The 64,127-nt window shown below is 37.7% G+C and overlaps 2 protein-coding genes across 3 annotated transcripts in view; one reads left to right on the top strand and one right to left on the bottom strand.

Annotated features, from left to right (window-relative positions):
- arl1.S (ADP ribosylation factor like GTPase 1 S homeolog) overlaps window positions 1–2,120 on the bottom strand; it is a 13,777-nt gene extending 11,657 nt beyond the window's left edge. The window contains 1 exon segment of one of the 2 annotated variants that reach the window (NM_001094069.1): window positions 2,053–2,120. Coding sequence is in view for 1 of the 2 variants with exons in the window: in XM_018254319.2 (XP_018109808.1) it covers window positions 1,904–1,928 (25 nt within the window). In the remaining variant the exon portion in view is untranslated. 2 annotated transcript variants of the gene reach the window in all.
- A 19,866-nt stretch (window positions 2,121–21,986) lies between these two features.
- spic.S (Spi-C transcription factor S homeolog) lies at window positions 21,987–33,544 on the top strand (the record flags this gene model as incomplete). Its single annotated transcript, NM_001093508.1, is given in 7 exon segments — window positions 21,987–22,013; window positions 25,236–25,326; window positions 27,908–28,020; window positions 28,670–28,781; window positions 30,025–30,701; window positions 31,921–31,931; window positions 33,509–33,544. Coding segments are annotated over 2 exon segments (489 nt in total). The 5' UTR covers window positions 21,987–22,013; window positions 25,236–25,326; window positions 27,908–28,020; window positions 28,670–28,714.
- Window positions 33,545–64,127: the final 30,583 nt, after the last annotated feature.

Below are 64,127 nucleotides of genomic sequence, written 5' to 3'. Positions count from 1 at the left end.
CACCTTCCATCAATTTAGTAAAACAGTGGGTGGTATGCAAGGTCTGAGTAAAGAAAGTAAAGAAAGAAAGAAAGAAAAATAACTGACCCTTGAAATGGCACCTCCCCACCCCTTAGTCCAGAACTCATTGAACCACCTAAAACTTAACTTTTATAAAATGAAACCGGGAAAAATGGTTAAAATCACGTCAGGACAGGAGACAGAAATACACAGTGGGTGTTGGGAGTGGGGGGGTTCTTCAATGGGTCTCAGACCCGCACATGCGGCTTATTGATAAGTATGGTTAAGGGTAGGGTACGGATGCATAGTAGAAAGGCAAAAACCTATGGTATGGGTCTCAGACCCGTTTATGAGTTAAGTCAGCACCCTTCCTTATAGCCGTGATAAAGGAATAGCCACCGCTTCACCCACATTCAATCCCTCCCAATTACACAGCAGAGAGCAGGATGAGTGGGTCTCAGCCCCACCTACACTCCTTAGTGATATCTCGAGGTCTAAGTGGGGTACGTGACATAGGCAAAAATGGGTCACAAACCCACCTAGTGGTTAAATAACCATCCTTCCTTAGCGACACGATAAAGAGAAGCCTCCCCTTCACCCAAATTCAAACCCTCCGAACAGATGATAGATAAACATGGATTGAGAGAGATGTGAATGGATAGATGGATGATAGATCGATATGGATAGATGAGAGATATAGATATAGAGATATATATATATATATATATATATATATATATATATATATATATAGATATATATATAGATATAGATATAGATATAGATATAGATATAGAGATATATATATATATATATATATATATATATATATATATATATATAGTGCCGTATGGGATCAAACGGCACTCACCAATCATTGGGTTTCTCGCCGGGTGCTAACCAATAAATCAATACGAGTCCAGAGAAAGCACTCACGGCATTGACCATCTGATGTATTTCAAAGTATATTTATTCGAAATACATCTGATGGTCAATGCCGTGAGTGCTTTCTCTGGACTCGTGTGTGTGTGTGTGTATGTATATATAATACATAAAATCCATGAATATCCTGTAAATTATATCCTTATAAACGGTGAGTTCTGATGTCATCAGTTATAAACGGTGAGTTCTGATGTCATTTCTGTCACATGACTCACTGAAACTTGTGTATTATAATAAATAAAGTACCCCAGTTGCAAAATATAAGGAGATTAGAAGTAAATTCGATTATATAGTGAATAAAGTACCTCCTCTTGTAAAATATAAGGATATTATAAGTTACCGAGGAGTTTCATGACCATATAAAAACATGAGTGTTTTTATACAGGTCATGGAACTCCGAGGTTACTTCTAATCTCCTTATATTTTACAAGAGGAGGTACTTTATTCACTATATAATCTAATTTACTTCTAATCTTCTTATATTTTACAAGAGGGGGTACTTTATTCACTATATAATCTAATTTACTTCTAATCTTCTTATATTTTACAAGAGGGGGTACTTTATTCACTATATATATATATATATATATATATATATATATATATATATATATATATGGATGGATAGAGAGAGCGACAGATATATGGAGAGAGAGAGAGAGAAAGAGAGAGAAAGAGAGAGAGAGAGAGAGAGAGATGGAAAGATAGATAGACATGGATAGAGAGAGATATGATTGGATGGGTGGATAGATATAGTGCCAGCAAGTTAGGCAGAGCTTTACATGAATTTATAACACACAGGGACTTACACTGACTGAACAAACAAGGGCCACAGAAAATGAATGGAAACTGCAGAAATAGAAATGTCGGTGCCATATTAACTCATCCCTTACACAGTGATCCCAAACACACACAGGCCAGTGATTATGAACTGCGAATAGCTCCTATGGTAACTACTAACCATTCCATCGTTGTGATACGCACATTAACAGCAACTAGAGACACGTCACGTGCACCGCAATCCTCTCACACCCTGTGTGTCTGCCCTTAACTCATAATCACCCCGGTCCCGCGGGCAAGACCTTCCTGCACCGCCAGGCCCAGCCTTACCCATTTTAAGCGCTCGAGTGGCCGGTTCCGGAGCTTTTACTGTTGCTGTTACTGCTGCTTTAAGTCTCACACCCGGAAGCGACTCGAGTAGCTCCACGTCACTCTGTCAGGCCGTCACACAGCTTCAGCTCTTATTATCGGGAACGCCAGATTCGACATAAGAGGAAAAAAAATAGAACCGAAACACGGTTCCGCTGTCCTGAGTAACATTAGTAGGCTGCCAATATTTCCTCTTTAATATTAGTGAGCTGAAACAATAGATGAGTGTCGGGCGAAGCTTTTTTTTCAGTTTGCGGAATCTGTTGCACGAATGCGCTTGCGCAGGAATGCGGTCAGTTACCTGCAGGACTGGAATATCCTGTTGGACACCTGCCTCTACCAGTACTCAAAGGCAATTCTCATTTCTGTCAGAGATAAGATCACATTGCTTTTATTATGTTACCTGAGAGAACTGAAAGAGATAAGATATGGGTTTATACTTTATACCAGTGGTGTCTGGCCAGAGAAGAGGTCCTGGCATTTCAAGTACAACACAAGGGCCTGAAGGCTGCTCTATTGTTGTTTAAAACAACCTGTCTTCTACTGCCAGTTTCCACATTGTCAGCCTAGGTGATAGGTGAATTTGCCCTTTAAACTGTGAGTCTAACTTCTCCCAAAGGACCTGTTATCTAAATTGTTACAATTACTTTTTTGCTTATATCAAAATTATTACAAAAGTACCTTATCTGAACATCGGCTGTTCTGGGCTCTTTGCCAACAGCCAATTAAATTAGAAATATTGTTTCTTTTTTTAGCTGTTCAGTGCAGAGAAAACCGGGACAACTCGGGTCTGCGGTCAGTACAAACACGGGTCTGCGGGTTGAGCTGTCAAAGAAGGACTGTCCCGCTGAAAACGGGACATTTGGGAGGTATGGGTAGTAAAACAGTGTTGAGTATAGGGGTAGCAACTTTGACTGCAGCAAAAGCCAAAGGGGCTGGTGGAACATTGATGTTGGGGTGTTGGCCAGTGAGGGGCGAGATCATGATCTCAGGGGACAGACTGGGTGACTGGTGGTGGGGAAGAAGTTAAAAGGAAGGTTGCAGGGAATTCTAGATCCAGGGTTAAACCAATGGAAGTCATGAATACGTTTGTGAACAGATGAGTAGGGATGCACAAATCCTTATTTTTGGGATTTGGCAGAACCCCAAATCTGTCAGGTAGGATTCGACTGAATCCAACCCCTAATTTACATATGCTAATTAGGGAACATACTTACATAGTTAAATCAGGTTGAAAAAAGACAAAGTCCATCAAGTTCAACCCCTCCAAATGAAAACCCAGCATCCATACACATACACCTCCCTACCCTCACATAAATTATATATATACCCATATCTATACTAACTATAGAGCTTAGTATCACAATAGCCTTTGATATTATATCTGTCCAAGAAATCATCCAAGCTATTCTTAAAGGCATTAACAGAATCAGCATCACAACATCACCCGGCAGTGCATTCCACAACCTCACTGTCCTGACTGTGAAGAACCCCCTACGTTGCTTCAAATGAAAGTTATTTTCCTCTAGTCTGAAGTGGTGGCCTCTGGTGCTGTGATCAGAAGAAGGAAAGAATGTCCATGCATGTCATGTGGTTTTAAGGGTTTACATTTCATTCCTCCAGACTCTTGTATTCGGTCAAATATGAATCCTTCTTGAATTGTACTGAATCCAGGATTCGGTGCATCTCTATGAACAAGCAGCTGAGGAGTAGAGCAATAAAAGTGCTTAAAGGGGAACTATCATGAAAATGAAAATTTAATATACGCTTCATCATACTGAAATCAATTAAAAATCAATTAAAAATTCTGTACCGTTTCTGAAATATTCAAGTTTACATTCACTATCCCCCTATCAGCATCTGTTTCTCTTCATTCTCTGTTCTTGCAGGAGTTTGGTGTCTGATTTTCATTGAGAGCTATATCCAATATATCTTAAGGGGGGTTTTCCTTTCCTATCAGATGTATCAAACATAATCAAACAAAATAACTGACTTTGGCACAAATTCTGCATGTAGAGAGACAGGATTTCTGGTGATATGAATAGAAAGAGCTCTAATAAATCTTCTAGGAAAAAGGAGTCCCCCCTAAAAGTTATATTGGCTCAGTCATTCAGAATCAGACTCCCAAGTCCTGCATGAAGAGAGAATGAAGAGGCGCAAATGCTGAGAGGGGGAGAGTGAATTTGAATATTTCAGGAACGGTTCAGAATTTATCATTTATTATATTAAGAGAATTTCTTATTTCAGTATGATAAAGCTTATGGTTGACATTTTCATTTTTGCGATAGTTCCCCTTTAATGAGCAGTTTTAGAATAATTGGATATAAGTTCAGAGATATAGAGTGGGGCACAATTGTGAACTGCTGTGAATGTCAGGATCATTAGAATTTTATCTTGGAATGTAGAGGAAGCCAGTATAAAGAGTGGCACTGGAAAGGAAAAGCAGTTGCTGAGGGGTACAAACATGGCAACAGCATTTTTTATGGACAAGAGTGGTGACAGCCTAGTACATTTCTAGAGCGTTACAGTAGTCAATACTTCAGGAAATAAAATGAATATTAAAGTGGGTTCTCCCGATCGATATCAGGCCAAAAATTGGCCAGATATTGATCGTTCAAGTTTGATTTTTTTCTACGATCCAGGACTGCATAGGCTAGTTGATGTGGTCCTGCGACCCCAGGGCCGAACGCTCGGAGCCACCCGATATCGCCCAACCTTGCTAAACGAGCGGATCTTATAGTGTATGGCCTTTAGCTGGTTCCCAATGTCCACAATAACCGAGTCTGTGGGTGTTACCATGGCAACCCATTTCTTTTTGCACAAAGTTCTTTGTTTCCCAGGCTGTTAGGCTTATTTCCTTGGTTAGTTGAATCAGCTCCCAATTTTCTACACCTGAGAGTCCTGGTGCACGTACCTGAATGGCCACTTCCCAATTCTCTTGCAAAAAAAAAATCCTTGAAGTACAGCACCGCAAATTTTCTTTGAATAAAAATGCCTTTATTTGGACCACTGGCAGGAACTGTATAAGCGACGTTTCCACAGAGCCTTTTTTCAAGCTTACCAAACACTAAACAATAGTTTTTTATAGAGAAACATATTGCCACATCTACTGGCAAATTCGTTACACATTTGTTACAATCATCAACAGGTTTGTTACAATGTCACAAGGTTATTTTACATTTACTCTTAGAAGGCTCAACAACCAAAAGCTAGCCAAACTTCTAAAGTATCTGTAAGACACAAGATTTTAAAAACAATTGAAAACAATTAAACCCGGAAAATAGCTTGCAAATCGAATTCCTAATTTAATCCCTGGGGAGTGAGGGTTTCTAATCTCCTAATCCACATGGCCTCTTTCTTAAGAAGCCCCTTGGTTCGGTCAACCCCACGTCGCATACTGGGTTCATTATCCACAATCTGATACTGTAGCTGCTGTACCCCGTGGCACTTTTCCACAAAATGGGCTGCAACAGCTTGCTCCACTTTTTTTGTCCTTATAGCCAATTTGTGTTCCCCTACGCGTTCCCTTACTAGACCACTCGTCTGACCCACATACATTAACCTGCACTGGCATTTTATTACATAAATGGCAAAAGTTGTTGCACAAGTATAATATCCCCGAATTGATAATAGGCCCGCTAAAAACTCAGATCGAGCTATTCTAAGCACCTACAGTAATAGTTGATCTATTTTTTATGTGTTTTCAGTTATTAGTCTGCCTATTTCTATTATGCAGCTGAAAAAACTTCCTGGTTTTCAGAAATCGTAGATTATTGTTAATCTTATTTTTTGACTGCTGACTTTTCTTTTCAGGCCCTCTCTTATGGTGGCCATACACAGAGAGATCTCTCCACGATATGCCCACCTGGAGGTTGGGCTGATCCGTTCGTGGGCCCTAAGGACCAAAGATCGGATCATAACGAGGGGTAACGAACTGATGCGGCCGCAATCCAACAGGATTTTTAGTCCCGTCCGATCAACATCTGGCTGACTTTCGGCCAGATGCCGATTGTGGAAGCCCCTTGAAGGGCCCCATACACAGGCCAATAAGCTACCGACTTGATCTGATGGCAGCTTTTATTAGCCTGTGTACGGCCACCTTTAGTCATCTTCCATTTTGACTTTCATTGAAGCCTTGTTTGGGTAATGAAGCCCTGGCAGCACGGTGGGTAATTGTGTAGTACTTCTGTCTTGCAATGCTTGGCATCCTGAGTTAGGCCCACCAAAGGGCTACAGTAAGGGGCAAATTTACTTAGCTCGAGTGAAGGATTCGAAGTAAAAAAACTTCGAATTTCAAAGGTTTTTTTTGGGTACTTCGACCGTCGAATAGGCTACTTCGGCTTTGAATCTAACGTTTCGAACTAAAAATCGTTCGACCATTCGATAGTTGAAGTACTGTCACTTTAAAAAAACTTCGACTACCTACTTCGGCACTTTAAACCTACCGAGCAACAATTTTAGCCCATGGGGACCTTCCCCATAAGCTTTCTAAGTTTTTTTTGATCAAAGGAAAATCCTTCAATCGAGGGATTAAAATCTTTCGAATCATTCGATTCGAAGGATTTAATCATTCGATCGAACGATTTTTCCTTCGATCGTTAAATCGAAGTAATTAACCCTCGATATTCGACCCTTAGTAAATGTGCCCCTAAGTGTGAATGTTTTCCCTGTGTCTCTGTTGGTTTCCTCCAAAAACATTCAGGCAGGTAAATTGGTTTCTGACTACACTGATCATAGTGAATATGATAGGGACCTTAGATTGTATATTCCTTTGGGGCAGGGAATAATGTGAATGAATGTTCTGTGGAAATGTGTTGGTGCTATATATGGAACAGGAAATAATAATGTCTTCAAATAACTGTAACCTTATTAGTGCTGAGGGGGCATTGATGTTAGTTCTCAAAAGTGGGATTGAACTGGTAAAGTAAAAAAAGCCTGCTATAGGCATGAATTTCCATCATTGGAAACATTTTAAATATATGAAAAAAACTTATTTTCACATATATGACATTTTTCTTCATATTTTGTTTTCTGCTGTAATACGTGGGCTTGAGCTCCTCAGAATAACATAGATAACAGTGTATAGTTCAGTTGCTGCATATTTATGCCTAGTAAGCTTGTTATGTTGTGGAATTTGTGGGACTTTCCTGCACAGAAATCCAGTGCATCTAGAGCAATTATATGCAACTATATATTTGTATACATTGTAAACACGGTATAATTTAGAATTACAAGTATAGGCCAGCATTAAGGACACTTTGCTCTGGTTCCTTGATCTGCTTTCATTCAGGTTATGTGATTTCCTGTTCTGCCAGCTGCTATTATATACAGTATTTTCTTTTAATACACTAAAACATGCTGGAAGTTGTAGTACATCTACATACAGTATGGGTGGAGCAATACTGCAGTAGAGTTTGTGTCCGCTATAATGCAACCTTTTTCAAGGTGGGGGGGTACCGTCAACATTTTTCAAGGTAGTCCATAACCAAAAAGATTTATGGCAGCATAAAACTATATACCATGAACACCCTTGCTAAAAAAATAGCATAATAAATAGGATCTGTGTTGAAAATGCATTCTGCCTCTTTTTTAATTAAAAATAAATCAACATTTACATTTTGTTAACTTTCTCCCTATTCTTTTTATAAACAGAACAATCTGTTTAGAGTGCCTCTATTTGAAAAAATAAATCCTAAGCTTAGACTTTGAACAGCTTGTTATCAGGGGCATTTCAATGGACTGGTAATTTTATCTGTGAAACTGGTTTAACTTTCTTAAACTATGTTCAGCACCAGCTCTGTTCATTGAGCTCACGTCGAAAAGAGGTGACCCTTGAAGATACTGCAAGGGCTGAAATAGGAAATAATTTCCTTTTCCACTTGCAAGAGAGAGAAGTAAAACATCTCAGACTGGAAAGAGGAATGATAATAGGGGAATTAAAGTGGGGATATAATATATTATACAGAGTGCATGGGACCAATGTTTTCTGGATAAGGGGTTTTTCTGTAATTTGGATCACCATCCCTGCTAAAAAATGTAAACATTAAATTAAACATTAAATAAACCCAGTAGTATTGTTTTGTTACCAATATGGATTCATGCACCTAAGTTACCATCAAGTACAAGGTACTATTTAATTATTAAAGAAAAAAGGAAATCATTAAAATTTAAATTATTTGCGTAAAATGAGCTCTATGGGAGGTGCTCTTCCTGTAATTTGGAGCTTTCTGAATAAGGAGATTGCAGATAATAAAGGATCCCATACCTGTATAATAAAACATTTGAAAAGAAACCATTGACTTTACAAACTGTGTGACAGACTCCCCTTTAATACAGAAGGGTTACTAAAAATGGAAATATGATCCACATTGTTGGCTAATGTAATTGTGCCTTGAAGGTGATCGTGTTTTACACAAAGAAAATAAATTACCCAACAGAATGGCTATTTGCCATTTTAACTGTAGATTCTGTAGAAACGATGGTTGAGATTACTGGTGTACTTCTGCTTGTGGTTTAGCCATTTAAAAATATGTGTGGTACATAAAAAGAGGAAGCACTGCATTGCAATCACTGGCATTTAATCATGTTTGTTCCATACACTTACCTTATTGTTTTCTTTATTTACTCTTTATAGAATATGTTTGCTTTTTGTCACTGGGTACTTATAAGTCATTCTGAGTGTTTGGAAATATAGAAACAGAATGTAAATATATTGCCATTGGTAGTCTGCCTAAATACAGATATAATAACTTTATTCTACATTCATTTTCTTAGTTTCTGCTTTATATGTGCCTGCCATAATATAGCCTTTTTCACCATTGGGGACATATATTATTCCAAAACTTGTTCTTTTGCTCAACTGCTAGTTCCCCCGAGGTAGGCATTATAAGCATATATAACACAGTAATAAAGGATATCAAAGGTTTTGGTGGTTCGCTCCCTCTGCCGGTTCCCAAAGAGGTCTGTTCTCCCTCAGACTTGTATAGAAATCCAATTCAGAGTTACGGAAGGAAACCAGCGCTCATCCAGCACGAGGTATAGACAAACAAAGGGGCAAGAAAATGATTCTCATATAGTGCAGTATTTTTACATAAATATAGTACACCCCTTTGTGAGATTAGAGTACTTCTAAAAAGGTGCCCTAAAAAGGTGGCATTATAAGCATAGTTACAAATGCAATAGTAACCACCAGTGAGAATTACCTTGAATAGTGCTATTTGAGTCATCTAGGTGTTATCAGTATAACCAGTGTATTGAATGTAGTGCAATGTGGCTTAGCAGCATTTGTCTAGAACAGGGGTCTCAAACCCTTTTTTTACATATGAGCAATAGTCAGCTGCAAAAAGAGTTGGGGAGCAACACAAGTATTCAAAAAGTTGCTTGGGTGCCAAATAAGGGATGTGATTGGCTATTTGGTAGCCCCTATGTGGACTGGCAACCTACAGGGGGTTCTGTTTGGCAGTACACCTAGTTCTTATGCAACCAAAACTTGCCTCCAGGAAGGGGCGTAACTACAGAGGAAGCCTCAGCCTCATTAGGCCCTAATAAAATACAACTTCAATAAATATTGCTAAAAGAGGTCAACCTCTAGACAGTTTGGGGCCCTGAAAAATAATTTGCTGTGGGTCCCAGCAACATCTAGATAGGTCACTGCCAAGGCTAGGATTTAAAAAATAAGCACTTGCTTTGAGGCTACTGGGAGCAACATCCAATGGGTTGATGAAGAACATGTTGCTCACAAGCTACTGGTTGGGGACCACTGGTCTAGAACAACACAATAACTAAAGGCTCATGTCCCTTTCAGTAAAAGAAAGATAAATATCCCAAGCCCAGCACTGTGGTCACCCACCCTTACAGTACCCACATTGGCTTTATTATGGTACAATGATACTGGATGGAAGCACTGTGCCAGTTAACATGCATTGATGCAATTGGATGCTTAAAGGGATTCCTAAATCACATGGTCTTATTTAAAATACCCTTTGTATTAGTTTCTTCAGGTCCAACCTCATCACATGCACTAGTAGTGTTTGCTGAATGAGAAAACTTTCTTTGCATTTAGCCAGTTCCATTCTGTATTCCCCTAAAGCCACAATATACATTGAATAAAGACGTGTCACATTTTCATATTACCACTCGCAGCTGCCACCTATTTGCATGAAAGATATACTTTTATCATTCTTTCTTTGTTCCCTGAACTGATTTTTTGGAATGCTAAGTGTTGTGGTAAATTTCTATGACTATTTGTCAAACATATTCTTTCAGGCTTTGTAACAAAAGGGCAGGGGTTATTTTGTGGCATTAGCAGCTTCTCATTTTCCCACATTCTAATATTTCTCATTGATACAAACACATAATATGCTGAAAATCAACATACAGTATTGGAAGACTGGTAGATATTTGACTGATCTTGCATACAGACACATACAACCTTTTTATATCAGCATTTGGCTCATATTGTGAGCTCCTCTTGATGTACAACTTTGAGAAAAATAAGTCTTCCAATGGTCTTACTACTCAGTCACATTGGTTGCTGGTGGACTTGATTTCCAAGGAATTGTTCAGTGTAAAAATAAAAACTGGATAAATAGATAGGCTGTGCAAAATAAAAAATGCTTTTAATATAGTTAGTTAGCCAAAGATGTTATACATCCACTCACTCCAGCATAACTAACTATATTAGAAACATTTTTTATTTTGCACAGCCTATTTACCCAGTTTTTATTTTTACACTGAACTGTTCCTTTAAAAGCACTGCAAACGTAGAATGCTCACAAATAGTTTAGGACTCACGTACAATGAGGGGCCTTGATGTGGAACGCGAGCTTACATATTTTGGCCAAAGTGTGGTACTAACACCTCATTTTTTGTAATAATTATTTTTAAAGGCAAAACGTGCACTGGCAATTTTTCTCTTTCTTAGTAAATCAACAAAGTCCAGAAATGACAAAAGTCATGTGACACAAGCACAGAGAAATAGAAGTCCATTATGCAGGGGGATTATCTGGGCACTGGTAAATTATTTTCCTTGCAAGGATCAAATATGGAGTAGTTTCAGTTTTACTCTTTGCCCTGTTCGGGTCAAGAAATAGCAACTACCATAATTATTTTCCTGATTAAAACATTAGGCAAAAAATATGTTCACATGGCTGGTTAAGCCAACTGGGCAACATTGGCTGGCCACCATGACCACCCAATGGCGCGCATGTGCCGTACCAGAGAGGTGAGCGGCAGGGGGAGAGAGGCAGAAAGGAGGGGAGAGTGGCAGAGGGGAGTGAACTTGCACTAGGGGTAGGCAAAAGACCCTTTAACAGGTACCTGCCTGGCCCCCCCATCATTGCACACTAGGCAGGTGCCCCTTCTGCTTACCCCTAGTTCTGGTCCTGTATGTTCAGCTCTGTTTATTAGTCACAGCAGTGACTTCTGATTGTTTTATTTTTGGTTTTTTATATTGTTAAAATTTGTACTTCAAAATATAAGTTTTATTGTAAATTTTAAATGACAAAAATATTGATATACAAAAAGTAGCAGTGACTAAGTTGCGTTGAAACACTGATTATTGTCACAGTTTAATCAACAACTTGATAGCTACGTAAAAGTGGGTGGGCCGAAAAAGTGCAGTTCCAGCATTCAGGGTTGACATCCCATCTGTGCCTGGTTCTTTAGGCACACGTTTGCTGAATTAACTTAATAATTAATGAATCACATTTTTCAGCATAATGACTGTGGGCATTTTGCAAGATTGCAACCAACCCTGTGAATTGTAAATAACCATTTATGTCTGGCAGAAAGCCAACATTGCTTACCAACTAAGAATCATGTTGTGTGGATGCATTTCATTGGCATGGAATGGAAAATTGGTCATGATCGTGAGCAGAGTGTGAGACCTGAGACTGGGGTGGGGGTTGATCTCAGGATGTTGACCTTAAACACATACCAAGAACAATACTAGAACCTAAATCTAATGAAGACCGTCCACTTAAAAACCAAGGCTTGTTCCCATCCAACCTGAGCATAGTATGTATGAATGTGGAATTTCACCAAGAAGAAAGGACAAAGATGGCAGAGACTTAACCCAAAAGACTTGCAGCTATAATTGAAGCCTAAGGTGGTCCTACCAATCTACTTGGAGTTAATACCTATGCAATCCACCAATGTCTCCTTTTTTGTTTAATTACTTTTTGGGGGTTATTTATTAAAGTTCGATTGAAAGTTCGAACCCAAATTTGAGGGTTTTTTTTACTATAACATCCGAATTTTTAGTGAAAATTTTTTTTTCAGGATTTATTATATCCGAGGATGGAAAAAGTCTGAATCCGAAAATCCGGCATCTCATACCTGCCGAGGTTGTATATAAGTCAATGGAAGAAGTCCCAAAGATATTCTGATCTGCGCTGGGTTTCGTGCAATAATCCGAAGATTTTGTGGTTTTGGGAGTTTTTGGGCAGAAAATTAAAATAAATTGTCTGATTTGAATATTTCCCAATTTTTTGTTTTTTTCCCCCCGTAAAATACATTTTCAGGAAAATGTATTGATAAATAAGGGGAAATAACCCATGTGGATGTGGTCGAAGTATAGTTCAGAAAATAATGAGATAAATTCGTATTTTGATAAATAACCCCCTTTGTATCAGAAATAAAAAAATATATTTCACATTCCATATGTTAAGTATGTTGTGTAGATCAAATCAATTCAATTTTAATTCATTGACACATCTGCCATTTTCTTTTCTTCTCGGGTAAAATGTAATAATGAAAACACCATAAACCATCCCTTATCTGGGCATTGCTATCTGCTGTGCTTGAGCCTGTGGAACACATCATAAGAGAATGATAATACCACCATTATTTTAAAGCACTCATTCCGGTGTACCAGATGTAAAGTGATTCCCATGCACTAAAATAGGAAGCAACTGCCAGTGGTTCTGTGTTTCCCCAAGCCCATTGCAGCAATATAATCACCAATATCCTAATGGTTAGGTCCATCGATGCCACAATATAAATATATCAATTGCATAATTAAGGTAACTAACAATAAATGTGTTTTCACTGTGAAGAAATATTAGATTGCAAGCTCTTATGAGCAAGGCCCTCTTCTTGTATGTTGTTAAAAACAATAATAATAACAATGCAAAAAATCTGCTTCATATGTGAGAAACTGTAGACTTGGGCGTACACTTAGATATTGCTGCGCTAGTAAGTTTCAAGTCCTTAAAAAAAGAAGAACTACTTTTATTAATACATTTCTGAAAGTTTGTTAGATTTTTCTCTTTCCATTTGCTGTTGGTATAGTTTCTCTCATGCTCCCATTGGTTGGTGAACTATTCTCACTACTTCTGTGAAAGTGAATCATTCATTCATGCTCGCCTTTTAAAGGTGCTGTGATGGCAAAATAAATGAAGCAACTAAAAAATATGTAGCATTTCATCCACAGAATCCATGGTGTTTAGTGATGTACGGGTCAGGAAAAAACTCAAGCCGCACCTGATCCTAAACCTCAAAACCTTAACTTGTATTTGACTCTAACCCACAAAATGGTGCCATAGTAGGACCTTCGCCTATGTATCAATATAGTATATGACTTGTGTTGCTGAATGCCCATGTGGTTTGAAATATGTTAGAGATTAAAAAAAACATTGCTCTGCCCTTGTGCACTGTACATTAACTTAAAAATAAAGTCTGGAGAACCACAGCGAATTTAGTGTATTTTTATTTCTCACAACATGTTTCGGATATAAATATCCTTCATCAAAAATATCCTTCATCAATCACCTGATGAAGGATATTTATATCCGAAACATTTTGTGAGAAATAAAAATACAATGAATTCGCTGTGGTTCTCCATAGTTTATTTTTAAGCTGATTTGGAAGGTTCGTGGCTGGACAGGGCTACTACTCTGCTGAGAAAATACTCTATAATATATTGAGTCTGGGACCACCAAAAAAACGACTTGCACTGTACATTAGCATATTGGGTTGTACAGAGGCACATTGTGGGACACTGAGCATATCCTTCAGATCCCAGTAGTGCGTTTGCAGGAACAACGACACCAAATTTTTTCCCATGTCTGAAAGATGTTGTAAGAAACTTACCCTGGTGGTCTAGTGGGCAGCGGGGTCCACGCCGCGTGGACGCCCGCTGCGCCGCTCCTATCCTGCCCTTGCTGGCACCATCTTTGATTACTAGGACGCGCGCCTGCGCGCCTCTTAAAGGCGCAGGCGCGCTGGCGTGATTGCGCCAGCGCGCAACGGCGCAAAATTGCGTATGTTTTGGCGCCAATTGGATCCCTATGTAAGGCCCATTCAGACCTGTAGCCAATGCCTGTTATAGGATCATATCCTGAGGTTTCCTGAGCTTTTGCTACCTGTTCCTGAATTTGCTATCCTGACTGATTATCCGTGTTTGACCCTGCCTGTTCCTGACTACTCTGCATTCTGTATTCTGACCCTTGCCTGCCTATGAAAATGATTCCTGCTTAACCCTTTGATTGACAACCTGGTTTCACCCTTGCCTGCCTGACGATTCTGATATCCGCTTGCCTCGACCCAGCCTGTCTGACCATCCTTCTGCCTTATCAGTCTGTCTGATTATCTGGTTTTGACCCCTTGCCTGCCTGACGATTCTGTTATCTGCCTGTCCTGATCCGGTCGGTTCCGTTTCCACCTGACGCCTTGTCCTTGACCTTCTGCCCAAAGACTCTTGCTATCCGGTCGTGCCCCTTTGCCTGCCAGAACTCCTCGCCTTGTACCCCTCGTTAAGTCCAGGTGGCACCCAAGTAAGTTGAGGGCTCCTCCCGAAGCCCAAAGGTGGTCACACTACTGGTGAAGCCAAGCCGAGACCAGGGTCCTTGGCATTTGTTCTGGTATTGGGTGCCGGCCGTGACAGATGTGTTCAAAAGCTTTTTCATGGTTGGGGAAAAAAGACTCAGTAGCAGAGCTTCTCCAGTTTCAGTTTGTTCAAGAATAATATCATGAAAACTGTACAAGGATTACCAGGCTGCTTGGCTGCCACAAATGACAGCTTGTATTCTGGGTGTCCTTTATGTGGCAATAGGACCTATCTAGTCCCAGCTCCCTATACATAGACTGGCACAGTAATGCAGAGGTGCCAGCCCCCTCCTTACCCCTTGCTAATCTATAATAAAAGAAAAACTGCTCTCCCCTTTATATAGATTAGCTAGTTGATTCCCCTCTTAAATGTAAAAAAGGAGAACCTTCTCTAGAACCTCCTAAAGGTGATTTTTAGCAATGATAATAATTTACATAAAATATATTTATTACATTTTCTCTACCCCTTACACTACAAATGTCCCTGTTGCTAACTAATAAACACACACTAAACCAGTTAAAGTTGGGCCAGCATTAGAATACAGCAAAGAAAGCCTCTGTTAGGGCACCTCAGTTTGGAAAGTCATAGTTAATCAGCATCTTAATGGCAAAATGTACGGCATTGTGAGCTGCACAGTTTAAGCAGACCATTAGCATGTTAGAAAGTCACAGAGAAGGTTGCAACACAACTGTATAAGGAGCGTGCAACTGATATAGACAGAAGATCCTTGCTCATTGAAGCTCTGCTGTGTAAAGCAGTGTAGGATATTAGGGGTCTGGATGGAGTAGAAGACATACAGGAAGCTGCCGTTAGAAAATTGAGATTGTGGGACCAAGTTTAATTCAATGGGATATGGCAGCAGTGAAATATAGACTGGAATTAAGCAGCCTCATTTCACCTTTATATTAACTTCTCTGCTTGCAACTTTCTGGTCATCAGGGTCAGTGTTGAGGTTAAAATATAGTTGTGAAATATTCCTCTGGTAAACTATGATGTTTTGTTTTTACTCTTTAATAAACAGAATTAATTCCAACTTATAATATTAGTAATATATATTAAAAATATTGTTGATAGGCTTCTGATTGCCAGCAATGCTTGGTGGGGTTGAACAAGGAACATATTTATTTACTTACCTAGAAAAGACACAGGTAACATTTATAAATGGTCAGTATTACTGTTTAGTTAACCATCTTGCCAAGAGGAAGTATGGAATGCTTTAAGTTCTGTTGGTGGTTTAGGTATCATGCAAATTACAAAATTAAAAACATTTGTGTTTGATTACTACTGGGGTGAAATCCAGTAAGAGAACAGGGGGTGAAATCGCCTTCTTTGCTTGAATCTGCAAAACAGGAATAGAGTTCATCAACTGATCAAATCATAAGGCTACTGAAAGGGAACAGTAGATATAAATAGATTTACCAAGATACTGCTGAAACCATGTGTAGCAAAATAGCTGGAGTGTTTACTGAGTGGCAATTGTACCTCAGGTAGTTTGTTTCCTTCTCTTTCTAGGAGACGTGCTCTTGTGAAGAGTCTTTGTAAATTGTACATATAAAAGATAAGTTAAAGAAAACTATAGTATCTTCCATTCATGGTTCTGTGAATCGTTCTTCAAAACTCATCAAACAATTTTATGGGGAATAGCCCATTAGATACTGAGATTATACACACTTTAAAAAGTATGGGTGAAGGGGCCTTTCCTGAAATGTACAAAAATGTTACATGCTATGTTACAAATGCAGGCAAATGTGGTTTCCATTTTGGTGCCTGGTTTTATTGTAAAAGGGACAGATGTAAAGCTACAGAAGGATATGGACCAACAGTTGCCTTATTAATTACAAACAGCAGCCCTTTGATTGATTTGAGGGTATACAAAGGGTGCATCTCTGGCCAATAATATTTTATTCCCTAATATAAATGCAATTGCTCAACAGGATCCATCAGTCTATTTGCTTCACATCTATCTCAAAATCTTTTACAATTCATACGTTTGGTTTGTACCTGGTATGTCAAACGAGTGTAAATGGGCAAAATGATATTCCAGTTTTTAAAATGTTCTGTGTGTTTTTTAAAGATTCCATAAATGTTCTCTAAATATTCTCATCTACATTCCCTTTCTCTCTTAATTTGGATGACTTGACTGCAGGTCCGGACTGAGAATTAAAATAGGCCCTGGCATTTCAGGTACACAGAGGCCCAATCAGCCTCCACCAGCCCACTAAATACTGACTTTCTATGGCACCTTATAGCAGCCCCTCTGGCATTTGCCAGAACCAACAGATTGCCAGTCCGGGCTTGCTTGACTGACTCCTTTGTAGAAACCTCTTATTCAGTTTGAGTTCACCACTTTAGAGAGTAGGTAAACGTCCCCTCCAACCATTTTGCGAAAGAATTCTGCAGCAGATGACATATTGTAGAATCCATTTTACATTTCCCTAAAACAACAACGAAAGCTTAAACAATGAGTTGTGTGCCAGTCCGTGTTAGATAATCAACGTCATTTCAATGTAAATGGAATAATTGTGGGTTTTCAGGTTTCACTTTATTGTTATAGTTGATAGATTTCAAATCCAACCCTGTAAATGCAAAGGCATGATTACATATAATAAAATCCTTTAACCTGCAACTCTTTCAAAGCCAGTCAGTCAGTGAAACTCTAAAGGAAGGTCACATTTACAATGTTTTATTGCCATTTTCACTTCTAAGAATGGGGAGTTCAAAAAAAAAGAGGAAGAACATAACAAAGTTAACCAGCTTGATACTTCCTCATAGCCTGCAAGTATAAAGACTTAGTGGCCACTTTAGTTTTATGTTATCTTGGATACACATGAATACACTTTAAAAGACAAAATTTATTGAGACGGACCAATGTATTTCAGATCTATAATACAATGAACACAAAATAAGCTGTTTACTTTTATTTGAGTAATTATATGGTCAGGATTTCAAAAACACTCTAACCCTCAAAATAAACACATTTCAATATGGGACTGGGACATCATAAATTACCTGAATTTGCTTATATTTTCCATCAATGTATCTCTTTTCCATGTCTGTGTACTGAAGAGATGTGCCTGCTAGTTTGTCTTTATCAGCATATCCCCAATAGAAACAAACACAAGCAGGGTCGTTGGCCCCACCAGCCCAGACCCACTCTTAACAGCCTGCAGCTCCTGGTCTTCTTCATGACCTACCCAACCCCCCACCGGAAGGGGTAGTAAGCGGAACAGAGGGAGATTTGCGGCTGGGGAAAGGGGCTCCGGGGGTGGTGGTGGGGGGCCCAGATGTGGTGGCCTCGGTGGGCCCAGCACCCCCCAGTCCGATGCTGAGCACAAGCTTCTCAGGCTGCTTTTATTATACACTTGGAAGGCTCTGGCAGCTAAATGAAAAGAAACAGCCCACAAGTTAACTATGTGGAGAGGCTTAAAGAGATACTGACACCAGAAATGTTACTTTTTTTCATTATTTTAACATTGTCTTTGCAAGCTTAAATTTTGCCATAAAAGTATTTGCCCAATGCTTTTTACACATCAGATCCCCATGATGATTTCCTTTTTCTGTGTAATAATAAAACTAAGATATAATTAATCCTTATTGGATGCAAAACCAGCCTATCTGGGTTATGTTTACATTATATTTAGACTTCCACATTACAAGAAGATCCGTCATCCTGAAAACAACAGGTCGCTGCATGCTGGATATCAGGTCTCATACCTGTATTTAAAAAAACAAAAAAAACAAATGTAAATGGCAAACGCGCTTAGAATAGCCACTTTGGACAATTTTTCATGAGTCTTTTTTAAAGGTTAACATTTCATTTAAACAAGAAAACCCATTATAATATATTCATTGGAACACACTAAAAAGCATCCCATTTGTATGTGTTTGTTGGATATTTACCAAGTACCTGTGTATGTTTTTTTGCATAACTATATGTAATACTGGGATGTGTCTACTGGCACGTGGAAGAAGAACAAGTTATTTTTTCTAAAATCCCCAGATCATGCACTTCCTAAATGTAACTGGTTCTAAACTGTATGTGACATTGCAGTACACATGAGCCTCCTTATTGATAAAGAAAAATCTTTTGTTAAAAGCATAGAGTTTCCAAGGTAAGTACACATTTGCGAGCTGTGTTTATAATGTTTACAATAGTGGAACAGATACTGTTTAATATGTATTATTATGGACTGCAGTTACACATAAACAATTGAATTAAAACTGTCTGGAGCAGTCACATGCAGGGATAAATACAGTATGAAGTTAAATGAGACTGACCACCTGGAGTATTAGAAGTACAATATTTAATGCAGTTCAACACTGTGATGTCAGACAAAGACACCTGCATGAATGACACTAACATCATTGTAAAAGCGGATAGTTGCAAACAAACTATAACAATAAGCCTAATGTTGGAACTTCTGATCAGCTCAGCCACTTTGTGGGCAGACTGGCGTATCATTTATTTTCATTTCATAGTCTGTATTTTGATGGTGTAGGGAGATATCTTTGCTATTTGGTCTTCTGAGTGAAAGATGAAAAATGCCCATGCATAACAAAAGCCATCCAATACATGTGTATTAAAACAATGATTTGTGTATGTGTACTGTGTTGTAATACAGAGGTGCCATTTACATTCAGAATGTCTTCTTTATTCATTAAAATGAAGTTATAAAAGGTTTGGACTTTTTGTAGTTTGGTACTGGACCCTTTTATAATTAGGTAAGCCACATTCTTGAAAAGATAAAGTTGGGGGAATTACAACAATCTATTCCTGAATTTTTTATAGTTCAGTGAGTGGATTTGAGTGCTTGGTGTTCATAAAACTACACTTTTGTGCTTGTTAAATTGTCCTGGAGGATAACTATCTATATTCTATATTTATCTTACTTAACTTTTTATTAGTGATGGGCTAGACGCGAATTCGTGTCAAATTTGCGATATTCGCCTCCGGCGAATAAATTTGCGAAACGGCCGCGAAAATTCTCCCGGCGTCAAAAACGAGACGCCGGTGACATTTCGCAAATTTTTCGCCCATCGCTACTTCTTATATGCAGTATACTCCCCCCACCCCTTTTCATTGAGTTCTATGAATAGTGTGTGGGCTAATGGACTTTTGTTTATCTGTGTTCTGGTAGTCCATCTGCCTCGCAAGAATCATATATGGGGTAGCTTGAATGTCCCTGTTTAGCCCAAGAAACAACAAAAACCATCGATTTTTCAATTACCAAATAGTATGTTCACTCCTATTTACTGAATTCAGGCTAAAAAGGGAGTATACTGATCAATTCACATAAAATATTCCATCATGGTGCAGCAAAAAGATTGGCACTGGGATAACATTTTCAGTAAACAAATGTAAGTTTTAGGGGGCAATTTACTAAACTACAAATGCAAAAATCCCTGAGGATGGAAAAGTCAGAATCAGAAAATCTAGCATCTCAGACCTGTCGAGGTTGCATATAAGTCAATGACAGAAGTCCCAATGATTTTTTGATGTGCGCTGGGTTTCGTGCAAAAATCTGATTTTTCGGGTGAAAAATTCAAAAAAATCATGCAAATTGGGTGAAAAATGTTTTTTTGGAGCAAAGCAAATTTTCGGGAATATGTAATAATAAATAAGCGTAAATAACTTGAGCGGATTTGTTTGTAGCAGAAAATATTGATCAATTCGGACTTTGATAAATAACCCCCTAAATTTAAAATAGCAGAGCAAACCCTTAAGACTGCCCAAAAGGTTCATGCATCTTTTTATGACATCTCTGTTATTGTGGTGCATTAAACACAGCAATGGCATGTAGTAAGCTAACAGACTCCCCAATAATTTGTATGGAGAGCAAATCATAGAAACCTAAGTTTGCTTGGGAAATTTAGATCCTGCACCATTTCAAATGTGGCAGGTTGACCCCTGCACAAAATCTTCCTATTGTAACCAACTGTCCTGATCCTGAACATAATCAAATAATGGAAATTTCAGGCAAACGTGGGCTGACACAAGAGTAGTTGTAAATAAAAAGTGACTATATGTAGGGCTTGAGGCATCAGCGTCAACTAGACATCAACTACAGGGAAAAATTAGGTAGTATATTAATTAGATATTGCATAGATAACTGATCAAAATTGTTTCACGTGTAAGCAACATTGTGGGGCAGATTTATCAAGGGTCGAGGGAATTTTCAAAGTAAAAAAATTAAAATTCGAAGTAATTTTTTGGATACTTCGACCATCGAATAGGATACTACGACTTTGAATTCGATTCAAAGTAAAATAGTTAGAATATTCTACCATTCGATAATCGAAGTACTGTCTCTTTAAAAAAAACTTCGACTTCAATACTTTGCCAAATTAAACCTGCCGAAGTGCTATATTAGCCTATGGGGACCTTCTAGAGCAGTTTTCTAAGTTTTTAGAATTTGAAGAAAAATCGTTCGATCGTTCGGCTGAAATCCTTCGAATCGTTCGGTTCGAAGGATTTAATCGTTCGATCGAAAGATTTTACTTTGACCGCAAATGGCCAAATTCAATGAAAAAAAACTTCCACTTCGATATTCGAAGTCGAAGTAATTCAATTCGATGGTCGAATTTCGAAGTATTTTCAACTTCGAAATTCGACCCTTGATAAATCTGCCCCTGTGTGTCATTAGTGTGTGCGCTAAGCTTCTGTGACTGATCATGCAAACCTGGGCACTTACCATTTTAAGGATAACCCCATTGAAACTGAGGTTAACCATAACATAATATCCTCATTTGCTTATGGGTTGTAAGGAACATAAAGTGTTAAAGGCCTTTTTGTGTTACAATTTACATTTCAGTGACGTAGAAAAATGAGAACTGCTTAAATATCAACTACCTAATTTTTTTCCCTTTATGGAACCCTTCAACAAAGGTAAAACAGTTTGATTCTGTCAGGGGCAGTTGCCTATCTCTCATTCTTTCTTCACTTTGAAATGATTTGTTGTAGATTCTGACTAATTAACATTGACAATTTTTTAAAAAATGCCAGATTTTCTAAGAAGCAATATTTTAATCATGAATTCTTATAAACTCTCCTTTGAATATTTATTGTAGAGAGCTGCACTGAGTATTGATAATGGTAAGTTAAAATCTATTGTTTTTCTCAATATGGGGCATATTTGGCATTTTAGAATTAGTTATTTCTGTTATTTACTACATTTAGTATTTCTATCATTTGATTTTGTATGGGAAGGACTTTGGATCACTCCAAGAACAGTATTTATACAGAACATGGTGAAATATTAATCATTAATTAATATGTTTATATTATGTAAATATATATTATGTATAGTCATGCTCTTGCTTTAAAGGAGAACTAAAGCTTAACTAAAGAAGTAGGTAGAAATGTTGTACATTATGATTTGGGCTTATGTACCAACTCAAGGCAACCACAGCCCTTTAGCAGGAAAGATCAGTTACTCCAAAGATGCCCCAGTAGCTCCCCATCTTCTTTTCTACTGATTCACTGCATATGCTCTGTGCTGCTGTCACTTACTGAGCTTAAGGACTGACTCACAATATACTGTACACTTAGAATAGAAATGTCACAATACAGGTATGGAATCCATTATCAGGAAACATGTTATCCAGAAAGGTCTGAATTACGGAATGGCTATCTCCCATAGACTACATTTTATCCAAATAATCCAATTTTTTAAAAATGATTTCCTTTTTCTTTGTAATAATAAAACAGTTCCTTTTACTTGATTCAATCTAAAATATAATTAATCTTTAGGGGAAGCAAAACCAGCCTATTGGGTTTATATAATGTTTACATGATTTTCTAGTAGACTTCAGGTATGAAGATCCAAATTGCAGAAAGATCCATTATCCGGAAACCCAAGGTCCCAATCATTTTGGATAACAAGTCCCATACATGTAAAAGGCTGATTAGTAATTAATACAGATAACTACTACTACATGTCTGCTTTGAAACTAGTGCAACTTGCATCAGAATTTAATAATCAGCCCTGTAGCATCAGCTTATATAACAGACAAACCTCATTTTCTGCTTGATAATTTTCAACGACCCCTAAGCTTAGCTTCTCAACAGCTTCTCAGAGCCCACTGAGCATGTGAGTGTTGCAGACACTTTCGAAGATGGTGACCCCCTGTGACAAGTTTGAAGTCCTGGATCATTGCTGCTATTGAGAAGCAGAAACTGTAGGCTGGTGCAATAAGTTCAGTATATAAAATATGGCTGGTCAAATAACTTTTTTGTTTTGAAACTCCACAAGTGTTTTCGGCGCATTCTGACGCGATGCGACAAAATGCATGCGACTTGTCGCATGCGACAAAAATAAGGTAAGTACTAGAATGTTTGCATGGCGTCGCAGCATTGATCCGACACTACACGACTGTCGGATGCAGACGCTGCGTTTTGTCACAGCGCGTCGGATTGTGCCGAAAACACTCGTGGAGTCCTACCCTAAATCTACGAATGCCATGGAATTTATTAAAAGTACAGATTTTAAAAAGTAGGAATGGAAAAGAATGCTGAACAATGTGCTAAAAAAAATACTATTATCTCTAAAACCTCTAAACATTTGAGTTTTACTGACAATTACTAGGGAAAAAAAATCTCAAAACCACTAAATGTCTGTTATGGATTAAAAATGGGCCAATAAGATGAGCACAGCTCCCACTGACTTTTATAGGACCTGGACAGATTTTACTTGATGCAGTTTTGTATAAGATGTTTTCATGTTTTTTACATCTGCCTCTTAGTGTATTATAGAATGGGCAATTCTGAGCAACTTTTCAACTGGTCTTAATTTTTTTTTATAGTTTTTGAAATATTTCCTCTTCTGGCTCCCCTTTCTTTTCCTCTCCAGGCCCTCCCATATTCATATTCCAAACTGTCATTCAAGGCACTACCTGGTGGCTAGGGTAATTTGTACTCTAGCAACCGAAAGTTGCTGCACTTCCAAACAAGATCTCTGTAAATAAATATACATATTGTCTAGGATTTTGTTTGTGGTGCTGGTAACACAGACAGTGACAGTTCTAGTGAAATCTCACTATTAGTGATGAGCAAATCTGTTCTGTTTGCTGAAAATTTCGCGAAACTCCGAAAAAATTTGAGAAACAGTGAAAAATTTGCAAAACACATTGAAGTTAATGGGCGTCAATTTTTTTTTTTACGCACAACAATATTTCACGCACATGACAATTGTTTTCTCACTCCAAATGCAGTAAAGTCAGTGGGCATTTTTTCTTATGGTGACTTTTTTGTCTCAGCCAGGGCCGGAACTAGGGGTAGGCAGAAGAGGCACCTGCCTAGAGTGGGCGCTGGGCAGGTACCTGACTTTTGCCTACCCCTAGTCCATGTTCGCTGCTCCTCCCCGCAAGCGCTTTACCCCATCTCCCCAGTCACTTTCCCCCGCCTCCCTCCCCTCCCCTCAGTCACTTTCCCCACCTCTCACCGTGCTTTGCTCTGCCTCCAGCGCTGTGACACTCTCCCCTCCGGCGTTGTGCGCATGTGTGCGCACAATGGTTTCAGGAGCGTGCACGTCCGCGCGAGCGATCCCGAGGGGAGCACAGAGGAGATCGTGGAGGGGAGCGCGGTGGCCACCCAGGTCGCCTAGTTGGCTTGGCCCGCCACTGGTCTCAGCGATAATTTTGTCTTGGCGATTTTTTTTTGTCTCTGTGACTTTTTTGCCCAAATGCATTAAAGTCTAATGGCGTTTTTTTCTTCTGGTTACTTTTTTGTCTCTGCGACAATTTTTTCATTTTACATTGGTTTCTTTGTCTACGGTAGTTACAAGCTTATGCAGATTCGTTATATAGGAGGTAGTCGTCCCTAGAGACGAAGTCGAGGCTCCTGTAACATTTTTTGGTGTTTCTTCTGCTGTGAGGAAATCAAAACAGATAACTGACATTTTTGTGCAATAAAATAAACAAAAGCCAATTGCAAATATACAAATTTTTTGATTTTACCGTTTATAATACTACTAATAATAATAAAACCATTCCTAGTTTATATCAGTGAGAGCTCCAAATACATATCTATTTTAAAAACAAACTTTGTAGTACAGGTATGGGATCCATTGTCTGGAAACCCGTTATCCAGAAAGCTCAGAATTACAGTATGTGAAGGCCATTTTTATAATTAAAAATTATTTTCTCTTTCTTTGTAAAAATAAAACAGTATCTTGTACTTGAATTCCACTATAGATATGATGAATCCTTACTAGAGGCAAAACAATCCTTTTGGGTTTGATTAAAGTTTAAATACATTTTTTAGTAGACTAAAGGTAATTATAGAATAGCTTCAAACTACAAATTACTTTTTTTTTAGAATGGTCAAGAACATGATTTATTCGGAGAAGCATATGAAGATTTTCTGGAAGTGTTACATGAAAATTCCGTTGAGCTACAGACTCCAGAAGGTAATAAACACAAAGGCTGTTTTTTTGCAGTTTTACTGTTATTTCTACACAAAACAAAATGAAAAGTGAATGCAAGAAATCTCATTGCTAGATGTTAGTTCAGAAATTCTTAACCTATGGGTCCCCTGACTGGTCCCCTGTCTGAGCAGCATAACCTGATCACTTTAAATGAAAAGATATGATTTCATATAATAGAAAATAGCAGTTAGACCTCCAGGGTTTGGGCTTGAGCATGCTCAATTTGCTCCTCTCCCCCTCCCCTCCCTGCTGTAATCTGAGCTCAGAGCTATGAGCGAGCAGGAAGAGACTCAGGCAGGAAGTGGTGTCACAGCAAACTAATATGGCAGCTGTCATCCTAAACAAACAAAGACAGTGTCTAGAGCTGTTTATTCAGGTATGGAAAAGCATTCTAAAGAATAAAAATGCCGTTCTAGCTTGCACTGTTGTGGATAATCAATTGGCAATAAAGTACCTTGGTAGCTTTCCTTCCAAGCAGAAGTCTTCATTTTATCCCTTTAAACCACTAATAATCTCTTGGAGCAGTAATAATAATCATTACAAAGAAAACTTTACTTACCGTATATACTCAAGTATAAGCCGACCCGAGTATAAGCAGAGGTACCTAATTTTACCTACTAAAACTGGGAAAACTTATTGACTCGTGTATAAGCCTAGACACAACTACAGCCCTGTCTCCCAGCAGCGCACATTCCGCCAAATCGACCCCCCCAGCGATCAACCAGACTTCTTTGCAAAGTTGATGGTGACAGAGAATTGCCAAACGGATTACTGTGTGCATTGTCCCACTGTCCCACTACCATGTGCAGAGGGTGCTGTGTGATATTGCAGTCACTGTTATTCTTTCATATAACCAACAGAGGGTGCTGTGTGATATTGCAGTCACTGTTATTCTTTCATATAACCAACAGAGGGTGCTGTGTGATATAGCAGTCTCTCCCCAAGCGAACTGTTGGTATAGGAATGATTAAAAGTGACTGCAATCTCAGCTACTGCCCGCGACTCGAGTATAAGCCAAGGTAGACTTTTTCAGCACATTTTGGATGCTGAAAAACTCGTCTTATACTCGAGTATATACGGTAGTTGAGTCTTTCGCTAAACAATGGATCCCTGCATAATCCCCCAACCCTGCTCACTGGTACCCCCCTCAATTACAGGAATGGATTGTATGATAGTCACCTACATGCCTTAGTATTGCAAACAGGAACACTTTTATATTTTTATACTGAAAACACTACAGAACTATATAGCCCCTTGTTAAACTCATACTGTGACTGATCTGTATATAAAATAAAGATATTTTAGCATTTTAGTTCAACTCTGCACACATACAGAGAACTGAGGATTAATACAAGGGTATGCAATCTGTCAGGTCTGATTCAGCAGAGTAATTATTTTAAGAAAACATTGTGCTTTTTACTTGCAATTGCAAAGTATTTCCTCTAACTATCATGGCAGGGGAAAGGAAGGTATCAGATGTATAACGCAGTGTCATGAAAGGCAGAAACTGCAAGTTGAACCATTACCAATTGGGCAAACAAAACAAGGCAACAAGTAATTATACCATATATATACAATGTATTAATAATAAAATATTAATAATAAAATAAAAAATCAATGTAAAGTAGCTCTTGTGGCATCTGCAGGATTTAGTTAACAGTATACAGAAATTCAGAGATCAAATTAAACTGGTGCTGAAACCTTCATTTTTGTTGAAGGGATACTGTCATGGGAAAACATGTTTTTATTAAAACGCATCATTTAATAGTGCTGCTCCAGCAGAATTCTGCACTGAAATCCATTTTTTAAAGAGCAAACAGATTTTGTTATATTCAATTTTGAAATCTGACATGGGGCTAGACATATTGTCAATTTTCCAGCTGCCTCCAGTCATGTGACTTGTGCTCTGATAAACTTCAATCACTCTTTACTTCTATACTGCAAGTTGGAGTGATATCACCGTCCCCAGCAGCCTAACAACAGAACAATGGGAAGGTAACAAGATAGCAGCTCCCTAACACAAGATAACAGCTCCCTGGAAGATCTAAGAACAGCACTTAATAGTAAAAGCCAAGTCCCACTGAGACTGATTCAGTTACATTAAGTAGGAGAAATAACAGCCTGCCAGAAAGTAATTCCATCCAAAGTGCAGGCACAAGTCACATGACTGGGGCAGCTGGGAAACTGACAAAATCTCTAGCCCCATGTCAGATTTGAAAATTGAATATAAAAAAATCTGTTTGCTCTTTTGAGAAATGGATTTCAGTGCAGAATTCTGCTGGATCAGCACTATTTACTGATGTGTTTTGGAAAAAACATGTTTTTCCATGACAGTATCCCTTTAAGTATTCATTCTGAAGTTACAAGGTTGCTGTGCCACTGTATACTCAGCATCTATGCCAAATATATGCAGAGTGATCACAAGGTAAACCCCTTTCCTAAGCCTAACTTAGTTTTGAGTACCACTTGAGTTGAAAAATATGTTATCATTACTGACACACGTCCTTATATATGACTTGCGTGAATGCAAAGATCTTGAAATAATCTATATACGTATCTGCAGAGTGTAAGAGTTACATCACCTTTCTCAGTCCCTACTCTCCACTGAGAACCAGTGAGAACCGTTTTACATATTCACATGGAGACCCAACAGGCTGCACTTGGAGGGATCATGTGGTAAGTGAATCTGCCCTATTCTTCTTTTGCTGGAAGGTTATTTGGATAGTCAGATATCAGAAGTGATTTCTAATAACTACAAATTCTTCTTCAAGTTAGCTTTTACTCTCTAGGGGGTAAAACCGATGGAAAAGGTTTACCATATGTCATACACATTCCTGTGATATGGGTCATATATAATTGTATTAAAATGTATCAAATGTATTTAGTTGTGTAGATTATGACTGATGACACATGGAGGCAAAAGAAAAAAAACAGAGATTCCCCCATTCCATGTCTGGAAGGCTTCTTGTCATTTTTATGTAGTGTTCATTTGGACTTTGGGCCATAATTGAGTGGATTAATTTTTAACTATCAGTGGTAGGGTGGACCCAAGGCCTGTAAGGCTACTGGACACTTCATTATTATGATACTTGCAGGAAAAACATCTTCTGAAAAATTTCCCATAGGAGGATTGATTGATACTGTAATGCCAAAAGTTTTCATGGTATTGAAACTACTGTCAAAAATTGAGCCGTTTCCATATTTGCTCCTACTTCTATCCTATATTTAATTAGCACCAACATATTATGCAGCTCTTTTACAATCAAATTTCCCTACCACTGGCACACAAACATAGTCATTTGTGTCATTTTATTTTCCATTGCAGATGAATACTCCATACCCCTATGATGAGGAGTCTTTATATCACAACATGCCGAATATTCAAGAAGAACAAACTGTACAAATGGTTCATCCCAGTGCACCTCCACAAAAACACGGTAAGAATTAACAAAGTATGTAATAAAACTGATTGAAATGTTTAATAGGATGGTCTTGTGTATTCACAACTGTGCAGACCTATATGAAAGTCTCATGAAAATACCCAACATTCTCTTGCTGTACTTTTTATGAAAATGTGTCCTAAAAACAAACAAATGAAAAAAAGCTTCTTAGTGTTTATTGGATCTACCATATTGCCTCTGTTGACATCACCAAGATGACACCATGATAGTATAATATTAGGACTCTATGATAGAAGTTATTATACATCAATTGGGAGTCCACATCTGATTTCCAACTTAGTTAAGCCTAAGGGGCTCGCCCCAGTTCTCAGGCAATTATATGCAAAAGATTCCTTTATCAAAAGATAACTGTCCCAAGGCTTTTTTCAGTAAAAAAATATCATTTTATTTAAATTAGCGTTAAAACGCAGATACATACTGACCCCACCAGGCCCACCTTACGCGTTTCGCACCCTCCGGTGGGCCTGGTGGGGTCAGTATGTATCTGAGTTTTAACGCTAATTTAAATAAAATTATATTTTTTTACTGAAAAAAGCCTTGGGACAGTTATCTTTTGATAAAGGAATCTTTTACTCTATGATAGAAGGCCACAGTTTAGAAGCCTTATTAAACTGGCTATCATAAACTTCATGTGCCATTAGCTTTTAGTTTTTTTTAGACTTTTAAAATGTAAGGGATGTCGGCAATAGCCTTCATACCAATTTTAGAGACTTCCAGGAAGTTCCAAGAGACCACACAGACATTGCTTCCATAGTTTTTCAGATTTCTGTAATATAATCCACAAGAACCATGAATACTATGTAAAACAATCTTATTTAACAGTAATTTTATACTATAATACATCCCCTTATTTGGACTATGGTATGAGGATGTTACCTAGGAGTTCCTTAACATGTATAAAAACACTTGGTCTGGAGTATATCACATTACAAATGTAAAGAGCCATATAAAAACACACCTGCTGAAAGACTGAATGGCCATTGTATTCATAGCAGCTGCGTATTGTAACCTATTCCAATTCTCTTTTCACATGGCTCTATATAAATAATGACCTTGCTGCATATTGTATTCCGTGTTGCAAATGGCCATATAGCATTTTCTTCCCCGAGTTTGGTGCCACTGATTTATTCAGCAATAAAAACTTACAAAATGTTTTGTTTTCAACATCTGTAATCCATTATAGTAAGCACTAATACCTTTATATTTTCAAAAAAAACAGGGAGTAAAAAGCTCCGTCTCTTTGAGTATCTCCATGAAGCTTTGCATGATCCAGACTTGAGGAATTGTATCCAGTGGGTGGATAAAGCTAATGGCATCTTCCAATTTGTTTCTAAAAATAAAGAAAGGCTAGCAGAGTTGTGGGGCAAGAAGAAAGGAAATCGTAAAATCATGACTTACCAGAAGATGGCTAGAGCCCTAAGAAATTATGGCAGGACAGGAGAAATATTAAAGATCAGGAGAAAGTTAATGTACCAGTTCAGCGCTATAGTCTTACAAAGACTTTCCCCAGTATGTTCATTGGACAATGTGTTTTACCAGTATGTTCAGCCTGGAGTAGAATACTGGAGTACCCATGATTGCTGGGATAATAGCAGATTTGTATATAACAGTGGGTACCAGGTCTACCCTCAGTTCTGCTAAATGAAACATTATCATTACATTTTTATTTGACTGTGATAAATAAAGGTGATCACCAACCTATTTACAAGGCAGCTATATCTAAAAGTTTTCTTGCCAATTTGTGCTTATTATTAGGGATTAACTGTGCTGGCATCGTTTTATGATATTAGAACATAACATTTTCCCCGTAAGAGCACATTTTATTTACTGCCTAATATGACTAATCACACACCTAGGGGCAGATTTATCAAGGGTCGAATTTTGAATTTGAAAAACAATTTTATTGTTATTGTTTTATAGAATGTCTTATTCTCTAATGATCCACTTAGACGTTTAGATTAATTCTTTTATTTAAAATAATTAATATAATATCTATTAGCAAATGTGTGTTCGGCCAAAAGATGTTACTAGTTCAAATTTTTCCATTAATAAACGTCGGAAAAAAGACTTGAAACAATACAGATAAAAGTTTTGGAGCTAGTAGCCACTATTTTAGTATGACGAACAGAAACAAAAGACTATGAATCCCCGAATCACGATCAATCCATAAACATTTATAGATTATCTTGGCAAATGACACATCAAGTACAGAATTTGTGGATTCAGAGGAATCTTATTTTAATTATTCAGTATTTGCACTGAATCTACTGTATGCATTAAAATTTGAGGAACACCATCAGTTGTGAACAAAAGACCTGTGGCATTCGTTTATTGTATTCAAGGCTAGCACCATTAATCATGTGACCCTTTGGTATTAGCTTACCAGGTTCACACCTCCAGTGGGCCCCAATTATTAGCCACCATGTGCCCTCACAACAACTAGATTGGGGCCCAATGAAAAACAAAATTGCATTCAGGATTCCATCCAGCCATTCACCATTATCCCCAAACCCTGCTCACGATCTACCAAATCCACACCCATTTATCCACCATAATCCCTCTCCTTGCATCCTTTTTTTTTCTTGGGCCCCTTCTGCCTCTTTATCTCATGATTACCCCTTTTAACCCACCTAAGGTTGGCACTGGTTGCATTCAGAACTCTTACGTTTTTAATGGCTAAGGGTTAGGATTCAGTTTTTCTTAAAACTTGGCAAATCAAAAAAAAAAGCCTGAAAAATAGCAAGCTAATTCTAATCAGGAAAGCTTCAGTTAGATCAATATTGATACATGAACAAAACTCAAAAAAGAGAAAAAGGAAAAGAAAACACTGAAATAGGCATAGGATAGCTCAGACCTTTCATTATTTTGTGGGTTTGAGATGCTTGATCAAATGCCTGAAGGCTTGGACAATTTTACATTTTAGTTTTGTTCATAGCAATTGATTTGGCCCATCGAAATACTGAATTGATAGTCAGTTGGGTCAATTATCTCACAATCTCCATAAATCAGCAAAGCATTTTTTCATTGTGTAGTGTAAACACTGTGTTCAATAGAAGGAAAAATTCAAGGCGTTGCAACCAGAAAAGTCCCCACTGTAATCAATGCAGGACTTTCAGTCAAGATTCAATTAATGTTGTCAATTCAGGTTTCAATTAGGTGGGCCTGGGATATGAATATATGGTTATGAATATAGCCAATGTTTTTATGTGTGTTTGGGGGATCACAAATTGCATCCAACGTAGATTTGGGCATTTTTCCCACCGAAAATACAGATATTAATAGCCTCTGCCAAGGGCACTCTCGTAAGATTTCAGCTAATGAATATATTTAATATACAGTGGCTTAACTAGAAGTTACTAAGCCCTATAACAAAATCACTTGAAGGCTTTTCAAAAATTTGGAAATTAGGCGTTTTTACAAGAAATTTCTTCACATGGCCCCTAATACCTTATTCCCCCCCCCCAGGATCTGCAGTATCTACTGTGCTTCTATGTTAATATAGGCCTTCACTGGATTCTTCAGCTGGAAGTAATGTACATGGTCTTTGTTTGTGTTTGGGAAGGGAGCAGTGCATGCAATCATGCCTTTTCTAGTTTGTTGCTTTTGGCAAATACCTAGGGGCACATTTACTTTTACTGATTTTTTTGGCTACTTCGACCATCGAATTGGCTACTTCGACCTTCGACTACGACTTAGACTTCAAATTGAACGATTTGAACTAAAAACCGTTCGACTATTATGTAGTCGAAGTACTGTCTCTTTAAAAAAAACTTCGACCCCCTACTTCGCCAAGTAAAACCTACCGAACCTCAATGTTAGCCTATGGGGAAGGTCCCCATAGGCTTTCTAACAAATTTTTGGTCAAAGGAAAATCGTTCGATCGATGGATTAAAATCCTTCGAATCGTTCAAACGATTTTTCCTTTGATGGTTCGATCAAACGAATATCGATAAACCCTTCGACTGCGATATTCGAAGTCGAAGGATGTAACTTCCACAGTCGAATATCGAGGGTTAGATAACCCTTGATATTCGACCCTAAGTAAATGTGCCCCCTAATGTATGTTATTAAGTAGGATAACCAATAGTAGTGATGAGCGAAATTTTTCGCAGAGCTTTGCTGGAAAAATGACTCCAATAGACTCCAATGGGTGAAAAAAATTTCTGTGCGACAAAAAAATCTGACGTGCCGCATCGAACTAAAAAATTGGACGTGCATAGACTTCAATGCATTTTGACAAATTTTTGGCGTTTCGCAAATTTTTGATGAAACGAAATGGGTCACATTCACCCATCACTATTAGTAAGCCAACCTTGGAGTGTCACAGGCTAAAATAGCACCAAAAACTGAAGGTGACCCCTAGGTTTTCAGTGAACAATCTGTAGCTTACCAAGATGAAATTGTTGGATTCCTTGGGAAATACTAGAGAGAAGTGTAAGGCCTCATCAGCCAACCAAAGTAAAGAAGTAGAAAACTGAACATCATTAAGAGGCCAAGTCATTCTTCAACTTCATAACAATATCATAAAACTGTATTATATGGTATATTGTATATGCTTGCATTTTATAGGTGGAACATCCCAGAAGGAAGAAGATAATTTTGAAGAACAGATTTAATCATATTTTATCAGTCATTTCAATAAAATGCGATGTACAGTAGAAAGAGATCATCTCATCCCAAGAAATTTAAATAAGTACATATATAAATCAAATAAGACACAATAACATTTAAAATGAAGGGCATATATATCAATAGGATGTCCAAATTCCTAAATATGACGACTGAGCACATTTAAAATTAGAATTTTGTGGAGAATTCTTTTTTTTTCACCCAAATTTCTACATTTTCATTGAACAATTGCTTTTAGCGATCTGCTTATTTGTATATCATAAAATTTAATTTGTTTGCAAAAACAGAAGCATAGCAATTTGTTCTGTACTTGTAACAAATCAAAACAGTTGCAATAATTATTTTTCCTGCCATTGTGCTTGTTAGTCTGTATTGTATTGTGCAGTTCTGCAAACTACAGACAGTGCAAGTATTATTTGAATCCCATTTTCCCAGCATTGCAGTACAAGCAAATCCCGCATACTGACAAATTGTATTTTTAATTACAGAAAGAAACATATGAATGATAACCATTGGATGATGGTTGGACACAATGTAATATTGTTTCTTAAACTGTTATTGCATTGCGAATTTTAATTGCACATTGCGAATTTTAATTGTGCACTCTTAAAGTGGACCTGTCACCCAGACACAAAAATCTGTTTAATTAAAGTCCTTTTCAAATTAAACATGAAATCCAATTTCTATTTTTTATTAAAGCATTCATAGTTGTTGTATGCTGATTTTAAAATCTTAGCTGTCAATCAAATATTGCCTGCCCCTCCTCTATGCCTTAGGCATAGAGGCGGGGCAGACAATAACTTTCACTTTCCATTCAGCACTTCCTAGATGTCACTGCTCTCCACACATTCCCCCAGTTCTCTTCACCATTTAATTGTGTAGCCAGAGCATGGGGATGGACATCAGGTCCCCCATTCTGGTGCACAAACAAAATTCTGAGATGATACAAGGCTTGTCTTAATAACAGTGTCCACAAAATGGCTCCTGCCTGCTTGTTATAATTATGAATTCCCAGACTGAAGGAAACAAAATTCAAATAATTCATATTGTGTAATTAAAGTTCATTTTGCTTGACTAATGTAATGAAATAGGTTTTTGAATCATTTTCTTGGGTGACGGGTCTCCTTTAAGAAGTGCTTGAAGGTGTCGTAATCTTTTGGAGCAAACATAACGAATTTTTCAGTAACAAGTTTTATTATTTTTACAGCGCATTGGCGCAAACTATAAAATTCGCAAACAGTCTTCCACTGTCGGAAGTGGACGCTAAACAGTTTCCGGGTTCGCAAAAGCAATATTAAATTTGAGCAAAGCAAATTTTTTATTTGCGCAAAAGCATACATTTTTGCATTGCAAATAGTTTTTTCATTACCGACTTTTATTACATTCCCCCGAAAGGCCGCTGCATCAATAGGGGCACTCGCACAATTCAGAAAGGGGCCGGAGGGACTTATCTACGCCAAGCGCATGCTAAGCAGAGGCGCAAGGGAATACAAAAGGTTTTCCATGCAGTGAACCAGTGGGTTTTGGGGGGCAGAGCAGGAAGATGAATTTGGGGAATGGCTTATTATAAAAATGTGGACCAGATACAACTGAACAAAAATAAATGATTAATAAAATGTGGGGCATAGCTGACTGAACGAGGGACATATTTTCAAAGGTAGTAAAAAAGTTCCATCTATTTTCTCCCTTCAATAAATATGCCTTGCAAATCCAATAAAAGTATTGTGGGTGCTTGTTTTTCATGCATTGAATATATGAGCCAGCTGGCCTCCAAATAAACAGGTGCGGATTATACTAAATAAGATAAAAATACAAAAGCAAATGTAGCATGTTATTTTCTCTACCACAAGAGGGTGCTGATACTGTATGTGTAGTTACTCACTTGTGTGTGGATATACTCAACACTATCTCTTTATCTCTTGCCATTCTGTCATGTGAACTAATAGTGAAGCACAAACCCACCCACAGTCCAACACTATTTTTCATTCCTCTAGGCTGATTCACTTAAAGAAAGAAGAATATAGTGTCGGACTGGGGTTTCAGGGGAAATGAGATTTCAGGGGAAATTACTTACTGCAGGAAACGGACTAGTTACTGCAGGAGAACAAGGGAAGAAAGGCTTAAATCCAGCAGTTTCCTGACAAATAGAGGGGAGTTGAATGGTCTGCATACTAAGGGGCTCATTTACTTAGCTCGAGTGAAGGAATAGAGGGAAAAAACGTCGAATTTTGAATGTTCTCTTTAAGAAAAAACTTCGACCCCTAGTTTGCCACCTAAAAGCTACCGAAGTCAATGTTAGCCTATGGGGAAGGTCCCCATAGGCTTTCTAAGTATTTTTTGGTCGAAGAAAAATCGTTCGATCGATGGATTAAAATCCTTCGAATCGAACGATTCGAAGGATTTAATCATTCGATCTAACGATTTTTCGTTCAATCGAACGAATAGCGCTAAATCCTTCGACTTCGATATTTGAAGTCAAAGGATTTAACTTCGACAGTCGAATATCAAGGGTTAATTAACCCTCGATATTCGACCTTAAGTAAATTTGCCCCCAAGAGTCACAAATGGAGCCTGAGCTTCCATAAGACATTTGGCTGGGTCATGTGTCAGTGACTGTAAGCTCTTGTGAGCGGGGATCTCTGATCCTATCTTTATTTTGTAACCCTTGTTTATTAAATTATTGTGAGGTCCCTGTTTGTTATACATTAATATAAAGAGCTGCGTAACTTGCTGGCACTTAAAAAAAATTATGATGTTGGCACGGGAGTTAGCCTAGAGGTTAATTGATCTGCATTTGATCTAATTCCTCATGACGCTGGATAAAGTCACCTAATCTTCTGGTATCCCAGCATCCTTGCACCTATATTGTCTGTTTTGCTTGCTGTAAAGTGATTTGAGTCCCACAGGATAAAAGCACAATATAAATAACTACTATTCCACATGGTGGTTTAAAGGGGACAAATAAGATTCAGGTATGGGATCTGTTATTCAGAAGGCCGTTATCCAGAAGCTCAGAATTACAAAAAAACTGTCTACCATAGACCCCATTATAATAAAATAATCCACATTTTTAAAAATGATGTCCTTTTTCTCTGTAATAATAAAAAAGTAGCTTGTACTTGATCCAATCTAAGATATATTTCATATACAGTATTTCATCAAACCAGCCTATTGGGTTTATTTAATACTTACATGATTTTATAGTAGATGTAAATTATAATAATCCAAATTATGGAAAGATCCGTTATACAGAAACCCCCAGGTCCCAAGCATTCTGGATAACCCATACCTGTACTGAAAATGGTTTTGTGCATATGCACCAAATAACCAGCAGAGGGAGTGTACAAAAAACAGAAGTGAGAGAAATGACAAATATGATGGAAACTAATGCTGGAGACATGATAGTATTTACAAATGACTTTGGCTGCTTGTATATGTAAATAGCAATTGCTGGGGCTCCTCATGTTGGAGATCATGGCTACGCAACTTAAAGTTGAAAGATGCGATTGGACTGTAGATCCCACAATTAGTGTTGCCATAGGGTTGCTACCTTCAGGTTGTTGCAACTCCAGGCAGGGGGCAGTGATATCACAGGGGCAGGGCGATAACGATGTCTGGGGCGAGGGCGGTTACATCAGGGAACAGGTCCATAACCATGGCGATCAGTGAATGGTCAATCGCGGTGTCAGTCAAGGAGTATCCTGTGCAGATTTCCCAATTTCGAAACCCGGCAGGCAGTTTTGACCAGAACAGACACTCGAAAACCAGGCTGTCTGAGTTAAAACTGGACAGGTGACAAGCCTACATGACCACCTTTTCTACATTGCCATGTTTTATTTTTTCCTATTTTTTTCATTTTCCCCATTAATAACATTGGCATCAAGCATCATTTTATACCAGCCAGGCAGGTAAAATACCAGGCAGATGGCAACCCTACCCATGAGCCTTTATGCCATTCCATGTAACTGTGTAACAGAATACACAAATACAACAGCACGGTTATCGTTAGGCTTTTTTAACAATCCACAGTATAATAATGTAAGGAGCGCTCGCCATGTGTCCTTTCAGAGCCGCGTCCTTCCCAAGATGGCGGCGCATCTGGATGCAGCGTCCTGACACTGGAGTCAAAAGTCGCAATGCCAAACGTCACAACGCCAGTGTCAAAACTAGCACGTGACGCATGACGTCATCAAGCACATTTTGGTGCAAAAATTAGTCTATAAAAGGATGCCAGAGGATTTCCGCCATTGCCCGATTATAGGTTCAAATCTGTTGTGTTCCTGGGTGTGATTATTGTTATTGAACTTCTGATCTTGACCTTCGCCTGTATCCCAACTACAAATCTTTGCTGCCTGTATTGACCTTTTGCCTGGTTTGATGACTCTTCTTCTTGACCCCTTTTGTACAATAAACTTTGTTTACCGTATATCTGCAAGCTTCCTCCTTGGTCCACAACTGCAAACTGCGCCTTCGGGCCATGACAAATAACAAGCAAGTGAATTACGACATGGCCCATCCCTTTTAATTCATAATATCAACAAATATATGTACTTGCATTAGAGCTTCTCCTTTGTAATTGAGTTCAATGTAGCCAAACGTTAAAGGGTTTTTAGACTGTCAGAATTGATGCCAAGGGCCCCACATCAAATGCCAATATTCCATCCACATCACATGCTGATTGCCACACTTAAAGGGCATGTAAAGTCTAAAATAGAATAAGGCTAGAAATGCTGTATTTTGTATACTAAATATAAACATGAACTTACTGCACCACAAGCCTAATCAAACAAATAATTTATGCTTTCAAAGTTGGCCACAGGGGGTCACCATCTTGTAACTTTGTTAAACATCTTTGCAAGACTAAGACTGTGCACATGCTCAGTGTGGTCTGGGCTGCTTAGGGATCATCATAAACAAAGCTGCTTGAGTTCTGCATGGCTGGGAAGTAAGGCGGGGGCTCCCCCTGCTGTTCATAAGTATGATTGTTTCCCTGCTCAGCAGTTAGGGACCGTCTGACAATTCCTATCCACAGCAGTAAATGAAGGGAGAATTTCACTGCATACAGTCAGGTTTCTTATAAAAACGGTACACATTTTTTAATTGAAGTATATTGGAGATAGGTTTCTTTTTCATTAAAGAAAGTAAAATTGGGATTGAATTATTTTGCCTTTACATGCCCTTTAAATAACTACAACGTAGTGGACTTGGCTGTATTAAAGCAGATTAGTTTTAGTACCTAATATGCATATTTATACAAAGTAACAGCCTGGCTCTTCTTTCATTGCATTTGTGATTAGTAATAAAGTCACACTTTAGTAAGAGCAAACTACACCTCACCCTTCTTGCATGTTAGCAGTGTCTTCTTCCTGCTGATAGGTACATTAAAAGTAATATCTTCCCCCAGTCAGTCACCTCACAGCCCCATTGCTCTTTATCACATGGAGTCCTTCAACACCTCTGTAATTGAAGTGTGTCGAGGTGAAGGGTCAACATAAGCCAGTAGATGAAGTTAACTACCACCAGTTACCATGCTGTGCATCGTTTCATTTAGGGACATATTTGAAATACCTTACTCTTCTCCTTATGTTTAGCCAGCGACAGATAAGGATTGAAATTTTGGTTAATGGCACACAATGTATTTCAATTGCTACCTATAGACCCCAAATTAAAATAGAAAAAATGAAATTTAGCAAAAATATTTACATTAGACTAATGGTTATGTTAATGACTGGCAATAAACTCAGCAGTGACTGCCAAATTGGCTGTAATACTTATAAGGGATATAATTGGTTCTACTCTAACTTGGGTTACCTAAATGTTGCTTGACTACAAATCTCAGCATAGTCCAATGTAGTATTACATAACCTTTTGGGGGCCAATTTACTATCAAATTTCGATTTTTTTCAAATATTTAAAAATTTGGGGTTGTCTTATTTTTTTTTTTTTTTAAAAAAAAGCTCTAATAATTCAAGATTTTGAAGTGTAAAAACCATGAAAACTTCTAATATACAACTTTGCCAGGTAAAAGTTGTCGAGGTGCTATAGAAGTCAAGGGGAGCTGCAGTGATCCTATTGGACTGCTTTAAATCAATTGGGACTTTTAGGGCAGAACTCCACGAAGCAGTGTGGTGCGATGCGTCACGCTGCGAGGAAACGCAGGCGACCAGTCGGAGGGGGGTGTAAACTATGTATGTATGTATATTTTTATTTGTAAAGCGCTCCTTGAGGGCAAAGCACTGTACAACAAAACAATAAATTAGTAGTAACAAACAAGGGTCACTGCAATAATAAGTAACAATAAGTGCATTATTAGAAATACAATGCACATAAATATAAAATATAATTAAAATACAGATTAAGTGCTAGAGGACCCTACCCTGTAGGGCTTACAGTCTAAATTGGAGGGTAACATACAGACACAATTCAGAGGGGTATTAAGGTGCTGTGGGTTACAGTTTGTTACACTGTTCTATAAGTGCCAGTCCAGGTGTTATCCAGGTGCTCCCAGAGGTAGTCTTTGAGTTTTGTTTTAAAAACATAGAAGTTTTGCTCTACCCATATTATACTGGTCTGCAGCGGCCAGCTTTCACCAACCTATCATAAAAACTTAATGGGGTGTTACTTTTAGTGTGTTATAAAATGGCCAATTCTAAGCAATGTTTCAATTGGTCTTCATTATTTATTTTTTTTATAGTTTTTTCTTAATTATGGACCCTTTTTTTCTGATTCTTTCCAGCTTTCTGGAATGCTCTGTAAGGCTACAAATGTATTGTTATTCAGACTTTTTATTACTCTTCTTTCTGTTCAGGCCCTCTCCTATTTATATTCCAGCCTCTTATTATTATTATTAATAATAACAACAACCATATTGCATGGTTGCTAGGGTAAATTGAATCCAAGCAACTAGACTGCTGAAATTGCAAACTGGAAAGCTTCTGAATAATTTTTTTTAAATAATTCCAAAACCACAAATAATAAAAAATGAAAACCAGTTGCAATTGTCTCAGAATATTACTCTCTTTATCACACTAATAGTTAGCTCAAAGGTCAACAACCTCTTTAAGACATACAGGGAACTGTAGTCCAGGAATATCCAAGACAAAGATCATGCAAGCATGACCCTCAAATATTGCCTCCAAACAATAAGTGATTGTAATTGCATCTATTCTAGAATACTCCCTCTTTTGTGCACAGTACAATATGACCTCTAATCTTGGTTCATATCCTGAAGCATTATTATAGCAGAGAACCCTTTAAAGAGCGCTATTTCAACTAAGCAAATAGGGGTTCTTGGGATAACATAGTGAGAGGTCTGGCCTTATTAACAAGCAATGTGACATTCTAAGTGTTTTTGCTTGGCTTATTCTATTCATAGCTTTAATTGCTTCTAACTATTTGTAGTAGTTAATTAAATGGTTTGTACAGATGGAGGGTTATTTATCAAGGTCCGAATTTATCTCAATATCGGCTCCTACAAACTCCGTTCTAACCGATGGGGGTTTTAACGCTTATTTATTATGACATTTTCCCGAAAATTTGCTTTGCGGGAAAAGCTCAGATATTCACGATTTTTTCGTGAATTTTCCCCGAAATTGCCCGAAACCCCAGACACAACCAAAAATCAATGGGACTGTTCCCATTGACTTTTATGCAACAGGATTCGACAGGTTTGAGATGCCGTGTTTTTATATTCGGGCTTTTTAGCCCTCGGTTTTAATAAATTCTGAAAAATTTGTGATTTTTTTAAAAGTCATATTTTATAAAAAAAAAATCACGAATTTTTTGGTTTTGGGGGAATTTCGGGTATTCGGAGTTTAGTAAATAATCCCCTAAATGTGAGTTAAGTGTGAGTTAATTATAATTTTCTTTTCAAAAATCATAGCGATCGCTAACTAACAAAAAAAGAGCAAGAACCTGCACTTATTTGTAGCAAATAAAGCAGCAGCACTCCGGTATCTTTGAAAATTTGCAAAACTTTACTCAAATGCCATAGGCACTTATTTCCTTTGAGACATCTTGTTCTAATGAGCAGTATAAACCTAGGCTGTGTTATTAGTTGAAACCGGATACACAGCTTTTCATTTCAAGGTCATATTCTTGAGCCATATCCAGACAGGCAGCCAAGTGAAGCTTTCAGTCAGCTGTATAATAGGCCTGTACAAAGTAGCTATTAGGGAAAGGGTATTAGTAATGTAACTTGTTCCATTATCTTCTACCTTGATAATTATACTTATTTTTTGGTGGTAATATAGGGAACAATGAGCTCCCTATAATAAAAGGTAAGGATATTGATGTTAACAAGTAGTCCTAAGACCATATAATGGTACAAAGCATAAAGCCAAGTGCTTTAATACTACAGACGTACATCGTACTCCAAGATGACTTCTATCATCCTTACTGTTTACATTTTTTTTTCATTCCATAATGCACAATTTAAAGAGAATGTTGCATGACACAGGAGACATTGTAATACACCATTTATAAGGGAATATTTGACAGGTTATTTTTGGTTCTTTTGTATTTTATTATTATTATTATTTTAGTAGTATCAAGTGCAATGTCACTGCTATTGAAGGTTTCTGTCACATTTAGGGCTAGTCCACACGGGGAGATAGCGACGCGTTTGCGGTCGCGGCGACAAAGCGCCGCGACAGTCGCCGCGACCGGCGCAGGCGACAGTTTTGTATGGGCGCCTATGTAAAAACGCCTGTGCTAACCACACGAGGCGATGCGCTTTTCAACAGTCGCCTGAAAATGCCTCGCCAGGCTTTTTCAGGCGACTGTTGAAAAGCGCATCGCCTCGTGTGGTTAGCACAGGCGTTTTTACATAGGCGCCCATACAAAACTGTCGCCTGCGCCGGTCGCGGCGACTGTCGCCGCGCTTTGTCGCCGCGACCGCAAACGCGTCGCTATCTCCCCGTGTGGACTAGCCCTTAAAGCAACACTACTTTGTCATACAGATGGATTCTTAAAAAAACACTAATTGATAACAGTAATGCATAACTTCAAGTTTCAAATCTCTGTTTTTTGCAGGGTAAATAAGCAAACCTATTGTGATCATATTGTGATCCTCTTATAAACCTGTCACAGTCTAATACTCATCTTATTACTAGAAAATATATTTCTAAGTTAAAGGGCCAGCAACAAAAAAATGATAATAATTGTTCATTTAAACTTACATACCAGATATGTAACGAGCAGGGCCCTGCAATATGTTGGCACCTTATGAATTTTTATTATTAATAATTATAATAATATCAACAGTCCTGCTCTCCCTGGATCTTGTAGTAGAGTCTAATATTCCTACTTCTGCTACAGGTTTTGCTTCTCTTTCTACATAATTAAAGGGGTTGTTTGTCTTTGAGAGAACTTTTAATATGATGTAGAGAGTGATATTCTGAGACAATTTGTAATTGGTTTTCATGTTGTATTATTTAAGGTTTTTGAGTTATTTAGCTTTTTATTGAGCTCTTAAATTAGCATTTTAAGTAATCTGGTAGCTAGGTTTATTTTTAATAATTACCCTAGCAACTATGCATTGATTTAAATAAGAGACTGGATTATGAATAGGAGAGGTCTGAATAGAAAGATGAGTAACAAAAATTAGGAATAGCAATACATTTGTAGCCTGAAAGAGAGTTTGCCTTATAGAAGGGGTCAGCGACGCCCATTTGAAAGCTGCGGAGGAAAAAGGCAAATAACTATAAAACTATAAAAAAATAAATAATGAAACCAATTGAAAAGTTGCTTAGAATTGGCCATACTAAAAGTTACCTTAAAGGTGAACCAGCCCTTTAACATTTCAACATATGATGTGCTGCCGTTCTCAATTCTGAATTGAGAAAGCCAGTTGGATGACTGGTGAAATATCTACAACAAAAATACAAGTCCAGTTGATTTGAGTTATTACTATAGATACCATGACCTGGATGAAAGAGAATTTTCACAAACATGTTCTTAACATAAAGGCTGCAGGATTTTGTGAATATCTAAATACAGTGAGTGATGAGTGGGCAGAGTCCAAGATGAACAGAGGGTTATATGGTTGTTTTCAACACTGAATTATGTCTGGCAGGAAAACAAACATGGATGGTGGCAAGATAACCATTTTAGTTTTGTTCTTGTTTTGCAGTTATGCAGTTGGTGTTGGAAGCTTAGAGGAAGGATAGGTCTGAAGAGTAAAGGTAGATTTCAGTATTATCTGAATATAAAAAGAACAATAGTTGATAGTAGATGGAAAACCGAAAAAAGTCCAATCGGGAGAGGAAGAAGGAAGAGGAGGTGGAACTATCATGGGAGACTCAAAAGGATTAGTTATTAAGACTGGAAGAAGTCTATGAAATTGCAGTCATTTGAATACCAAAACATGATCAAATATGAAATAACAGGGAATTATCAACAGTGTCAAGGGGTGCAGGCAGGTCCAGAAGGATCAACACAAATAGGAAGTAGGCGCCTTAATATTTATCAGAAAGCAGATTAAGTACTTTAGTAAATTCTTTTTCACTATAGCGATTAGTCCAGACACCACCATCATTCTGTGTCTCACTTAAGCAAGGATTGGTGGCTCAGCAGGGTCGCTAATAAAGTGGTTGTGGGGGGATGGGAAGAAATGTGGCTCAAAGTGATTATTCCAGGATGACGGCTCGATAGCGCGTTCAGTGTATAGTTGTGCGGAGCACGTGCCGGAGCTCTGGGCAGCTGCACGTTATCAATGCTCCTGAAAAAGCCGCCTTGATTTTATTTTATGGTAGAAAATGATGAAATGATGATGTGGAACTGGTAAAGGTGATAAAGATAATTCTGACTGTACAATACAGTTGTGTCTTTAATAATCCTAAGGGGCAATTTTAAAGCTTGGGGGAAGAAAAAAAGTCAGTTTTAAGGATGGTATTTTGATTTTGCTTTCATGAATAAAGAAATATTTGCTGCTTGTGAATGTAACTGAGTGAGTTATTAGATATACTGTATAGAAATAAATAAGTAAGGGTTTGGTAACATATCTGTGCCTTTAGCAATATGGCATGTTTTCAAACTACTGCTGTTATGTTTAAAATGCAATACTGATGCTGCAATAGTAGGCCACTGTTTAAATAATCAAATTATCATTAGAAAATAGAAAAAAAGTTAATCAGGATTTCTGCAAAATTCTTGTTTCTTTCTTAAAGGTTAGCTAGAATTAATGTTCTATTTAAATAAAGCAGGGTTAAATGAATACTTGAATATGCCTATAAAGATTTTTACTTTCAGCTTGTGAACTTTTGCTCCTCTTATATAACTTGGGCATGCAGCTGTCCTATCTAGTCTGATGTGTTTGACTGCAGCTCCCACAAGTCAGGGGGATTGACCCACAAGTCAGTGATGTGATGACTTCACTACTGACAAATAAACATGGGATTCTGACTATGCAACAAGATATACTAATACTTGGGCAAAGTTATCAGAACTTCTTGTAGGGGAAGTGACAGTGGGCAAAAGACAGTTGCAATTTCTCCCAACCAAGGGGGATACTTATAACGCCTTGTTGTTGTCCTTAAATGTAAATGAATCCAATGCATCATGAGCACAGAAATAAAATTACAAAAGACGAATCACCTTATGTGCATGGTGTCTGTTTTTGGAGAATAACCCCATTGTTATTCTACCCTAGTGTAAGCCATTGAAGTCGATCTAACAAATTCAGTTGACTGGCCTGAAGGCCACAATTTTACACCTTTTCCTGTTTGCATCAGTTATTAGAAATACATGTCAAAGTTGAAATGTTTTGTGTAAAAGGCTTAATGCATGCTGTCTGATAAAACGTTCCCAGTTCTCCGTAGTGCCACCCCCATCATGACAAAGTAGAAGTATACAAAAGAATCCTTCAATGAGAAATCCGCCTCTCTATACACCCAGCTGTCTTTAGTTTATTTGTGAAATCAATGCTCGAGGCATTAAGAACACATCCCTGATATGTATACCCTCTATACCATGTATTGCAGTATGTTTGATACCACTCTTAAAAGGAAGTCTTCTCATTCTAGGTTGGTACATCATATACCATTGCCAATTAAAAATAGCCCTTAAGTGTTGTTTTCCCATGCAACCAGTACACTGTCATTATAAACTATGCTTTGCTCTGGGGAGGCAGCAGCATTTTATCTTGGATTCTGTTTAAAGATTCTTTGATTGGGTTTCCCGAGGGGGATTTTGACAGGTGGCAGCTCCATATTTGGACAGGTAAATGGCTTTGCAAACGATCTCTTGGTCAGAGCTTCAAACAAATACGTGCAGGATCACCCCCTCCCCACCCGCCCTACTTTTGTTGCTGCCCTTACAGGCGAGTGGGTGAAATTGCTTTGTCCATGTGAAACGAATTGCCAAACAAACAATTCCAAAGAAAAAGGTCAGAAGTCAATGTTTAAAATAGAGTATGCAACTAATTACTGGTGTCGCTTTCCAAGTAAAGATGTGCTTGACATCTCCCATTTCTGTTCAATCAAAATAATGAGGTAATTGCTCAGTATATTCATTTCATACAGTGTAAATTTTAACACTAAGGGGCAGATTTATCAAGGGTCGAAGTGAATTCGAGGGAATTTTCGAAGTAAAAAAATTCGAAATTCAAAGTAATTTTTTGGATACTTCGACCATCGAATAGGATACTACGACTTTGACTTTGAATTTGATTTGAAGTAAAATAGTTCGAATATTCGACCATTCGATAATCGAAGTACTGTCTCTTTAAAAAAACTTTGACTTCAATACTAAATTAAACCTGACAAAGTGCTATGTTAGCCTATGGGGATCTTCTGGAGCAGTTTTTCTAAGTTTTTTGAAGTCGAAGGAAAATCATTCGATCAATCGCTGAAATCCTTTAAATCGTTCGATTCAAACCATTTAATCATTTGATTTTACTTCGACCACAGAATAGCCAAATTCGATGGAAAAAAAGTTCGAATTCGATATTCGAATTCAAAGTATTTTAATTCGATGGTAGAATTTCGAAGTATTTTTATTTTCGAAATTCGACCCTTGATAAATCTGCCCCTAACAATAGCCATAGCCCATACAGTAGAATATTTATAAAATGCATTTCTGATGGGCGCATAATATGTTTAAATTATTGATATGGTTGGATTTTATTTATTAACAGAATTAGCTTTGTGAGTATATTAATGGGATATAATTTCGTTCTGAGGTACAGTCTCAGCTTGAAATCTACAGCTCATTGGATATAAATATTTACAAGAGCAATTGCTAAAAAAAAAACAGGGTCGATTATCTCCAAATGAGTGGTTCCCAAACTGTTTGGTTGGCCATCCTGAAGGGCTTTGGAGCAGTGGTGACCATGTCTAATGGCCAATTAGGATGTGATTTAGGAAGAATGCCTGCTTGCTATCCCAGATAGAACTGGAAATCTAGTTTAAAGTTAACAGCACTGTTAATTGTATCTGTAGTCTTTTCATGAAATAAGTTGGAGGCCTAACCATAGACTAGTGGGTTCAACCCATAAGGTTTAACAAGCATTGCTCTAAAGCGTCCTCTTGCATTCATTGGGTTCCTGTCACTAGAGAGCTGGGTAGAAATGTAATCAGTGTTGCTTCAAGTATTCAGTATTTATGTTGGTAGACTTTGCTTAAGACCCTTCATAATATGCTGGAATATGATTACATTTGCATTCCTTTTACTTTGACTAAAGTAGGTTTAAGCAGTTATTGCATCAGGGGTGTTGCTCTATTAACTACAGTTTTGTTTCCAAAGCTCCAGGGCCAGGGAGATATTCATGCATCATCACCAAACACCTAAACAACTGTCCACCCTTCTTATATATGTATGCAATGCACTGTAATGTCAGCAAACCAAAAGCTGCATGGTAATCTCACTGTTTTGGATGATTGCAGGACAACTGGCATAGGTAAACCATGGTAAGTGGGATTTGTACTGGAACATGATTTTGCTCAGGGTTCTAGAGCATCTTGCATCACCTAGCTTTTCTTTCCTGCCTATCCAGAATAATGAACAACAATATTTGTGTGAATCCTCCCATTATTAGTATGAGTTATCGCACTGTGGGCTTTGCAGCAAAGCACTTAGCATAGTAATGAACTACATGCAGCTAAAGGAGATGGAGAACGTTTGCCACAGTCAGTTGCATTTAAAATCCCATTAATTAAAGGTATTTGCATCACAAGCTGCTCCTTGAGCTTCTGCCTGGTTGAACTCAGGTCACTGTCCTGCTTCCTCCAAACTGTGAACAAAAAGTTTTCCACGTCACGCAACTTTGTATTCTGATTCAATTTGGTTGAATTCTTAAAATATTTTTTTTTGTGATTTGGACAGATCTCAAAAAAAAACCCCTGCATAGCAGCTAATTGGAAAAACCAGGAATACCTCTGGGTTCTCTCAAGGCAAAGATAATTTGCATCGCCACTAATGAGAAGCTTACTTATACTCTGAAAAATGATATGGCGGCCTTTGACAAAATATGGCTTCCATGGCTAGCTCATGAAAACGACTCTCAGCTTTTCCAAGCCCTGCACTCATGATGCAGACTATACTAGTTGGCTATCGATAACTCCCACATCCAGACTCCCTCCTAAATGTGCCATTATAGATACCCCACCGCCTTACGACTATGTTATTTTTTACTTTGTATGCTAACAGTATGTCTTTCCTCTCTTATCTCTGATCTTCCACCCCCCTCCTCTCCACCCACCCCCCCTTTCCCCCTCCCCTTTTTTTTCTTTCTTTTTCTCTTTCTCTCCCTTTCTTTTTTCTTCACTGTATAATGTTTGTTATCAGTTGTATTGCATATGACAATTACTAACAGGATACCGTGTGCCACGAATAGCCTGATTTATGCATAACTGAACTCAATAAAAGTTGTCAGTTTAAAAAAAAACAAACCCTGGATTTGGGGCATACCTAGTCCAAATATAAATATATATTTGGTGTTCATATATATAACAGACAGTAACAGCATGTTAGCATCATTTCTAATTAACTCACTAATTATAAAGGGAAACAGTCTCACCGCTTCTATACATGGAAACAGTAAAGGTCAGGATGCCTCACTGTATGTCTAAATTTGCCAACAACTTGGAAATACAGTTTTATCCATGTGACCCAGATTAACAAGACATACTGTAAATAAAAGTCCATATGACATTATGGGGTGGATTTATCAAGGGTCAAATTTCAAAGTGAAAAAAACGTCGAAATTCGACCATCGAATAGGGTAGTCAGACATTCGAAGTCGAAGGATTTTTAAGATCGTACGAACGTACTTCGAATCATACATTCGTATGATTTAATCGTACTATCGTACGATTTTACAAAAAAATCCTTTGACTTCTCAAAACTTAGCCAAATACTGGCTAAAGGTTCTAGGAGGTCCCCATAGGCTAACATAGCAATTCGGCAGGTTTAAGGTGGTGAAGTGTCGAAGTCGAAGTTTTTTAAAGAGGCAGTACTTTGATTTTCAAATGGTCGAATTTGTGAAGTATTTTCAATTAGAATCGAAGTCGAATTTGGCCTATTCGATGGTCGAAGTACCCAAAAATTACTTCGAAATTCGAAGTTTTTAAATTCCAAAATTCACTTCCACCTTTGATAAATCTGCCCCTATATATATATAGAGTGACAAACTGGCATCTTGCACATGTAAATTCTGAGGGAAATAGACAAAGGTAGGCAGGCAGCATAGGACAAAGGAGCAGAAAGGCAGTGACACAGGCTTCTTCAAGGAAAACAGGTTTATTTTCCAGGGGTGAGCAGTGCAGCATAAAAACAGAAATCATAAAATAAAACCCTGCCCAGTGGGCACTACCTTCTACTCCTTGTGGACGATCAGCAAAACAAAACAATATTGTTTGGCTCAACCCTGTACTCACAAGACTCTTTCTTCTTAGAGTTCAGCTTTCTGGCTTTCCTCACTCTAGTTGCGAGACTCACAAGCTTAACCAACTCATGGTCCCGGTCACCTTCTGCTCCGTGCAGCTGCAGGCAGCACTCCTAGCTCCTCTGGAAGTTTCTCACAAAGCCAGGCATTCTACCTGCTGTGTCCTGCTGCTGTGCCCTGTTCTCTAACACTCCACTTACCTTTAAATATCCTTTCCACAGGGCAGCCTTCCTATGGAAGTTGAGCTCCAATAACCATACTGGATTTGGGGAATGGAGAGTCTGGCTACTACCATCTTTAAACATAGAAACCATTCTCTGTTTATTAACCCCTCAATCACTGGGAGGAAATGAAAGGCTAGAGTGACCTTTTTCTTGGTCACTATACCAAAATATTTGTATATGTGCACTATGAAAGTCACCTTACACTTTGGTTACGATGTATAAAACCTGTGAAGGATCTTAACACAACTGTATAAAATAATAATAACAACAACACTGTTTTATTGTGAGCCTATTCACCAGCCTTAATCATTTGTTTTGTCTGTCTACTCAAAGAAGGTGAAGAAATGTTTAATAGCATCTCCTAGCTTTTAACTGGATTCCATTGGTTGAGTTATAGGCTGTAGACATTGTTATTTGGTTGACGTCTCGGCTAGTTTGCATGCGTGTAACCAACCAGATGTCAGTGTGTTGAAGTTAGTGTGTTTTTTTTTATGACATGAAAATATAAATCTATTTGGAAGAATTAACATGGAATGTAACATTTTTCAAATTGTTTTATGGTTTTAAATATTGTACTGTTTAACAAACTTTGAGACATATAGGGGCAGATTCACTAAAGGGCGAAGTGGTCGACGATAGCGACATTTTGCCAGAAATCCCATCCGCGGGGACATCACCAATTCACTAACAGGCGTAGAGGACAATTCGCCAGCTTATGTTGTAAAAGTTGTAAAAAAACGCTGGCGACTTTTACTTTTTTAAAGCGGGATTGCCTTCAAAAGTTCGAAATATGAAAGAGTTTTATGTTAACATTTTTTTCTAGACATTTGAGGGGCATGCCACATTTGTTTTAGGGTGGGCTCATGTGTAGGGCATTAGAGGATCTCTTTTGTCTTCATTATGGCTCCTTGGATATTTGTAATATAAAGTGGCCACTTCAACCATTTGCACCAACATCTCTAATAAAGACGTCCATATGACTTTTATGTACCTGCCCTATTCAAATGGACCTGTGCGTAACAGTACTACCGAAGTTTCAATAGGCAGAAATGAACACTATGAAATTCTTGCACTGCCGAAGTAATGCTACCGAAAATTCGCCAGCGTTCGGCTGCTGAGACGCAACTTCTCATTTCAGTGAATTAGCGTAGTGGTAATGAATTTGCACCTGGCAAATAAGCGCAATGTGTGGTGAAGCGGTTGATGGCAACAATTCACCCTTCAGTGAATTTGCCCCATAGCCTGCACCTATTTATAATATATTTAGACTGAGAACTATCTCAGCAATGGCCCCTGTCCTTCAGCTTTCACTGTCTTTTACTGTGTTTATACTGACTTTGGTCATTATAGTACTGAAGTAATATACACTATTCAAACACAATGGGGCTTAATGGTGTTGGTATGGCCTTGTATAGGCAATTTATAGACAATCTGCAGTTAGTTTTCTTTGGTGACAAATAGGTTGCATGTGGGTGTCCTCTTTGTTATACTCTATTGTAACTGGAGCATCTGTTGGCTCAAGATGCATCAGCAGCTCAGTGTTTACTCCCTTGACCCCCCCCCACCATGCAATGTGTGCTAGGTGTCTTAGCAGGGTTTGAGTCTGCCTAAGAACACAAGCTGTACCTTCAAAGAAGTGGAGATAGGTGCAAGTACTTGATGTGTGGCATAGTAATGGGTGCTGAAGGTACCAGTTTCTGCCCATACCCCTTGTAGTTACACTTAAATTAACCTCTGATTGCTAAATACACAAGATCTTATGGAACATGATAGAGAGGTGTACATTTATGTGTCTTCCAGATGCAACATCTTAAAAAGATTGTGCTGGCCACCAGGGGAACCTCAGGTTAATGATTTGCAGAGGATTGCTTGTTAAAGTCACTAGATCTATCTCTTAACATTACTCTGCAACACTAAGGGGCCCATTTACTTAGCTCGAGTGAAGGAATGAATAAAAAAAAACTTTGAATTTTGAATGTTTTTTTGGCTACTTCGACCATGAATGGGCTACTTCGACCTTCGAATCGAACGATTCGAACTAAAAATCGTTCGACTATTCGAAGTACTGTCTCGTTCGATCGATGGATTAAAATCCATTCGTTTGATCAAACGAATAGCGCTAAATGCTTTGACTTGGATATTCGAAGTCGAAGGATTTAACTTCGACAGTCGAATATCGAGGGTTTATTAACCGTCGATATTGGACCTTAAAATTTGCCCCTAAGTGGAACATACACTTTATTTTGTGATGTTCATTGATAACAGTGCTGAACATACTTACGATTAGGAAGCTACTCTCACTGGACATTTTAGTGTCTGGAATAAAGCCATTATTATGTTGTTTTCTCCTTTAGATGCATACAGAACAATGACAGCCATTTGACACTCACAGTTCCTGCCAAAATGCTGCAACAGCAGCTGTTTTTATAATCTCACAGTGAGAGAGACCAAGGAACAACAACAAAAACTGAAGAAAAAAAATCACAGTTTGTAATTCTCCCAACATACAGTGATGGGATATGTGCACACTGCAGTGCATTTCAAGGATCTGCAACCTTGCACCTTTTTGAAGGAAGGCCATAGTTAAGAAACAAGTTATTGCATTTGCATATAGCCCCATGTACTAGTGTGATATGCTTCTCTCATTAACCATACAGCATTATGAAGATGTACACCGTGAACACGACTGCTCATGCAGTCTCTGAAATGTAAATACGTCTCACTACATGTTGAAAGTATGCAAGCTTGAGAAATGGTGTTCTGACATCCAAGGCAAAGGGTACAAAGAATACAGACCTTCTATCAACCAGCCAAACCAGCAGAAAGGAACAACCCAACCTGCTTCTTCTTTGCTAAAGGTGACAAGCACATCTGCTGCTGATTGTAAACAACACTGCTGTCATTTAAGGTTTTAAAGCAAAGGCCACACTAATGCCCCTCTAATACAAATAAAGCTTTGCTCATGTGTGGGTTATGTTGGACAGCTTTCAATTATTACTATGCCAACCAAATGCCTTAGAAGTAAAAGGAGTGTTTATCATTGTTTTAAAATATCCAATGCTGCTCTCTGCTGAAACTGAGAATGATCTGATCCCCTAAATTCATATGACTTTCCTTCTTTGTTGATGTAGTATAGCATTCATTCTTGCAGCCCTATAAATGGTAGATAGTTGCTACATTACCCCACAAAACAGCCACCAAAATTGTAGTATTTTATCTTTATTGGCATATACTAATTGATAATTGCAAATGTTTTGTTTAATAACTGGATTTGGAAACCAATTTAACATCTTCTTTAATAACTGTGTTAGCACACACCAAGGTTATTTAGCGATGCAAAACTACAACTTCAGAGTCTGCAACAGATCCTGCTATAAGGACATTTCATTCTATTTCATTTCATTCAAGAAATAATGATAAATGATCTTTTAAAAGTTAGCTAATATAGGAACTGTTGATCACTACATTGCAATGTCAGGCATGTATTTAAAACCTCATACATTTTCATATCACTTTGAATTTCTTTTATTGCACTATGAACTTTCCAAGAAGCCATCAACCTATTCATCTCTCTAATCATCTCTCTAAGAATTTCGGCCCATGACCACAGTTGTCTGATTGAGTTTTACTCCTCATTACTGGGCAGAAATCCTCTTTGAAAGACAGCTATGTACTTTTCAGAGTGATTTATGACTATTCACAGACCCATCTGATCACACTTTAATCATGCTCAAACTAAGTATACGAGACAGGCATCAATGTCCAAATTTACTCCATTTCTAGGTAGTCATCGGGACCATATCATATTGCTTCTAGGGAACATGTTGTCATCCATTTAGATGGTTTGTATATACTAATATTGGCCTTTGCAATGTGACAAAATTAAATATATATATATAGTGGAATGGAAACAATATTTTGGGCTTCCCTTCCCCATTTCTTTTTTGTTTTGTGTTTATTCTTGTCATTTCTATAACATCATTGAATAATTACTCTGTGACAGAGTAGAAATGAATCAGCAGGAAGGATTTAATGGCCTGATGTTTCAAAGCAAACATCTAATTGGTTGCTATGAGCTACTAGAGTTGAAACAAGCCTTGCACTTTTCATTCAATTGCTAACAAGCTTCAACCTATGTGGTGGTGGTGTTTAAAGGGAAACTAAAGTCTAAAATAAAATAAGGCTAGAAATGCTGTATTTTGTATACTAAACATAAACATGAACTTACTGCACCAGAAGCCTAATAAAACAAACGATTTATGCTTTTGAAGTTGGCCACAGGGAGTCACCATCTTGTAACTTTGTTAAACATCTTTGCAAGACCAAGACTGTGCACATGCTCAGTGTGGTCTGGGCTACTTAGGGATCGTCATAAATTATCAAAACAGCACAAGTCAAATAATATCTGCCAGAAGCCGATACAGCAAAACTGATTAATAATCAGAATAGGCAGACTGCACTGGGTCTTGTGTTGTCATGTAATGTGGATTTTATCGTTTTTGTATTGTTTAACACAAACTTTCTCCAAATCTGCAGAACCTGTGGCTGCTGCAAAATAATCCTCCGAATAGAATCCCAGTTTATCTGTTTAAATCTGGCTCCATGATCTTGGTCCCTGCAGCTGGAGTTGGAACAGTAAAGGGGATGTAAAGGCAAAAATAATATCCAATACAAACCAGACTGCTCTACAGGGAAACATTCAAAGCTGCTTGAATTCTGTATGGCTGGGAAGTAAGGTGGGGGCTCCCCTGCTGTACATAAGTATGATTGTTTCCCTGCAGAGCAGTTAGGGGCCATCTGACAATTCCTATCCACGGCAGTAAATGAAGGGAGAATTTCACTGCATACAGTCAGGTTTCTTATAAAAAAAGGGTACACATTTTTTAATTAAAGTATATTGGAGACAGGTTTCTATTTCATTAAAGAAAGTAAAAATGGGATTTTATTTTTTTGCCTTTACATGCCCTTTAAACCAACAGAATTGCTGGTGGGTATTAGGGTTTTCAGAGATTTCTGCAAAATCTAGAGAAATACATAAACATGGGAAAGACTGTAAGCTTTTTTGCCCTCACCTTAAACTATGAAACATCCAAGTGTACAACCTTCTAATATACGTTCATTAAATACATATTTATGGTTATTTGCAATTGCAATTTCTAATGAAAATAGTATGTGTTTGCTGTGGTTTCTGCATTTTTGGTTATGACTCCTAAAACAGAAACCAGCATCCAACATACCTGAAGGAAAATTGACTTCTGCTACACTGTTTTACAAACCAGAACAAGAGAAGAGAAAGGGCTAAACAAGTACTGCAGTTACATATAACTTTAAAACCATTGAGTCTCTGCTAGTGCCTGTCCATATTTCTTTATACGGTGGTAGTTCCCCAAGTTGAGGGTTCAGGGCGGTTCAACATCTATCTGACTACTATCAAAAAAAAAAAAGCGTGTGATTTACATTGAAACCATGTCAAGAGTCAAGAGAGTCAAGAGTGAGTTTATTATCATTTCATCCATATACGTTTGTACAGTACACAGTGAAACGAAATAACGTTCCTCTAGGACCATGGTGCTACACAACAAAACATAGATGTACCGGACAACAGACAAAAAGTGCAAGTGCAAAAATATGCAACTCCTGCAAGACAGGACAAGACAGTGCACAGTAGATGTAATATGTTAAGTAAATAATGCTAAACGTCTGACATGATGGGTGTATCATTGTGATATGATAGTAGTAAGAACATGATAAAGATAAACATGTCATTTACATATTTCATATTTTATTACCCAAGTAAGTTGTGCCATACACAGTTTATCCCATCTCAGCTGTGGATCTTTTCAGGTGTTTCAGAGTTACCATTGGCTCTTTATATTATTTTCCTTTTTATGACTCTGGAGCCTTCCAGAAACAGTTGTATAGCATTTATTTTGAAATTGCGTGACACTTACACAAAAGTGAGAGCCATTCAACTAATTATGTGATTTCTGAAGCCAATTGTTTGCACAAGAGCTTATTTAGAAGCAATGGATAGCTTTGCAATCAAGACATGTGGTTTTTATTTGTAAATAACAATAATATTATTTTTTTCCACTTCAACACTGCATTTGATTGGAGGGAGTATTGAGTATTTTTACCATAAGAAATACAGTAAGGGAATAAAGATATATAGACTCACAAAGAATGTGAACTTATATATTTGTGTATTTATGTAGTCACTGCCTGGGTGCTGGTTAAATATGTCATGTAGAAATTCAAAAAAGAACCGCACTCCCAGGACTTGATCATAGTGTAGAAAATAATGTATGTGTGTGTGTATATATATATGTGTGTGTGTGATCAATACTAATGTCAAATATAAGTATCATGCCAGTTGTCCGCAGTCTTTTTTTATCAGATTGCTATCTTGCATTATTAGTTCATTCAAAGACACTTGGAGAAGCTATTTGTGTATTAAAAGTTATAAGAACAATGGTAATAATAATATATCCCTGTAAATCAATGCTAACAGTTCCATGTAACAGTCACAGTATATAGGGATTTTTTTTATGAACCCCCCTGTACAAGCACAATGTGTAATAATGTGCACATAATTGAGCCCTTCAGCATGTGATAATAATAGCATTTGCTCCTGGTGTTGGTGTAGCAGTCACTGTTCCAACAGAATCCTGTATTAATGCTTGCCTTTAGCAGACAGTACTATAACTACGGGCTCCAAATATGCCTTTTACCTGCTAGGAATTACCTATCATGTGTAAGAGGTGCAAAGGAGTGCAAGGACATTATAGGAAATAACCACAGTGACCGTTTTTTGCATATTGCCCACTTTTTAAATGCGTTCTTGACTTGCTCACACTCGCTGAGACACAAACACAGATAGCAAACCTTTGCTTCTTTCAGTTTCACGACCCAGTTTTTGCCATTTCCATTTTATATGTATTTGTAATAATATTAAATGTGATTTTCTGCATAGTGAGGCCAATATGTTCTCTTCCTGCACAGGCTAACCTCAAATTGTGCCCTATGTTACCTGATAATGACCACATCTTAATAGAACATTTCTGTAAAGCTAATGTGTTGCCAGGGCCATCCAGCTATTACAGGATGATTGCCTGTAGTTATTTACTGCTGAAATAACTAATAGTATATTGACTCATCTGTGATATCATTATTGACTTTCTTAAGAGATCAGCATGGGATTCAGCTTGCTACCTCCAATGGGCAGATGAACCTTTTTAACATCTCAGTTTATCAGTTTATTTATCTTAATGATCTACCTGAGTTGTAGGAAAACTCATTTATTTAAAAAAAAAAAAATATATATATATATAGATATTTTGGAAGTAGAAAAAATATATCTTTAGTGTTGAACAAGTAAGCCTCATAATATAAAAGCTGGCAGATTTTACTGCTGCATTTGGTACGTGAGGTGCACTTGACATGAGTTATTGAAAGTTGCGACAGAAGAAAATTACTTTGAGTTAGAAAAAAGTTTGAACATGAAGTTGAAGAAGGAGGAGGATTTAATCATAGCTCGAAAAGTAAAGAAATTTGATAGAGATAGAAGAGATTATGATGAAGGAAATGTGTATGTGAAAAGGCAACCTAGAAGTTATCATTACAGGGGCCCTAGATCCATTTTAAAAAGAACTCCACAACATAAACATGTTAGTTTTTCGAGCGCAGATGATTCATATGGTTTAGATGAAGATACTGCTCGCTCTCCCTTTCCTGTTTCTTCGTCTCCACAGAGTGATCGGGAAAGTCTAGCACTCGAGGTGTTCAATGATACGAGTAAAAAGTCCTTTGATGGAAGTATCAATGAATCAAAAAACGAAATAGAGGGGGACTACAGACGCTCGCAACGGACCAAAGAATGCAACAGACCAGAAGCAACAGCAAAACAAGCGAAAGGACAGCAGCAAATGCAGCAGCAAAGGGCAGGACCCGGCGCAGCAGACGGAGAAATAGATCAGCACAGGAGTTTCCAACACAAGAAGAAGAAAGGGAAAGCAGGGAGGATGCAGTATTGAATTTGTCACGCAAGCAGTTAAGTCCACACCATCTTTCTCTCCTATCTAAAGGTCTGTCTTTCTCGCCTACAGCAGATTTTAATCTATTTGAAACATTAGTAGATGTGAACAGATTTGTTCGGAAAATTGTTTTGAAAAAGTATTTTTTGACTGGAAATGGAGAGAAAGATGGGGGACAACTTTTAGAGGGAAAAGATATGGACAATGTGCTATTGGACTTTGGTTCAGAGGGGGAGCAATCAAATATGATGGATAGTGACCCTAGAGAAATGGATAATGTTAGTCCATGTGATAACTTGAGGTTTGATTTTCAGGACGAAATAGCGCTCTTTAATCTAAATGCTTTGTCTGCAGAAACGAATAATGGTATTTTGAATAAACATGGGATTAATTTGAATGACATTAACGTGCTTAAGGATAAATCTAATTTCTATCCTATTAATCATAGAGGTCCAGCGATTGATGCGTTTCAAGACCTCATAGAAAATGAATTAAGAGAGTTACAAAAGAGCACTTTAAGAACGAATTCTAATTTAACAAATAAGGAGGCTTTAGCGTTGAAGGAGTTAAGTCTTGATGACAACATCATTGTTCGGAAGGCAGACAAAGGAGGTAAGGTTGTGGTTCTAGATAGGGTAGACTATCTTAATGAGGTCAACAGACAGCTTAGTAATGTAGAATCCTATATGGTCCTGAAGTCAAACCCTCAAGAATCGTTCAAAAGTGAATTAGTAGAATTGGTGGAAATGGGTAGACAAATAGGAATATACACCGATAGGATTAAAAGATATATGATTCCAAGAAATCCCAGTTTACCAATTTTTCATATTTTGCCTAAGGTTCACAAAAATAAATTACCCCCCGAAGGAAGACCGATAGTGTCCTGTATAGGTTCTCTTAATGAGAACTTAGCAGAGTTGATTGATATGTTTTTGCAGCCTCTGGTCAAGAGATTGGATTCCTACCTTTGTGACACGAAGCATGTTTTAAAAGTCTTGGAAGGTTTTGTTTGGGAAGAGTCGACTTATAATTGGGCTACCATAGACGTAGTTAGCCTGTATTCTAATATACCACATGGGCAAGGGTTAGAGGCTGTGCACGATCACTTATGTAAATACAGTAATTATAATAAAGATATCATTGAGTTCATTTTAGAAGCTCTTAGATATCTTTTAACACACAATTTTTTCACTTTCGATCGAACCTTTTACCTCCAAACATGTGGCACTTCAATGGGTGCGAAATTCGCACCCACGTATGCCAATCTGTACATGGGGTGGTGGGAAGAGACCCACCTGTTTGGAGGCACACTAGCTGAAGTTCGTTTTATTAAGTTATACAAGAGATATGTGGATGATCTCTTATTCATTTGGCGAGGTACAGAGTCCCAGTTTTTAGACTTTGTGCAGAATTTGAATTGTAATAATTATAATCTTAAATTTACTTTTTCCTTTAATCACACCACTATTGATTTTTTAGATTTAAAACTCACGGGAAAAGCTTGAGAGATAATAAGCACTGTATTTAGAAAGGAATCTGCAGGCAACTCGTTGTTGAGAGCAGACTCTTGCCATCCAAGACACATTTTTAAGGCAGTACCGATTGGACAGTTTCAGCGTCTGCGAAGAAACTGCAGCACTGAAACTGAGTTTCTGTCACAGTCAATACAATTAAGAGATCGTTTTTTGGCTAGAGGTTATCCTTTAGCATCCCTAGAAACAGCTTTCATGAGAGAGTTTAGAGAAAACAGGAATGTTTTGTTGAATAGGGTAAAAATCTCTGATAAGTCTACACGTTGTACACCACCCATGTTCATTACCACATACAGTAAACAGTTTTATAAGATCAAGAACATAGTTAAAAAGTATCTACCGGTATTGAATGGAGATGAGAAACTGCGTGTGGTATTGGAAAATGGGTGTAGATTCGTTACCCGGCGTGCCAGAACACTTGGAAATATTTTATCTCCAAGTGATGTTTGTGAGAAAATAAATAGCCCGAAAAATTGGCTGAGTATGGTTGGCACTTTTCGCTGTGGAGCGAGTCGTTGTGTAACCTGCAAGTATATTGAAAAAACCACAGAGTTTACCAGCAATAGTACTACCTATACTTATCCAAATAAATGTTACATTAATTGTAACACCACATATGTTGTGTATTTGCTAACTTGCAAAAAATGCAATATTCAATATGTGGGAAGTACATCAAGGAATTTGAAATGCAGGATGCGTGAACATATTCACAGTATTGAGTCCCAGAGCAACAGTACAACAGTGTCTAGGCACTTTAGAGACTGCAACAGTAGTGACATTAGATACCTCAAAATACAGGGAATTGAGAAAATGTATCATTCTTCAAGAGGTGGAGATAAAATTGCAAGGCTTCGGCACAGGGAGGCATATTGGATCTTCACTCTAGATACCAGACAACCTAAGGGGTTAAACCTTCATTTTGATATTACATGCCATATTTGATTGAAGTCTTCAGTTTGATTGAAATTTTTGAAGCTCTAATATGCCTCGAATTTGATTCTCCACCTTTTCTAGTTCTTCTTCCCCTGAAACTCTGGGTTTTACGTTTTTTTTTTCGATAGAACTTTGTGGTTTGACATAATAAGAGTAGAACTAGGTTCACAATTTGGTCTTCGTTGTAGAAATATAAGTAATACTAGAAAAATTTATCAACTGCATTGTGACCCGTATCCATGTGATGATTGTAATGCTGAAAAACAATAACCTTATACAGGCTTATGCCACTTGATGTTTTGATAATTTTCTAAGAAAAAATAAATTTTTGCACTGATTGAAATGTTTAAAGCAACAACATCAGAGTGTTATCAGTAGAATCAGATATATCCAATCGTGTTGTATGTGCATCATGTTGTAAGAATAAAGCGATTTAGTGCAATGAAAATGTTCATGTTAAAAAATGGACTTTAAGATATCAATATTCGTTTAATTGGTATACATAAATACATTTAGAAATTGATACATAGTCCACAATGATATACTTACATAGATTATACATTGATGCATATTATAAAATAGTTATGAGTATTTCAAAATTGTTATGTATTTAGGTAGTAATACACACGATGACATTTTGTATTTGAAAAAAGTTACCTTGTAGATGATTTGTTCTGAATGTTAAGAGTTAATTTATAATGATTTGGAGTCCATTAAGCACACCTATGTAAGGTGAATATGGACGTCACTTCCTTTAAATGTGTTTAAATACTTGAAACAGTTGTAACCAATTATGTGCCTATGATTACGTATCTTTTGATACGAAACGCGTTAGGACGCTGCTTTTAACATGAAGAAATAAAGCTACACTTTCTACCTCAATTGCCACGGCTGCAGGAGTGCGTGCATATTCATTTCTGAGGATTGGTTTCGCCTAAGCTACGGGTTCGGGGCACCCGGGCCATCAGACAGACGTGGTGTGTGCCAAGCTAAGCTGTATATTTGAAGTAGAATCGCTTTCGTTGCAAGTGAAGGGCCTGGGGTTTGGACACCCAGGCCATCCTGTCCCATGCGGTGAGGATTACCGTTTGGTTGCTTGCTACTTTAATCGTTATCGAAGAGTGTTATACTCGATTTGTTTAAATTGGTTAAAGTGATTAGGAGTAGCAAGCACACAAATTTATTGTCAAGTTGGTCCATTAGAGATTAGAAGCCAGCAATTTGTTTTTGTATTTGCACTTGACATTTCACCCACTTTAAAGGGGAACAAAGCTGTTGCTTTAGCAAAGACGGTATAAGTTAGTGAATTAAAATTAAATTAAAATTTATATTAAAAAAACAAAAAGAATATCATCTATTCAATACTATTCTTTTCACAGTCACAAGGGCTTCATTTCAAGGCCCCAAGCAGTGTACAAAGTACAAAAAAAGGTTGCAATCAGCCATTTTTATGCACTTTGCCCATTGCATGGGGCCTTATATCAAAAGGTACAGACATAGCAAGTAGATGTCCTCCCACCCCCTACCTGACCCTACCTTGCATTTTATTCTGAAATTTTTTATCCAGCATGCAGCGGGCCCAAGTGCCTTCCCCAATAAGCACTTGCACCACCAGCGTCATAAATGACCCCTACAGTCTTTAAAACAGTACATTAACTTCAGGTTGGCTTTTACTGCGCAAGCACTGAGTATCTTGTCGGCGCTATATAAATAAATGATGATGATGCTGATTTTGGGCATAGTGTTAGCAAGCCTCAATCTTGCTTTAGACAAAGAAAATTAAAAAGTAACACTTAAATACAATGAAGCAAGCAGTCCTCTAAATGGATGGAGCACAGCTACATCCTCTAAATATATATATAAATATATAAATATAGCTTTTGTACTCTGAAATCAGCAGGTCTTCTTGAACACTGCATTATTTTGAAACAAAGTATTCCTAGACCAGCAATATCCTGATCTGCAACATATGCCATATTCCTTTGTAGATTAGTCACATACACTTGTATTCTTTAATCATGCTGCAGTGTGTACAGTACAGAGGAAAAACAATCTTTGTGACATTCAAGCCGATGTACTGTATCTGTTACATCCTGAGAAAAGTATATCATGTGCTGTACTTATCTTACTAACCATTACCTGGATTGACACGGAGGTCTGCAAACCTGTATTCCAACTGTATGCCTCCTATTTCACCATACCCTATTCCTAAAATAATTCTGTAATGACAAAACTGGCACAGTCAGAGAGCTTGTAATAACAAAGGAATGATCACATTATATATGAATGTTACATGGCTTCATTTGGTCTCATGTCTGTATTGATATGGTTCCATTTTGCTAAGACTTTAAGCCGTTCTTCTGACTCCAGAGAGAGGCATTTATTTTTAGTGCTGGAATCTTCCCCTGTTGAGAAGGGAATGTGATTTTTGCACATGCACAGTTTTCCTTTTTGTTCCAGTCTATTTAAACATTTTCTAAGGAATTAAAATGATTATAGAACAATAAATGCAATCTCAACTAATTCACAGCACAGCCTTAAGGTCAGCATTGTAAAACAACAGGCCATCATAAAACTGATTTAAGTTCCAGTCCGTTGAATGTTGTATTCTGACAACAAAACAGGCTTAGGTTCTTACCTTCATTAATGTTCAAAATGTCATAACAGAAAACTTTTACTGGTCTGGCAGTAGCAATAACAATAATTGTTTATATAAATAAGCTGCTGTGTAGCAATGGGGGCAGTCATTCAAAGGAGAAAAGGCTCAGGGTACACAGCCGATAACAGATAAGCTCTGTAGAACTTTATGGGGTTATCTGTTAGCCACTATTCAACCTGTGCCATATAGCCTTTTTTTAATTTCCCACATTGCCGTACAACAGCTTGTTTATATGAACTATAGTAATGTTTCTAACGCAAACATATCAGTTTTACCAGTGCAGAGCAACACTACATGATATTTTAATTACTTTAAATCACTTTCATTTTTTGGTGTTACTGTTCCTTTAAATAAACACCTATAATTAATCAGCATCGCTACTCTCCAACAAGGCCACTTTACATATGGTACATTAACAATTTTATTTTCCAAGCTCCTTACTTTAATGGTTAAGAACAGATTTACTTTTTCAGCACCCCTATAATGGATGAGCACAGTTTCACTTACCCCCATAACATATGTTTTCCTTAAACACCCCAACACAGATTTTCTCTTCCAGAACTGAAAAGCACAAAATAACTCGTCTGGGGCACTAGAGTCTTATTTCTTGGTCTTTACTAATATGACAGATGGTCAACAGAATTCTTAAGCATGGGATGCAAATGCAATGCTGATAAAAGCAGGGGTCAAGCATCAACCTACTTTTAAGTATTTATTACTTAGAGGAATTTTACCCCTCCTCCTCCCAACACATTACATATTCTTATTTTTAAATCATTTGTATTTGTTTGAACTCATTACAATTACTCCAGCATAACCATTATTCCACGCAATTATGAAAGACTGGCCATACTGTACATGGGTCAATATTGTCAGGCTATTCACGTGTGAATGCTGCCACCTGAAATATATCAGGTCAGGATTGATCAAATATTGCTGGAAATATCAATCTAACACAGTATGGCATTAGGCTGTGGGTACAGCCCACTCTCACGGGTCCACCACTGTGTTCTCCAATTACTGATCTGTGGTCCATTGATCAAATCAGTGCACTTTAGTCCTGTTGTGAAATGTAATGTCCATTTTTACCATCTTAAGACAATACATATTTTCTAATTGTACACTAAATAGGCTTCTCCGGTCTAAAATGGGGGATTTCTCAAAAACACTTTAAATGTAATAGGTGTGAAGAAAGAATATCCTTTTAGCAAATATTACATTTCATTTGTACATGACAATGCCAGACCAAAGCCTGCTGGGTATTGCAGTCAAACACCAGGTGGGGTACAAAGAAAGGAATAACTGTGCTACAGGGAATATACAGTATATCTGAAATAAAGTTGGCAACCATAATATCTTCCCATCTTTATGGTAACAAAGAGGCTCTCACATCAATTAAAATCCAAGCACTGATAACAAAGAGGCTCTC

The sequence above is a fragment of the Xenopus laevis genome, chromosome 3S, assembly GCF_017654675.1.
Source record: "Xenopus laevis strain J_2021 chromosome 3S, Xenopus_laevis_v10.1, whole genome shotgun sequence".
Classification (NCBI taxonomy): Eukaryota; Metazoa; Chordata; class Amphibia; order Anura; family Pipidae; genus Xenopus; species Xenopus laevis.
This window is presented reverse-complemented; position numbering and strand designations above follow the sequence as displayed.